General features: G+C 44.0%; 1 protein-coding gene across 1 annotated transcript; it reads left to right on the forward strand.

Annotated features, from left to right (window-relative positions):
- The first annotated feature begins 25,380 nt into the window (after window positions 1-25,380).
- Window positions 25,381-58,524, forward strand: LOC146177322 (uncharacterized). Its single transcript, XM_084581522.1, has 5 exons — window positions 25,381-25,432; window positions 34,161-34,290; window positions 38,480-38,625; window positions 49,996-50,128; window positions 58,275-58,524. The coding sequence occupies exons 1-5, from the start codon at window positions 25,381-25,383 to the stop codon at window positions 58,522-58,524; spliced, it is 711 nt and encodes a 236-aa protein (XP_084437648.1).
- Window positions 58,525-72,089: the final 13,565 nt, after the last annotated feature.

Raw genomic sequence — 72,089 nt, forward strand, 5'->3', positions numbered from 1 at the left:
AGTTGTTTACTTAAAGTGAGAGTCAATGGCGTCCTGCTGGCCTAAATATTTCGCGAGGACTAAGTACCTGTAAAGCTCCCGCGTCAGGGTGGTTCATTTCAAAGAAAACGTACAACCGCTCGGAGCTGACCAGAGGCAAATAAAGGTGACACCTGTGCAGCCGTGAGCGCACTGCGTATGATAGTGAAAAGACCAAACTATCTCTCACCCTTGTTCTTTACATTGAACATTCCTTCAACCAAAAATGACCCAAGAGAAGAGCAAATCGAAATAAAACAGTCGGGACATATTTTTATGGGTGCGGATTTGTGAAGGCTCTTTTGGTTCTTAAAGATCAAAGTTTATGAATCTCCGATATTCTTTTTTATTTATAGTGCCTACGGCAACATTCGAACTTGTTTTATTGTGTTCGATTTTCGTTGCGTAAAGGCTGGGGGCCGAACATCTAGTAGTTTTAAGTGTTCGTCTGCAGTTTACGACACCTTCCGCTATTTCTTTTCAAAACCAAAACAAAAGTCTGCCTTCATGAGGTCGTGTTGGTTTCTTTTCCGCTTGACAATGTCAAAATGGTGTATTTATGTTCTTTTCGTTCAGAGAAAAAAATTGCTAGGCCTATTGTATTATTAACCTTGTTTTTATTTGGCCCGCCCATGATGGCTGCTCCTTCTTCTCAGGGTACCACAGGGCCGCCAAATGCATAAATACCGTTGGCACTAAGATCTACGCATGCCTCCAAGACCTCAAGGGCACTCTGCAGAGGGCGGTAATCAAAGCTCCCGCCAAGCAGCTCGTACCCTATAATTGCTGGTGAGAAAAAGTGGTTTACACTCTCCCTTACGTGCATTCGGTCGAGTGTATGAAAGATGTTGTACCCGCCTTCAGAAACATAAGGAAGTTGTCTGATATATATGTAAACTGTAGTTCAGATACCACCGAACTAAGCTCACCGTACAACAACGCAGCTGCCAAACACAATAACGCTGTTCTGATTTTCTACGCTTACTATGTCTAGCGTCGCTCTTTTGAAGCGTTAATATATGAAAATTGTTTGGCTATGGACCGAAGTATAGAAACCAGAACTAAGTCGAATTTCGGCAATACAGAAATCTCATTCATGCTACACCAGGTGTGATATGGAAAGGTACCCAGCAAAGCCTTGAAAACTTGCTTGCATATCCTATGTAAAATAAAAAACTAGAGAAATTCGGCTAATTTACAAATAAAAACTTAGTCAACTACACTCGTCACAGTCACTCACTGATAGCCATGGCTATGAAGAGATCGTCGGTTGACTTCAACCTAAAGTATGATAATAATGAGAGAGTCATTAGCTCCTCCGCCAAATGAGATTGACCTTATGCAACAGTGGACATTAAAGAGTATAGATGTGCTAGTTGCTATAGACATATTAAATTTGAGATTGCAGGTGAAATAGCAGATATATGCATTAGACGACAAAACCTATATAGTGTCGTGTTGTTTTCCGTCCTGCATGTGAGTACGATTTCTCTGTTACTCAAGATCTTTGATGGTGGAATGCAATGAGAGAGTTCTACATTGAATACATTCTAGGTAATTTATTTCTCCTGCTAAAGCGCAATAGTAATTAAATCGTTTGTTTCTTCGCCGCCTGCGACCTAAACCTGCTACTTGCATACTTGTTTGCGCGGAAGAATCCCAATGCCAATAATTACGCACAACTATTTTTTTGTTTCACTGCATTTGCAGCACAATCATTCTTATGCGCTATTTTAAATGCGTAGTCTTCTGAACAATACTGAGATACGTCTATAGAGCTTCATGTCCAAAAGTGCCCAATACCTAAAGTTGATGAAGTGGACGAAATTATCTCCATTATTTTTTCAATAAATCATTGTGCTTATCTTACATGTAAAGCATGTCATACAGCAGCATCCATAGCGCTACACTTTCTTCATGTAATAAACCTTCGTGTATTTTTCAACTGGTGTTTATTTGGATTTCACTCAATTGATAGAAAAACATTAAAGTGTCAGTTGTTCAGTTATCTGCCTTTTATTGATATTTATTAATGATTTAACTAACTCAGTCTCTTCTCAAATCAGACTTTTCGCTGACGATTGTGTGATTTATAGCAAAATTTACACTAACGACGAGCGCCTAGCCCTTCAATCAGACCTCGACACAGTAACAGCATGGTGCTCTACTTGGCTTATACAACTTACCCTTTCTAAAACAAAATTTATGTTTTTTACTAACCGAATGTCCATACTGAAACAGTGTATTCTTTATATCATACTCCACTAGAGTTGGTAACCAATTATAAATATTGTAAAAGAAGGCTAGGTCGAGACGGCGAGGTGGTGACGGCAAGGACAGCGAAGCCTTGTCTAGCGTTTTTAATCCGATCACGAACCCAGGCGCGCCGGAGCCGGCGCCGCGGGACGATGATGATGGTATGTACAAATGAAAGAAGAAGATCATGGCATGTACAAATGAAAGAAGGTCCACAGAAGGCTCACACAATCTGCCCGATCTTCTCGATCGGGCACACAATATCTCGATCTTCACCTTCTTTTAGATCTAACATGAAACCACCATATTAACCTTATTCTTGTATCCGCTAATCGGTCTTTAGGTCTCTTAAAACAAAACTTAAGGCATGCTCCCTCCCACCTCCGATTACGTGCTTACACAGCTCTTATTTCACCTAAAATTGAATTTGCTTCGGCCATTTGGGACCCTCACCAAGCATATACTTAATAAGTAACATCAAATCATTGCAGAATCGCGCAGTTCGTTTTATCGTCTCGGATTATTCAAGTCATACCAGCATCACAGCCTTCAACAAACGCGGCGACCTTCAGGATCTATGTCTCCGTCGTAAACTTGCAAGTTTATCACTTTTTCATAAACTGTGTTATGATCCAACGCTTCATAACGACTTTTTTTCTTCGCCTTGTTCCATTTTTAACTACCGCGACCATTCATTTAAAGTTAAGCGCTTGTCATGCCGTACATCTAACTATGCACACTCATACCACGTACAAAACTGACTGGAACGCTCTGCCTTCACATGTTGCTACCGTCACTGATGCGGATAAATTTTATAATCTATTGGCTGCCACTACCTCTGCTTAATCTTTTTGTGTTCACTGTTCACTTACCAGTGAATCAGGCTTCTGTCTTTATTTCCGTTAATGAGAATTCTCGTTTTGTTTTTGTGCCGTTATTTGTGAGACATTGTATAACTTATATCAACGTTACTGTCTGCCGCTGTGTTCAAGTTTTTTTTTGTGTTTTTTTTTCCTTTTAAGCTTCAATGTTTATTTTATGTTTCGCATTTTTGCAAATATATATATGCTTTATTTGTTTTGTTGTTTCTTGTATTTGTGGTTTATTTGTTTATATTTGATTACATGCCTATATCCCCCCCCCACCCTATGTAATACCCTCGAACGGAGGGCCTTAATGGGTATGTTATAATAAAAATAAATAAATAAATTCCTGGCAATAAACTAACGTTACGTAACTGACAGAGCAGATGAATCCTTGCAAAACTATTTGGCCCCTTGCAAAGCTTGCCCAAAACAAAACTTTAAATAGCAGATATTTTAAAGCAATATTGATCCAAAAGGGCGATGGACTTGATACAAAGTATTTCGCAAATAATTACCAGCATGCAGGACTTGGCTCTCGCGATGCACGTACTCAACCACGCTGCGTATCTCTGCGCTGCGGCCCTTTTAAATGTGCACCTTGATTTAATTGTGCATAAGTGCCAGTAAACAAGGAAACTTTTTGCTTATAACCTCAAAAGGATATAAATCTCACTAGAAGCAAACGATCTACAGGAACGTCTATGTGGCTTTTTCATTAAAATGCCAAGAACCGCGATCCAACAAGGAGCCATTTCTATAAGCAAAACGTCAAATCCGACAGCTGAAGTTGGTTCCCAAAAAGTTAATCACCTTATTTAAAGACTAGCTTTACACATTTGGAAAAGCATTAAGCGCTTTTTTCCTACTGTGCAAGCAGCATCGATAGAGTCGTTACGCATTGCAGCCATAGGGCCGGTGACCGTTTGCCTGATTCTTCTGCAGCTAACTCGATCCTTTGCTCGATAGGTAAATGCACCCCGTGACTTGACGCAACGGCTCTTGCTTAAAAGAATTGATATAAATTACACAGCTGTACCTTAATCGTCCGATCATCCTACATATTCCTGGTTAAAAGAAAATGACCTGAATAGCAATCTAATTTTGGAAACATCAGCTACAATTCGTTCACGAAAATAATGGCATAATAAGACCAAGACTAAACTAAAGGATAATAAAACTCTTGCCTAAATTGTTGGGCTGGTATCTGAAACCTAAAAACATAAATATTCGTGTATGATTATAAATTTTCCAAACTATGGGACCTCTTTTTAAAACTTTCTGTATAACCATACATTTGTGTTCACTTTTGAATAAACTTTGACCTGTCGCGATTGATAAAGCTTCGCAAGCAAATTCAGCTAAGATGCAAAAGATACGTTGACTTGCAAACATATCACACAAGTGGAACAATTAGAATGAGCGCTCAAAAGCCTCACTCATAAAAAGCACTTAGATCGGACCCGCGCATGACGTCAATTGCTTGAAAACTGACACTGAGAGCGGGCATCAATGCCAAATGCATCAGTTTTAGGTACGAAACTGTAATTTAAGTCGTTGATGCATTCGCGTCCTAGTGAGCCCTACCTTCCCAGCTATAATCTAAACTGACGGCTAACGGAGCGCCCTCTTCTTCTTCATCTTTGCTCGACAGTTCTTACGGAGAGATGGTCGACTGCATCGGCAAGGCTCTGCTACCATGCGAAGGTGTGAACGCAAAGGACTACCTCTTGGGTTTGATGGACAGGGTTATTGGCAGGACGCTAAAATTGGTGTGCACAAACTATCCCAAGGGATCATCGGCCTGCAGGGCGCTGCCCAAGCTAGTTCCTCTGGGCCCTAAGGACCGCAAGGTGGACAATTACATCGAGCTATTCATCAAAGCAGCTGCCACTATCGAATCATAGTGCGGGGTGTCCTCGTTGTTCTCAGAATGTCGGGATCCGGCTAGTACACTTGATAGGAGATTTTGTGATGCAGTTGTGCCATTACTGCACTTTCTCTGCGCCATGATACGGTGTGTGGAATCAGATTCAAGATGGCAGTCTCTGTGTAGTATCAAAATCTACACTGGGGAAGCTCTTCTCTCGATCGTAAGCTTTCATCCATGAATACGTGAGATGCGCAAATGCCTAATTTTATTCTGATACAAATAGTGCCTCGCTCACATCCAGGTCAATAGCTGATATTTCATGAGATGCTCAGAACCCAGCTTTAATTCTACTACATGACAAAGAACAGCCCTCCTACATAATCATTTCTTGGTTTTTAGGTGTCTCAAGCATCACCATCTTCCGATAACATCTTCAACATCTTTGGCTTTGCTCAGGTATTGTTTAATGTGTGTCGTCCATCTAGATGCTCCGGCGCTCGGCATAGACAGATTTTACTGTTATGTTACGTGATATGACTGTGACGTGATGTGATGTGACATGTCTGTGATGTGACTGTACTGATTTTAACCCATCTCTCTCTTACCAACAACTATTCTATCCACTCACCCCTTTCCCCCAATATAGGGTAGCAAATCGGTTTCTTTTATCGGTTAACCTGCCTGCCTTTCCTCCTCATCTTCCGTCTCCTCTTCTCCTCCCCCTTTTGTAAAAACCTGTAGTAAAGGGTCCTTCAAGGGAAGCTGTTTTCAAATTGCATGAAATTCGATGGTTGGAAAGAAGGGGTATTGTTAATCAGTGTGTAAATTCTTTTTCAGCTTTGTTGATAAAAAAAAAAAACAAGAGAAATCGCTTGTTTGAAAACACGCCACGGTCACGCCCTCGTCGCTGCCGGGAGCGGCGGAGGCGGGGCGTCGAAACTGGGAAAAAGGCGGCTATAACGTCAATTTGGGAATGCCGGCCGGCCGCCTAGGCCGGCCGCTCGTTTTACACACTTGCTCCGCTCCGTCCCGCGATTTAGGGATTTACGGATCAGCGCTGTCTGCTGCTGATGCCGTTTGTTTTCTTCAGTTCTATAATTCTCTGCTGAAGGCTCCGCGTGTTCAAAGATCCTATGGCGTCCACCAGCAGATACGAAGCTGTTGCGGAGTGGCGGTCCGCGCTGTTCAGCGCCCTCCGACTATTGAGCCTCTTTTGCTCAGTTGTAAAATAAACGTCGCTCAATGTTCGAAAATCGTTTTCTTGTGTCATTAAAAAACAAGCATTCCTGTGAGTGCGTGAAGCAACTGGTGGCTATCAGCCCGGCTTTCCTTGCGCGAACTTTGGTGGTCCAGGGTGCTTTGTAGTCTCCCAGAGGATAAGAAATTTCCAGCGCTGTGGGCCTCTATCATGAAAAGGAAAAAACAATCTTGCCTTTGGAATGAGCTGTGTTTTGCACTGCACTGTAAAAACAAAAACACCTTATTAGGTGTTTTCGCATGTCTATAACTAACACCCATGCACCCTTTAAAAAAAGTGGCTTCAGAGTGCCAGTACACCCTCAAAGATGGTGCTTCGGTTGGTCATAACACCCTTCTATGGGGCCAATGCACTGGGGTGTTTTCATCACCTTTACACCCTATTGCAGGGTGGAAGCAGTGGCATTGCACCCTTACACCCCTTCATAAAAATCAGTGCGGATAACGTCCATATATTGCATTCCCTAATTAGGAATTACTTTTGCCACTACACGTCCCTTAATGCTTTTCATATGTGCACATTTGCAATCAAGCTTAATGGTATTCCTTTTAACCACCTGTAATGCCAAATGAGCATGTAAAGAGATGCTGCATGCCATTATTTTGACATCTCGAATGGCCCGTGCAGTATGATTGTTTTTTTAAAATTCACAGAGCATATTACAAAAAAAATGTCACACAGAAGGAAACTGGAAGTCTTTTATTCGGCATAGAAGGGTCAGGGTTCGGGCTAGTGGGTGCTCGGGTGCTGTTGGAGGGGGGGGGGGGGGGGCAGGGGGGCACTTGTGTTCTGTTTCTTCATTGATGCGCGCTATGGGACCTCATTTATTTAACAATACTGCCACTCTCCACAGAGAGCCTAGCAGACGGGCAAAAACATACATGGTATGTACGTAAATACCTAAAAAAATGAAAGAAGCAAAACAGTTCCAACAAATGCAGACAACAAGATATACAATTTTTTTCAAAAACAGAACCAAACAATGAACACAACAGCATGGTGACATTTCTTAAAAAACAACAAAATTTTTAGTCGTATGCAACAATAATCGCAGTACACAATATTAATACTATGCTTTGTCAGTGTCAACGCGTGCGCTTGCATAAAATTCGGCCTTAGGCGATGAAATAAAGCGTCGTGCAGCGCATCTTGGCTTCGACACGCAGACGCCCAAAAAGAGGTGCTCTATAAAGCAGCACAAATTGTCGGACCCCTTGTCATATGTCAGATTGAACAGCCAAAATCGACCCATTATTGGAACAATACCCTAAGTAGAGTCGATGACTCGAAGAAGCTTCCGCTGCTGAATGAAGGGGAAATGCTCTTCAGCTTCTTTGATGCTGCTCCCAGTATATCCGACGCACGGTGTGGCAGGCTTTTCTTCCTGTTCCTTGATAAAATTGTGAAAGAAGTGCATAACAGAGCAGCTGTATAAATATGCACTGCACCTGACAAAAAGCAAATTCAACATATTTTCTACTCTATATTTAGAATACGCCAACGCCCCTTTAGTGTACAGCAGTGTGCTGGAAAAGGGCCCTATCGGAAACCACTGGCGGTTATCTCACAATTAACAATGCAGAGTATACTGTTATGGTTGGTTCAGGAGGCACAAAGCCAGCAGTCTGATCAAGTCATAAATGAGAGCACATAAGGTCAACCCATTTTTTACATGCAGCATGCTGTTGCATGGTAATTTTAGATTATGCAAGCTATTTTATCAAAAAAAAAATGGCTACACTCATCAAAAGCACCTGGGTTAGAGAACTTCTATGCTGCCCCACGAACGTTTCATTTCACATGAACTAGAATGCTTATTATGATAGTTAAAAATATAAATAAACAATAAACAGCACTGCAGCACGGTGTTTACTACTAAAATATTAACAGCTGGCTCAATTGAAGGCCTACAAGGCCTACAGCATAGCCTGCACTGGCCAAGTAGATACTGCAGAACCAAACAAAAAAAAACGTGGGAAGAGCATACTTAGTGATGGGGCACTACAAAAAAAAAAAGTGCATGTAGTACATAACACATAATGCATTTCTGAACTTTTGCACGTCTTCTTGTGCTAAGTATGAACCAGCCAAACCCTATGTCATCGCAATGCTTCCTGAAGTGTTTACATTTAAGGTTTAGTAACAAGGAAAACGTGTTCTCGCTGCTCTATGTGGCAGTTCTGAAACTTCATCACACATCATTCATTGAAAGTGTACACTGGAGCTTTGAGTTGAGCGACAATTACATGTGCAACAGCAGAGCATTACCAAACAACCAAACAGCAGAAGCTCTAAAAAATATCAACACTGAAGCATGGCATGTTAAAACATTTTCCACGCATAGCACATTGTATGCATAGACATCCAGAACATCAGTGGTGAGCCTCGAGAGGCGGCAGGAAGCTCAAGTGTTTAAGAAGTTGTAATCGTTATAGCGGCAGGCAGTATGAGCACTTTGAAATACTAAAGGTTCGAATACTAAAATATGTTGACTAACTTGAAATGCAAAAATAACAATTTGGATTTATTGAGAATGTTTATTATAAATGAGAATGTCTATGACAGTGCCACATGGTTAATGCATGAAATGTTAGCATCTGTAGTTGAAGGCATTATATTTATACAGCATGAACCTTCAAACACAGCAGTATTTTCTCCCAACCAATGTGGTAAACCTAATCTCAGAAGAATTAAAATTATTACATCATTTCAAACTTGGCTAGCAAATTACAGCATATTTTAAAAACAACTATTAAACTGCATTACCCACCTTCAGAAGCCTGTAGGATAAGACAATGTGGCAAATATTTCTTTTGAAGCAGTCTCAGATTATATATTCCAGACATTAGGAACATGTTAGGTACTAGCATGCATGAGCAGGTTGAGAGACCCCTTTCCAGCAAATGCTAAACCCCACCAAGCTGCCTGGAAGAGCCATCTGATAAAGCACTGCTGGTCCACTGCAGCAGAGTGCTTAGTCAAATGGCACACTGCACCAATCTTGACATTACCAGTGCTTCATCAGGTGACTCTTGTATGCAATACGACGTGGTAAGCATGTGATGGCAGGAGTCTCTTAAAAGTGCTTTTGATTGTACTTACAGTGCAAATAATCCTTTCACAGCAAAGAATTCACAGTTGTGATGAAAACTTGTGTAGTATTTCTATTTGAATTATGAATCACTAATACATATTACAAGTTAGACTGTAAATCATTTTAGAAACAAAGAAAATTCGCTATATAATGTCGGTTTCAAGTAGGCTTCCTGAGTATTCAAATGACAAAGAGAAAACTTACAAATGATACAACATCCAGAGATCCCGGCTGGTTCCCAATGTTTGCCAAGAGTTGCAGAATGCATACTGTCTGTACATCTACAATAGAAATAAGCAACACATCAATGGTGTGCCTCCTTGCAGGTAAAAAGAGACAGCCGAGTTTTGAGGCGATAATTTACTGTCTAATTTATGAAGGCAAATAAATGAAATTGAAAACATGTAGAGGCACGCAAACTGAAAGCCAAACATCTGACAGTAAAAATTAGCAAAGCTTGTGAAGATTTGAATCAGGTATCACCTAATTCTCTGCTACTAGTTAAACAGATTCGAAAAGGCTGCACCATTACAATGGAGAAGAACAATAGGTAATTTAAATTTAGCTAATGCGAAAATTGTTACATATGAAGAAATGCACAGGCTAGTTATGGTTTTATTATTCTTTCTGATGCTCAGCCATGTTTTTAGTATATCTATAAGGCAATGCAAAATGGCAAAAATGCAGGCATTTAGCGAAAAACTGCCAATTAGATAGCACATGCAGCAAACAGAAGGAAACAGCTTAATACTTACGCTTCTTTCTCCTTTCACGCATTCCCTCAGAACATACTTCGAGCACCCGGGCAATGTCCTTTTTTCTTGCACGAATGGTGTCCTTCAAAACCAAGACAAGTGTCCTGTTAAGGCCAATTTCAACTGCCTCTTTGCGTCCTTCTTGATCAGCATGTTGACGTCATGTAAGAACTGCAAGTTTGTGTGAATGGTAGCCATAAAGAATTCATTTTACTCAATGTTTCAAGTAACTGAATATTAAAAATCATTGTACAAAAGCTAAGGCAATTGATGCCTTTGTACATATCTGAAAAAAAAAAAACTGGCATTAGCAAACAGCAAATACAAATATTTACTAAGGTTAGAAAACTGCAAAAACCATCAGTATTTTGCCACTCATCGCCAAACTGCAAGCAATATTAAGGAAAGTCTAATATAAAAAATAACAAAGCAAAAATTATGATCCTCCACCCCTCAACTTGGCACACGGCTGTATGGCAATAAAATATGTAATATATCTCTAAACTAAGGGTCCCCGCTCAGCTTTAAAAAGTAGGCTTCAATTCTTAGAGACAATCTACAGACATGCATCGTTAGCATATGAAAGTCAAATTGTTTTCTGGATCAGTAAACTGCTTTAAACACATACATTACAAATTTTTTAATAACCGTAAGTCACAAATTTGCTTGCAATATGCGCACTGTGATGAGCAAAGAAGGTAAACATATGCGACTAAGGCTATGATAACCGCTTCATATGTACATTTAAGCAAAAGACAAAAAAAAAGTAAACATCTGGTCAGAATCAAACTCTGTAATAGCAACATCCGGTACAATATTTGGCCACAGAATTCAAGCTGTCGACCTCTACTTGAATGCTGAGGCATATCAGTATCGGATATCCATTTATTCTAGTCTAAAGACACTACAAAAATCAAGTAATCCGGTCAAACAGTTATGTTGAAATGTGACCACAAAAATAATGTAAACTGGATGGTTTGAACCACATCAGCTGACTTAGCACGTGTACAAGTGCCTTAATTGAAGTCTTGCTGAAAATAAAATATTTACCTAAATGATTCTTCGAGAGCGAAAGTAAACGCCATAACAAAAGCAGCATAATAAAAATGCAAATTCACACTCCATGCAACCGCAAAATATGGTCCCCGTAAAATGAGAAATGCTCCCATTGTGATTAAAAACGACAAATCCAGACGCGGGGAAGTTAACATAGGCTGATGATAGCGGCATATAGTTTACGCACTTTTGAATAAACTATTATGCAACCAGCGCACTTCGATGCCGAGAGCACGAGCGCAGAGGCGTGCCGCGCTGAACGGCCGCCTAGAACGAACATAGCCTCCTCGAACAAAAAGTTTAAACAGAAGGGCTGCGGGAGGACGCTCCCCGAGCAGCAGGACGGTGCGCGCCTATGCTCCGAGTAAATAAAAAAAAAGGAGGGGGGGGGGGTCGCAGCGCTCCGAGTGAAAGAAGATGAAGCATGAAAGAGGTTTCAGGAGAGCGAGCGCGAAGTGTAAGAGATAAGGGAGGAGGGGGGAGAGGGAGTCGAGAGTGCTAGGAGAATTAAGGTAGTACGCCAGCATAACCTTGCCGCACGAACGGAAACGGTAGAACAAAACCGAGTCGTTGCGAACTGAGCGCAAGTATCAAACTGTCAAGAAACGAAAATCGTTTCGTGAACCTCCTGCGCGTACAAAATGCAAGGAAACGTAGCACATTATTTCTGTTCAAGAAAGTTGAGACTGATGTTCTCTCGCGAAATCTGCGTAACTCGCCGCGACATCTACCACATGTGCGATGTCATTTTGGCACGTTTTCATTTCAGCACATTCTGGAGCGTTCCGGCACAAAAAGACACAGAATGCAGCAATCCGGTAGGACACTGTTCCCACAAAGCGCAATATGCGTGAGAATAGGCTTACCTCTACAGACGATTGCGTCAGCCGCAAAAGTACGCTGTCCTCCTTCGTATCACCGGCACCGAACCAACCAGTGCGATTTCAGCGCGAGTGCAATGTAGTCGGTGCATATACCTCTTAGTCACGCAGAAAAAAAATCGTCCATGCCTTCTTCTTTCGAACATCTCAAACATAAAGCGGTGCAGCAGTCCTTCGGCCTGAGCAAAGCAAAAAGCCCGGACACTTGCCGACACGACAAATGCCCGTTTGCGTTAAACGCCACATGTAGAAGGCACTTCACAAGCGTACACACTTCTGTAACACATATGCATGGGAAATGCAACACATTTCACGAGGGTACACAATCGAAGAAACACATTCAGCATTCGCCGAAACGTGGTCGAAACGCACCCCACAATGCTAACGGCCATATTGTGAAATTTGAAAAGAGCGTTCGTAGCTACCGGCGGCCTCCTGGCGGTGAAATTTTGTTTCAGTTTCTGTTTCATTTTTAGAAAGCACTCGTGTGTAATTTTAATTTTAGCGTTACTTTTGGTGCTTTATTTAGGTGTTGGGTTATATTAGCAGCGCCGCTTGTGTATAAAAGGCTACGAAGTTACGCAGCCATATACCCCCAGCATGTTAGGTGATATTGCTTGCCCGTAACACCCTAAGGCATATTCTCCAACCAAAGCACCCCTTTGGCATGCAAGAGGTGATTTCCAATGGCACGAACACCCTAGATGCAGGGTGTAAGGGTGTTTTGAATCAGACAAATGCCCAAAAAGGTGTTTTTGTTTTTACAGTGTGATGATTTCATGCAGATTACTATAATCGAATCTTGGCAGTGATTCCTGCCATTTGGGATTTTAAATTAGATCAGCACAACTGGAGTCCGCGGCTATTCTGTCATTGTTCCCGTACCTTGTTAGGTTAATACCACTTCTGCATGGCTGGCTTAACCGAGAATACCAAATTAAAAAGTTAAAACGCGATTCGCGGCTCACTGTTGTTACACAGCTCGCCGCCCTTCTTGGCTACGTCAACAATTACCAATTAGGTACAGCAAACCAAATTAATATGATCGGGTAGAATGAAACTGTATTTGCATTAGTCATTTATATTACAGTGTCTGGATTGTCGTGCAGCTCGCGCGGCCACAACGCGCTCAAGCATCGTCCAAACGCAGCACTGCCTCCACATTCCGTGCCGGCCGCGCCTACCGCAAGCTGTCCGTGGATCCCTTGCACTAGCGTCAAGAAAGCGTGCTCAAATTTATTGCTGTCTTAAATATTAAGCGCAGGGATAACGGAATGTTAATAATTAACCCTTATGAGGCTCACTGACCCGTACCGAGATGTTGGTAGGAAAACTGCGATACAAGCAAGCTTCTCTTCACTGCTGTGTAGCGGCAATCTCCGCTGCCGTCGCTGCTCATCCTATCTTCTTGTATATATACATTAGCTCATCTTCTGAGGCGGCGCCGTGACAAATGATATTTTCATTTCGTTGTGAGACAAAGTGATTTACAGCAGGCAGTTCCCCGAGTAGCCTGTTTACTATACAGCGCTGCTCAAATTCCAAGCGTCGTTTGCTGTGGCACCGTTCCGAAACAAAATATAGGCCTAACGACGACTAGGAAGTGCGCTCGCCCATAGCGCTCGTCCGCCACGCTCGCTGCCTGCATCGTTCTGGTAAGCTCGCTTGATCCGGCGCATCACCGAGGCGGGGCCGAGATAAGGCGAGAAATATGATAAAGATGACTTTGGAAGGCTGAGTGTGGATATCATAATTTATAAAACAAAGTATAATTACTGATTCCATGTCAGAGAAAGCTTGCCGTGCCAAAAAAGTAAAGCGCATTGCAACACACTAGAGTTCTACCGAAATAGCTGAACCGCGCACACCTCAAGCGCGTCAGCTATTTTCTGTACAGCCGCCACAGATTTTACACCTCTAGCGACGACCGCCTTCCGCATTAGAAAGAAGATCTTCCACCTCGTCGTACCCGTTCTCCGCTCGTCCAGCATCCTGTGTCGGCGGCACCAGCCCGGCAAGCAAATAAAATGCTCCACCAATGACAATTAAAATGCGGTCGCATGAGAAATAGCAGCGTCTTTACAACATTTGGTTCCCGCCATAAATGTGGCCTGGATAAATGGAACGCCAACCGCAACAGTTACATCTCGAAGACTAACCGGTAGCAGAGGGCGCAGTGGACAAATACATCTAGAACTGGACATACGCTTACAGCGCGAACGACTGAGACGACTGAGAAGTAAAACGAGACAGTGCTGAAATCTGTCGTTCGTTCTTGGGATATGTTGAATTTGTAGCCAATTTTTCATCCTCCAGGCATATACAATACTGCCCCTCGTATGAGTTTGTAGTGTTATATAATTGTTTCTGGCAATTTATCTGCGTGATGTGAGACAACCATGCGATGTTAGTAATGAGTGGTGTCGGAGTCGTCTTCTTTTTTTGGTGATTTCTTGTACAGCTGTGACACAGATGCAATCACTCAGATTGCATAAGATGCTTGCGATGTGATGTCAGGCCAGAAAGACTATAGTCTGGGCTGCTAGAAGCTGTACATTGCGGTCGCTCCTTGCACCTCCTAGCTAATGTCTGCATTTACATCATACGTCAGTGGGGCATTCATATGAAGAAGCACTTCGGTGCACAAATGAGATGGCGCCTCGCCCAGATACGGGATTGATATGCCACGATGCGTGCTTGTTAAAATGTTCGCAGTGGAGCTATAATATTCGGTTAATAAAAAACTTGATCCCTCCCTAGTTTTTAAGCATCGCTGTCTCCCTATATATCGCTTTCCCTTGTGTGTGTGTGTGTGTGTGTGTGTGTGTGTGTGTGTGTGTGTGTGTGTGTGTGTGTGTGTGTGTGTGTGTGTGTGTGTGTGTGTGTGTGTGTGTGTGTGTGTGTGTGTGTGTGTGTGTGTGTGTGTGTGTGTGTGTGTGTGTGCGCGCGTGTGTGTGTGTGTGTGTGTGTGTGTGCGTGCGTGCGTGCGTGCGTGCGTGCGCTACATTAGTTTTCTTTTTTATACTACCCCGGCTTTCTCACCCGTTTCCTACGGCGGCGATCTTCGAAAGTAAGTTTGACAGTCTCACGGCGGGCTCGGAAATCTTCTTTCCCGATCTGCTGCACGCAAGGGAAGTAATTATACTATTTTTACACTTCCCCTACCCCCTTATCAGTACATCCACTGCCGTGTCCGTCATGCCACGTTCAAGCAGCGTATCCTGACGCGCCTAAAGCCACCGTTCCTGTGGAGCTTCTCCTGCACGTAACTTCTGCCTTCGGTGCATATTATTGCCAGACGGCATTTGCGGCACGTCGAATTCGCTGGCCGTGCCATTCAGCCCTGCGTGTCTTCGCGCCTACCTATCTTCTTTCTTTTTCCTCTCCTCGTCCACCTAGACTCTCCAATTTCTCTCAATGCTGAATAAATGTTCGCCTGTCCATCGGCTCATAGCGTGTGCAGTCTCGTATTTATTTGGTCCGTACTGCGCTCTATTTTGTGCCATGTTTACTTAATAACGTATGGCGAATTATAACGCCTTTGAGACTTTGGTGGCGTTTCTTAGCCAGCATAGTCTTTATCCCTGGCGCCAAACAAAACATATCGCGCAATGAAGTTGTGCAAAGAATGCCGGAAACGTTCGCAGGCATCCCCTTCTCCCCTTCATCGCTTTCCTTCAAACAGGTCTTTTCTTTTTACCAAAGTAGCCTCCTTTTCTGCACAAGACGAATCTATGAACTCGGGAGTTGAGGCACTAGTAGCTGCCCCTTTAAAACTGCATTGTTTACCGACTGCCTCATTTTTTTCGTGCATCACCGAAAAACCTTTGTACTGTTACTGCGGTGCGCACTGCCTTCAACGTAACCAAGAAGAACCAAAATTTCTCATCTAGAACATACTCTTTGCTTCAACGACGTGCCTGCGCAAGTTGATTTATTTATTTTATTTATTTATTTCAAGATACTGTAGGCCCTATGGCAAAAACAGGAGGGGAATGAAAGGTAACAATCACACACACACAAAGAAATACAATACACAGCACAATTCGGCGGGTACAAAGGAATCAAAATGGTAATAATAATAAAACTACGAAATTGGACAGCTCACAAATCAAAAAGTGGTCAATTAATACAACACACAGCATCATTCGACGTGAACAAAGAAAACCAAAGTAGAATAATGTTAATAATAGTAAAAGTGGAACAGCCTAACCAAGCAAATGATCGGATAGTGTCTTGTTAAAATTACTATTTTGGAACAGAAATTCTGGCCGCAAATTCCAATCGGTGTTGAACCGGGAGCAAAACAGTACTTAAATGAGTTTGTTCGGGTAAAGAGATGCTGCAGCGCGTGTTCCCTTGTGTTTCGTGTTCGTCTGGCTGTAGAAGGTTGCACAAAGTTAGGCATTGAAATATTTACTTCCTGTAACAGAATCTTTCCAATTAACAAAATTCGGTTTATTTTGCGCGCATACGGAGTAATGATGATATTCCAATAGACTCCGTCAATGCTACTGCGATAGATGATTTTGATGACATAAAGCATAAGCATTTTGAATACTTTTTACCCTAATATTAGAAGGCCATGCCACTGAGAAAGAAAGGGGTCTATCAGTGACAAACGTGTATTGATCCAAAGGGGTGGATGTATGCATCGGCCGGATCTATGAACATCCAGCCCTTACAGATACTGGGTGGGGTCCCTAGTGCGGGACCCCAATGGCGTCGGCCGCTGCCCGGGCGCGCTCGACCAAGGCCTTTTGGGCCTGCAGGTCATAGCAGCCAAGCAGGGTTGCCTCCCAGTCCTCCCGATTGGGGTTGGGGTGAGGAGGAACAGCTGGGTTGGATGGGCAAGCCCACACCATGTGGTAGATGTCCGAAGACTTCTCCGCACAGTGCGGACAACTGCCCGTGAAGGAGGGATTAAAATGTTTTAGTGCTGCCGGGCATAGCAGAGTGTTGGTATAAAGACGGAGTAGAAGCCGCTCCTCCGTCTTAGATAGACCGTAATTCGTTCGAGGGTAAAGGCTATGACAAGATTGATAATAAAGAACAATGTCTTTAAAAGAATACGCGGGTTCGAATTCGAAATCCTGATCTAGGGGGTCGAGATGGGAAGCCCGGAAAGAGAGCGCGCGGGCGACGGTGTCGGCTGCCTCATTCCCCTCGAGAACCATATGAGCAGGAGCCCATACTATATTCCGGTAAGCGGGGTCCCCGGTCTAGGTGCAATTTTGAAGTAGTCGGTAGGAAGCAGCTACCAACACGAGTGCGTGCGCTTTAGCCTAGCTGTCGGCAGACGGCTGCCTAGCGTTGACGCCGGTTCCTCAAAGAGCTAGTAAAGAAAACTATTGGTTTATGAGAAAAACACGCATTAGTTATGTTGGGTTTCGCTGGATCACACCTGCATTATTACTGGACCAATGCAGAACCCCCATACATCTTTAGTTACATACTTCTCTTATAGACTGTAGCATCTGTTTTATTGATATATCTGTGTATTGTAAGAAAAAATGTCGGACCAGTAGAGAAGCCAATGCATCTTATAGACTGGCACATATATTTCTTGCAGACCAGTGCTTATTGGTTGAAGGATGGCAATTCGGGCAAATTAATGTTCCTCTTGAAAGTAGGCAGCTAAGAAAAACAAGGACATGAAACCGGTGAACACAGGCGCAGTATCAGTCAGTTGGTGATCCCAATTGCCCTATATTGCTTCCCCCTCCCCCATTTTCCATTTCTGAAATAATTTAATCATCATACACTCATTCTAACATTTATTACACATTGGCGTAGTGTACAATATTAACCTCAATAACAATTGATAACACTGGTACAAAAAAGTAGTGGCGCTTAACGGTCTGCAAAAAACGTGCGCGGATTCAGCAAACTGCATACGGTTGACGCCTCAAGACGCGGAAAACTTTCAATACTGCTGCTGTCTGCTGCTGCGAAGGAATCAATGTACGACGAGGAAAGTGCATCATTCTGTTGGCTCCAGCTGAATCTCAATCATTACCATGTGCAGAGAAAAGCATTGAAATTAATGAAAAAGGCGCACGTCCAAGCAACCGCGCCCGCCGAAGCAAGAGGAGCCGACGCTGAGAACGCGACGAGAACGGCTGCCGCAGATCCTCGCAGTCGCGAGGTGTCGCAGTTTATCGGCAACGGAAAGTGCTAAGGTTTTCATTCTCTCTAACTTCTGCTATTTCAGAGCGAACAAGAAAAATGAATAGCTATGCTTTCCTCCATGCGGGACTCTTGATAAATCCACAATAGGACGACCGTAGGTGGCCGTTGTTGACGTGGATGAAACGTTTTTTTTTTGTAGGTTGGTTCTAATGTGTTTTATGCATAAAGCACACATGAAAAGCACACTAACTTTTTTGGTTACGAACATATTTTAGCTGTCTGTTAAATCCTTACACACAATCCAGCGAAACAGCGTTAGTTGGCGGTCACCACAAGGCAACGTTGGGAAGTTGTTTTGCCTTTGCGTGGTCACATTTTCGCTCAAGTCAGTTCGGTGCCTTGCACCGAACTGTTTTTAGAAGTGGCATTGCAGCGAATTTTCAGCTTTCGGTCAGGTGCGTGTACATCAGTTATAGCATCGGGAGGACGCTTATACTTTTTAAGTGTGTACTGCGGCTTAGCTTTGCAAAGAGCGTTCAAGGTTATCAGGGGTTCAGTTATCTTCCCCTCCTATCTCAGAAGGGGAACCCCCGTTGGCTGGTCCTCGCCATCTCAAACAATCTGACGGCAAATTAGTACCTGTCCGGGTCAGCAACCAACGAACACCTGGTGCTCTGAAGCATTCCCGTGATAGTTCTTCCACAACGCAGACACCCTATCATCTGATGAATGTCGCTAAAGTGTTGAAATACTATCCGAAAGCGCCCGGTTGGGGAAAACAAGCGAGAGGGTTCCGAGTGATAAATGATCAGTGTATTCAGTGCAATTCACTGATCTGAGCTACAGAAGGCATATAATCATAGAACTATCCGCGAATTGTACGGGACATGACTGCGGGCAAATAAAAGTAGAAACCTATGCACTGCTTATTACACGTCTCGTTGAACTCCAGTTCAATGCGACAGCAATAGAGAGAGCTCAAATATCTGTCGTGGATATTTGAGGTAATCAAATTTCTAAGAGGCCGGCCCATGGAAACGTATGCACATCTTTGTTAGTATAATCACGGAATGCTTAGAGGTCGGGAAAACCATCAAAATATCTAGAATGATTATTTCCTCACTTCCTCCCCATTTCGTAGAATGACCACAGCTGACCTGTGAAAGAAAACGTCGCAGTCACGTCAAATACATCTGCAAATTATTTCTGAGGAAAGTAATTTTGAGGAAATTACCTTAATTAGTTTGACAGTGGAAGGAATTTGAGACATATCTGAAAGGTTGTTGGCGATCGAACTATGATAAACGAATCGTACCGTGGGAATTTCGAAGAGGGTAGTGGTTTCCATTTGTAACCTTAGCACTCAAGGAGAGCCGCATATAGCTATGCGCAAACAATATAAGCCAGAGGAAGTTGCCGACACATAGCCGCCGCGGAAATATTGAATAATCGCCTATAGTAAAACCTTCTCACATCTGTACCTCACATGAATCTCTCTTCAGGGTTGTCCACTTTTGAAAGTTGGCCCCATCACTTTGAAATCACAATGAAATCCTGACAGAGGTTGGCTTGTCACTGAGTTGGCTTTATTGTGCTATTTTTATTGAGAATTTCAAGAGACCAGTCCTTTTATCTGATGTCTACTATAGTGATATTTCCCTTACCCTTACAAAAAAGCTTAATGTTTTCTGATTAAATGTTGATTACATTTCTCATTATGCACATTAACATTTCAATACATATACTTGATGCATTCTTGATGAGTTTTATAAGAAAGTTGGCCTCCGTGTTTCTGATGCACTCTTAGTGCATGAATTTTCTTTGAACTCCTAATGCATGAGTGGCTATTGTCATCATAATGTGTGTTGTTTGATGTGTTTCTAATGCCCCTAGAGATTCCAGTGCGCACCCTAGTGTAGTGGACTGTTATGGCCACTGACACTGCAATTACCCTAGAAGGCTTTGAAGTAATTCGATTTTCAGATCGTCACTTGGAGATGAAGTCAAAACTTCACATATTATTTAATTTTGCATGCAACCATTGATGACAGGCTGCTCATTTTTTGTACCACAGTGGCGTTAAAATTGCCACAAATGTAACCTGAAAATAGAGAAGAGGCATTAATTAAATTAGTTCCACATAGATTGCATTTACTGCTGACATGCTCAATTTGCTACAGTGCCGTGCTTACCGGTGATATCAAATTTACCCGAACAGGGTCCAGAACTTCCTTGCACGTTGCATCTTTATTCAGGTTGCTTCAATTGCCGTGAAGGGACTTTCCTCTCAGTTGTTCGGTGAACGTTGCCCGCATCATGCCCTTAAAAATTTTGCCGCTGTTGCTTTTCAGTCCGTACGTAGCCGATCTAGTGTGGTCTTTTTCACCAGGACACCATCACTAGGAGGGACCTGCAAGATATTTACCAACAAACCAAGGAAACGATGTAACACACATATACACCACACTCTGGCAGTCTTTACTACAACTATAAGGTATAAAGTTCTCGGTTTCGGTGCATTAAGTAAAGATTTTACTGTATCGTTACATTGTTTTTCAGGGCACATACTCCATTGTATTGATGGCTGTAGCAAACAGCAACTTGAAGTTTGTTATGATAGATGTGGATGCATATGGCCGCCAGAGTGATGGAGGCACTATAAGTGTGTCACGGTTTGGACAGTATCTAGAGAAAGGCCTTCTTAGGCTCCCTAGCCCTGCACACCTGCCAGGCACCGATACCCCAGCACCCTATGTTTTTGTGGGAGACGAGGCCTTCCAGCTTCGGCCAGATTTCCTTCGCCCTTACTCTTGCAGACGCCAGAGTGATGAAAAAAGGATTTTTAATTACCGGCTGAGCACAGAATTCGTCTCTCACGAACAGGCTGAACTTCACTGAGTTTCGCTTCTGTCCAGACACTCAAGTTTGCCAATACGTTATACGCGATCACAATCGGCACCAGATCATGCTCCCAGTTCATGAATATATACGTACTAAACTAGTATAGTCGTTCAACGTTTTCGCACATTTAAAACGTAATTAACGAAACGGGCAACCACTCCACACAGTGCACACTACAGAACTGTTTTTTTTTTTTTTGGCGTAAACGCAGGTGGATACATCTGTCAAAAAAGCGCATCGACGGTGACTTGGCGCCATCGATCACCAATATGCACTTGACATTCACATTGATATTTCGCGAAACGCAAATTATGAATTCTAAAATTCGCAAGCTTCGACACCGACGCTCCTGTAGAAACGTAGCTATCCGCTCGTAACAGTCCCAGAGCAGTGGCGCTGCGGCGGTGGCAATGGGAACTAGGTGCATCACGCCTACTTTGTGTGACGCGACGGGCTGCACCTGGTGCACTTCTATTAACCGGCCGTGGAGTGAGATAATAGAGGCACAAAATAAGAAACTACGGTGATTATGCGAGTACCAAAGTGGGTGTATGTGAAATAATATCTGCAGTCGGAGGTGAACACACGGGAGCAATCCACGTTATCACGTCATAGCCTTGAAGGAGGGGCTAAAGTGCCTTCCCATTCTTTCTCAACCACGCTACCCGATTTTGTTATTTAAATAGGGGAACTCGTGATAACGCATCGTCAGATTTTAACTTGCATTGGTGCTCCACAGTTGGCACACAGCAGCTTTTCGACATAGCGGCAGATGCACTAATGGCTCTGTTGGCACAAGCACCCACCAAACACGTGCGCAAAACGTGCAGAGCCAGCTAAAGCAGTCACAATGAAGACACGCGCTAAACCTCCTGGTGGACTTCTTCCGCGGTGTCTGGCGTAAGGCGCTTCGTCCCGGTGTACTGGCGCCCTCATGCAGATTGACGGCGGAAACTGTACACCATCGCATCACGCCCTCGCCCAGCTAACGAGACCCGACGCAACAGGCAGCCTGCACATACTCCGTTTCCTTTAAGCGGCCGTGAATAAGTGGTTCATAACTAACCTTATGACTGGGCGTCTAATGCTAAGTTGCTGGTAGATTTTGTTATGGAAAGGTGTTTTTATCGCCTAATATGACAAGATGGCCAATTTCAAAAACGTTCGCCGTGCAAGTTTCTTTAGAAGCGATCATTGCTACCATTCCTCGTCGGTAGCAATCTTCTACCACAAATGTCCGCAGAAACCAATTATTTCTTATTCGCGCAATCCACCACACAAAATAAAAAAGATTCAGTTGCTTTCCTCCCAAAAGTTAATACAATTTCAGTTTCTTTAATCGCCGTGGCTGAAACGGGCTTTATTATTTGGCCACTGCGCCTTTGATTGCCTGTCTGTGCACTCTCCTGAGCGATAGAAAAATACAGGTAGAAGAAGCTGCACTTCGTGCTAATGATCGGACAAAGAAGGTTCAGTCAATAATGACTATGCATGAACTCTACTTGAACACTCACAATAGCTATAATCGATAGTCCTTTTTATCACAGCCCACACCCAATTAGAAAGGACGTATATGATTATCCAGCTCCAGTGGTATTCTCTGCCAGTTTACGATGCTTTATTCAGTATTCAATTGCATTCGCTGGGAATGCAACTTGTGTCGAAGACACAGGATTGTAGAAAACCAAAATAGCCTTGCAGGACTATCAAATGTTTGTTTTTATTTTAATGTGAGAAAGCATTCAGGGTCTATATGTCTACCCATCGTTTACCGTGCAGGACTCTTTTCTCTATGGAGTTAAGTAAGGTACCCTCGCATATTCCTTTTACTTTTCCCTGTGTACTGTTGCTACTCTATACTATATTGTTCACGTTTCCAGTCATGTGCTGATGTCCGCGCACTCTACATTAATGCCTTCGTAAAGTTGCGGCGCCTTTCAATAGCTAACGTGTGAGAATTGGAAGCAGCAGTGCTTTCGTATAAAAAACAAAAACGCTGATTGAAGCTCACTGCATCCTCTGTGTACTTCCCAGAACCTAATTTAGTGTTGCCGTTCGCTAACAACCCTCATGAACGTGTCTACTACCCACTTGCTCCGTTGAGGCTCAGGAACTTGTGAAGACTATAATGCTGCCGCTAACTATCGAAAACTTTATTGCTTTTCAACAGCCCCGGCATGGGGCGTTAGCCCTGTGATAGTGGCGCACGTATTAATTTTGTGATCTTTGTTTGTTTATGATCTGCATCGTGTAACACGCCATTATCGCAATGTTGTAGCTCAAGATGCGCAGAGGTATAAGATAGAATGTTCGCACGCAAGCACAAGTATTTCCTTAAAGTTCCAGGGTTTTCAGCATCTGTTGCCTAGTTTCTTTATCTATTTCCGCTACCCTTATGAACCCCTGGGCATTATTGGGAGAGTGGTACAAAAATATAAACTCAAACTGATAAAAAGAAGGTAGATGGTAGAAGGTAGATCGAGATGTCTCTGCGGTCACCTTAAGTTGAACGTGCTGACGGCAACGGGTAATCGTTTTTCGTCGACCGATGAGTGTGCACTTGCTGTTAGCGTCACCGTCGAGTTGCTTCGTCCTTTTGTGGGCGCCAGTCAAACCCGTGATGAGTTTCTTTCATTGCAATGCTAGTTTCGTCTTTTGTCCTTGACGGCATTTTCACTACCACGTGAAAATATGATCGGAAAATATGACCTTTTCCTTTGCCCAACCAACCCAAAACAAGCATACGCGGAGTAAGTGGAAATATTTACGTATGGAATTCTTTGGAAGCGTGTTCCACTGTTTTTTCTGTATGGTAGGCATATCCTTTACATATTGTTTACTCATAAGTGTCATTTGCGTGATGCCAGATGGAGGCAGGATGAATTTCAAAATATTTGTGCCTTGCCTGTGTAACACATATAGACTCCGTATGTTACACCTGATGCGCACATTATTTTCCACGCAAAAAACGTACATAATGACATGAATGATCGCCCTTTGGTCCGGAACCGTAAGCAGCTCTCAAAATCGGTTCTCCAGTCAAATTCGTTGTTCACGCGGGCATCGCTGCGTTGGCATTGACTGGCCCGCAGCCTCAAACCGAACGTCTCCGCTTCTTATGCCCTGCAGTCTAAGGCCATTTCGATATTTTCGCTCGGTCACCCGCCGAACTAGATCGCCATCTCCTTTTTAGTGCCAGGGCGCTGAATAAGTCAACCGCGAATCATGTGGGAAGCCTCTACCGAATGCAGGGGCGGGGGAATCTTAGGAACGGCGTGGATACGGACACCGGTATTCCACGCAAAAAACGATTACAGAAGCTGTAGCCGTTGCCGGAGCCCTATCACTCCGCGTTTTTGACTGCAACGCACTCTCACGCTGTGAATTACGAATCGTTAGCTACACAAACTCCCATCTCTGTGCAAAGCATTCCTCACGTCCTATTCGTTTAAACCATATTTAACATACAGTTAACCACCCTTGAAAAACAAGTAAGAATGCAGGACAAAGAACCAACCGGGGGCAATAAAGTTCTCTCACATTTTCAGCAAGAAAAGATGACTCCTTTTCTTAAGACCAGCATAGGCCTTGAAACGGCGTCAGACTACGCACATTGAACGGCTTCACTCTTTTCCTGTTAAACGAAACTACGCGTCGTAGAAAAGGAGGGATTATTTATTTAATTATTTTGTACTCATTCATGGGGCATTTAAATAAAATAAATGGTAGCGTCGCTTGTTTAGCAGATGCACATCTTCGTCCTCTCTGCTGCCTCTACGCCACCTGGAACCATGATTCAACGAGAGAGGCGGTTAAACGGAAAAAGAAACGAGTCTTTACAAGATACGGTCTAGCATTGAATCGAGGGCAAGCGCCGCTACTTTGATGTGAATCGGCCTAGAGGCTCGTGTTTCTGTTGGCACGCTAATCAGCAATCAGCGGTTTGAAGCGTGCTCCACCAAGGGGGATCGCTATAACCGTGTCTCGAACGTGAGAGAGCTTCGCACCGTTCAGAAGCCTTGAATGCAGTCCAAGAGATTTTATTTTTTTATCGCCGCCAGACGCCGTGCGAAGCAACGTTCGTGCGTGGTGATTGTGAAACGTGTGCGTAGTCGAGAAGGAACGCTGGGGTGTACGTACTTTCTCTGCCTAGTTTCTTATTCTTCGAAATTGAGTATAGTTCATTGGACGTTTTTCTTTTTACGACGACGGTTTCGATATCCTGTTAAGAGAACAAGTAATGTCATTGCCGACCAGTTGGTACTGGATCGCGCGCAGCGACGAGCTGCGAGAATGCTGCCGAGAAACACCGCTGCTTTAGTGCTGCTGCTGACGTTCCTTATAGGTAAGCCAGCTTTGCAGCGCCTTGTGCGGTTATCTGTGGTACACTAGGCCTTAAATGCAGGCGTATCTCATCAAATCACAACTATCAATTCTGGTGAGACAAGCGCATTTTGTTTATTCCATATTCTTCTTAACCTTCGAAGGCCGGTCACAAAAAGTTAATCAGGAAACTTGGTATAGTTATACATCGGCATACTTCGTGAAGAGTGGGAAGTACAATGCCGAAAAAGTAGCAGGTGTTCGCTACGCTAGAGCGGCGCTACAGTTGCCGTCGGTCAGGTGTAGCTTTGTTCAACTCTCCGCGAGACTCAGAAAATGTGAATTGTGCGTGGTTACACACTAGTATTTTCCGAACACTTAGTAAAAAAAATGTTATAGAGAATACAGTTGAATATCTAGAAGATATGTCTGTATTGCTTGGTATATATGACGTCACAGTATTCATCTCCTTAAGTAGAAACTACCTCAACGATTCAGTTTTTAGGTACATTTCTTGTCTAACTTTTTTTTTATTATACGCTTACAATGTAAACAAAGTAGCACCTTTCAAACTAATAGCATAGTTCAATATATACAACATATGCGGTTAGAAATCTTTGTGATACCGAAGTCATACGCTGAACTTCCGAAGTATGGAAGTGCGTCCGAATATTTATTGTTTTCGATAGCGGAACTGCAATGAACAGCGAATCGCTGTCTGTATTTTCCATAAACCATGTCAATTAAAATGTCCTAAAATAGCAGTGCTTTCTGTCAAGGCGTGGCTTGTTTGAGACTGCTACGCGTTTTCAGCCAGGGCCGCGGCGACGAAGTAATGGGATAAAGATAGCAAAAGTACTTTTCGGTCCACGCTAGGCTGAAATTTGCAGATGGAGCCCGCGCCCACCGCAGGTGGTTTAACTCAGGGAACGCGAAATTCTTCAAAAAGTGCAATGAGCAGCTATGAATATACTTGGCCGCTGTTGTTCACCCCTTGGATATGCCCGCTTTCATAGTGCGTGTGCACTCTTTGCAAGCTGGATGTCTGAAATGAAAATAAAGCAGAAAATTACGCCGAACCTATTCATTCTGATAAATACAAATACTTTTACAAAACGTTTCTACCTTCATCGTGAGGGAAATAAATGATTTATTGTCAGAGCATTCCCCATTGTGTCTTCAAAAGCTAGGAATTATGCACAACACGTTAGTTTTAATAGTAAGGTACCCAAGCTACATTATGTTTTGATGTACGGCGAGCGTAAGCAATACATCAGCCCTACACAGCAGTGAATTAGTGAACGCCGCATCGCGCTGTCAAACGACGACGCTGAGCTTTTTGAATCAGGGTTGAATTTTCAAAACCACACATAATATGTCTCATTCGCGTAGTCTTTATTTTTAAAAGCTCAGCTACTTTGGTCATCTGATGAGAAGAGAGGAGTCGCTGGAGAAAGATTTGATGGTGGGAAAGGTTGAGGGTCGCCGGAGAAGGGGTAGGCAGCGAACGCGATGGTTAGATGGCATTCTCGAGGCATTGCAGGTGAAGCTATGTGATGTTAAGAAGATAGTGAGAGACCGGAAAGCGCGGCGTGACAGGGTCCATAGGGTCACGAAGAGTCGGACACGACTGAACGCCTGAACTGAACTGAGAACTGACACATATATTCCGCTTTCCGGGGAGCTGGGATCATGCTACAAATCAGAAGGAAACCGTACTGTATAAAAGACAGGGTTCGAGGAAGACAGACGCACACTGCGTCTTTCGGAATGATTGTCTTTTATACGCGACTTTTTTTTTCCTTTAATCAGAAACCAGCCAGCCCAATCACCTACCATTATGCTACAAAATGTTTAACCGTTTCAAACATCTGCTTCGTTACAGGGTTTCAATCTGTCGCACAAAAAACTAAGTGCTTTTAATCTGTGCGCCGTTTTCATCGCGCAGTGGGTCTCGTCAGTTGCATATCCTTACAGTATTGATTTGCCAAACTGCAAGACAGTGTTTGCAGCAGTCAGCCAGACGTGGAAAAGTGCGGAAGATCACGTAGGACACATAACCGCTAACTTTAAGTTTATTTATACCTTAAAAAATTGGGCCACCCGGTTGAACATTGTCAAGCTCTGCCAAACAATAGAAGAAAGGAAAAAGAGAAGTTTGGAACATCCGCGCGTAACTGTTTCCCCCCCCAAAAAAAGATGACGACGGATAAGATCCTTGTTCCATGGCAACATCAGTCAACCGCCTTTAAGGCATGCAGGGCCCTGTTTAGTTTCCTGACAGTCACCGGCTTGTGTGACAAACTCTGACTGTGCGCCACATCCCCTATCTCTTCCCCTTATCCCTTTTCCCCAGTGTAGGGTAGCCAACCGGAGGCCTTTCTGGTTAGCATCGCTGCCTTCCATCCGCATTCCTATCTATGACTTAGCAAAACGATGTTGCCAGATACTTGCAGGCGAAGCTCTACCTGCTTCCTGTTAACGAGCCATTTCAGGTACAAAACAGACAGAGAAATTAGCCAGACTCTTGAACGTCAATAGCATCACTGTTGATGATTTTTTGTAATTGCTGCTGGTTTACCTTAAATCAACCCTTGCATGGGGGAATGGGCCTCGCTCTATCCAAAGGCAGAGGATCTTTATAGGATCATGGATTGCCCTCGTCCTCAGTGACATTTACCTCGCAATGCATGAAAGAGCTCTTAAGGACCGCTTCTTCATTCACGTGCTCTACAATATTCCGGCTCGTGGATGATTACCTAGTTCTCTTAAATTGCAATAACGAAGCCATATTACGCAAGGTGCCTCAATATGTCACCTTATTTATGACGACACCGGCATCATTTTATTTACACTCTCGAACAACTGAAAAAAAAATAGGAGAGGGAGCCCAGATCAGAAAAAACTTTGCATGGCATGAAGCCAATTTTAAAAAAAGATAAAATGAGCAAAAGCTCAAAATAAAAAACTTGTTTTTAACACAATTAAATGAAAATTATCACATGAACAATAAGCAAAAGGGGAAAAAATGAGATCCGAGTCGCAAGGTGGTCTACGCTGGACCGAAGAATAAAAACTAAAAACAAAACACTAGAAGGCAGCATCGAGACCTGCAAATACGGCAAAAGCAGGAAATAGAAAATGAAAACACTGGTTCCACTCACCGTGACTCACGAAGGGCCAACAATAATACCCTACGCTTTCTCGACCTAAGACAGTTTTTTCACACCTAAGCCTGTATTCCTTAAGGAATAAAATCAGGAATATTGTACAATCTAGTTATAGTAATGCCTTGACGAAGTCAATGTGAGCACAAAATTCAGCACAGCGTTTGCTCAAATGTACAGGCTGACTCTGTCTTTCTTTCTTCTGTCACTGGTAAAATGTTAGAAATTCTGAACGAGCCGATCCAGCCCCCTCAGATGAAGTCCAACAGCAAAATAAGAAAACAATTATTTTTTATATGCACAAACATTCCCATGATCTCAAAAGCATCGGCACGAAGGTAGGTGCTCACGTGATCATTTCGTCCCTTTACTGCCTTTATTTTAGAACTCTCACGATGACAAAAAAGATTAAATAAATGTTAGAGAAAACTCGCACTAAACCACAGGTTATCGCAGGCAAAAACCAATTGACAATAAAAAAATGGGAAAATACAACGATAAAATGTGAGAAAAGCGAATTAGAAGCAAACTATGACACAAATCTCGGGCGGCCAAAGTGGCTTTTAAGGCAGATATGCCCCTCTACAAAATTAGTCATTATAGAGACGAAAAAAAAAAATACACAAGGCTGGATCCAGTGTGCCAACTCACTTCATGTCTAACTTTGTCTCATGGTAACTGAAACGGCAAACGCAGTGGCATTACCGAACGGCACAAGAATGCCATCGGAGCATGCGCAGACTACTATATTCCACGATCTCGTGCCAAGGAATACATCGACCATAGACTGTTTATGTATCAACAAAACGATGAACGGAGCAGAGTCACGATTTTTCCGGTTCATTGTTTAGAAGCGTACCGGTCTGTGCCTTGTCGCACATGCGAAACAATGAAAAATCTTCCCGTCTCTTGGAACAGATGATCACTCGAAAATGATGCCGTAATAAGCTTACACGCAAAATAGTTGAAGCCCCCTTGGTCGCGAAGCAAAAGGATGAATAAGTCAGCAGAGCTCAGACTTTCCAGTAAAGAAATTGCATACATCGCTGGTTTTCCCTGATTTTAACTTTAATTTTGCTGGCGTTCTTTACATGGCGTCATTCTATATGATTTGGTTTCGTTTATGAGGTTTAACGTCCCAAAGCGACTCAGGCTATGAGAGACGCCGTAGTGGAGGTCTCCGGAAATTTCGACCACCTGGGGTTGTTTAACGTGCACTGACATCGCATGGTACACGGCGCGTTGGTTTTCGCCGCCACCGAAAAGCGACCGCCGAAGCCGGGATTCGTTTCCGCATCCTCTGGCACTGCGCTCAAGCACCCTATTACTACATCGCCACCACTGGTTGCGACATTGTATATATTTTAATTTTTATTTGTATTTTTCAATTTACAATTTATTTCTGCCTGATTTTTTTCGCTCTTTTAAATTCCAACATTTCACATTCAGGCTTCTTTAATTCCATTTTATGCAGCGCCGCATACCCCTCCATGCCTAAACCAATAGACTCAAAACCCTACCACGAATGCGCACTAAACGCTCCCCTGGCAAAGCGATGATACACTATATACGCACGAAAATAAAACATGACAGCAGGCTTAGGGTATATGAAGAAGCACCAACGCCCGTGTTTGAAAATACGAAACGGCTCACTAGACCACAACATACATATCTAAACAAAGTGATAGCAAGCACAGCCTAATTGACAAGTGGTTTCTCGGTCGACACGAAACACTCAAACAGAATACATGCACCCACTGTCAGAAACAGTATGCAGCAGACATACTACATCTTATACGGCAATGCGCATCTTTTTCACGAGGAACAAGCAAAATTAAGCATATTCCGCGTGACATGTCCACGGTAGCACATCAGATACTATGAAGCACCGCAATGCAGCATGGCATTGCCACCAATGACAGTGAGAGTGGCCTGCTTCTAGAAGTGTAAGAGAGGTCGACTTACAATGCGCAGAGCGGCAGCATGGCAAGCAACGAGAAACAGCTTGTAGAACCGTGAACAAGCGAGAAACTAGACTCCCATCGCTCTCAATTCTCCAATTACCAAAACATTGCCTAGAACCATCCCTTAAATAAATAAAGGCTTTATTTATTCATTCATTATTCTCTTTTAATCTACATGCCCATATCAGCCGCGCGGTTTATTCATTTCTTGGCTTTTGTTATTGTTTTGCCATGTTTATATTTGGCTTTCGATTTTGTTCGATCATTTCCATCACTCTCTATTTCTCTATGCGTTACTCATTTTTAACTGTCTTATGTAATCACCTGCGGTGTTAAAAAGGTCTTAAGGAAAAACGCTCTTTGCACTTTCAGTTTTTTAGCCAATGAAGAACTGAAAACATTGTTGATTCTTTCATGCACTATATTATTCACTGCCTGTTATTATGATACCTTACAGCATGTTACTTCCATCTCATGCAGTTTTTTTTTCTGTTAATCTTGTGTCAGGCTTATCAATTTATCGATATATAATTTTTTTGTGGTTTGTTCCATTCGACGCCTTGCTTGTGTAGGCGCTGGCTTCTTTGTCACATGTTTGCTACATTTTTGCTTCCCTTGCGGGCGTTTGTTTTCTGAGGCCATATATGATGTGGTTGGCCGATTGCCGAAATAACGTTGCTGCCGTTAAGCGCTTTTGTGTCTTGTGTGTCTACGCGCTGCAAAACATGATAGAAAACCAACTAGCCTGAAAGATTGTCCTCCTAAATCTGCACGATTGTGCGTGTAAGAAATTATTCGCCCCTTTTCCAAGGTGCCCCGGTAGTACAGACCCTTCTTCGAGATTTCTAGATTGGAACAGTTTGCCATCAAGCGCAGTGTACATTGCGTCGAACGATGCCTTTTACCATGCTTTTAAATGATATGTAACGCCACAGTTAACGTAGGTAATACCTTGCTCTAATGCCCTACCACGGCCGCTCGATGGAAGCGCACTGGGTGCGGCCTGCTGCGTCGCGCCGCCGTCAATGGGCAAGCGCGTCCTTGGGGACTTTACAGTTTCGCCCGCTATTTCTGCTGAGGGAGCCACTGTTCGGGGACACATCGCTGCCGGGGTCGCTGGCTCTGAGCGCGCGGTTTGCTTCCTTTCAGGACGCGTTCGCCTCATGTCTGCGTTGTAAACGCAAAATTTTGTGTGCGCGTGTGCAAGCACGTTAACGTTGAGACGGGATGCGTTTGTTTTTAAGGCGAAAGCCGTTCTAGGCTCATGGAGCGGAAATCTGTGCGCAGAAGCTGTGGCTGTAATCTGTGCGTCGCATCTGTGCACTGGTGTGTCTCGCAAGAGCGAAAGTGCAAAGAGGGAGATTAAGAATGAAAATGATTGATAGTGATAGGTAATCAATAAAAGTTATAAATAGACATTGATAGAGGTAATGACTAATGCTAATGACTAATAATGGGTAATAATGACTAAAATGATTTGTAATGGCCAGTATATCAAACTATGGCATGTAATGACCGCAATTGATTAGAAATGAGTACAAGTGCTTAGCGATGTGTGGTAATGACTATAATAGATAGGCATGACTAATCATTACTGATAATTACTACGAAATAACCAATATGTGAAAGGATGACATGTAATGACCACTGCTGATTCTAAATGAGTAACCTGCTTAGGTATGAGTGGTAAGGGCTACAATGACTACGCAGGTAGACTCATCATGACTGGGAAACGACCAATATATTAAACGACGACTTGAAATGACGAACTGTGGCAAACTATGAGAGGTAAATGATAGGACAAGGGTAGGCTTTCGCCGTCCTCCACTTAAGAGACATCTAAGAGACCCTCAAAGTTTATATGCTGAGCTCGCTTCAGACAAAGGCAGTAGCGAGGAGTGGAAATGCACTCGCTTCCTCTGAAATGAAAGCGGCACCGAGGTTAAAAGTCCAGATGCTGAAGCATAATGCCCTATCAGCTGCCATTGAATTTGCTACAAGGGACAGCAGATTGGACTTCTTGGTGATCAATTATAGGTTAACAGTACAAACAACGTGACGGGAACACAGGAGAAGAGGACGGCACAACCGCGCTAGTTGTCGCCATCTTTTCCTGTGTTTCCGTCACGTTGTTTAACCTATTTAGTTACCAGGAAGCTGGCCAGTGAACTAAGATTTTTAACGATGTTTTGTGAAGCAGATGAACACGATGAGGTAGCACCAGAAGCTTTTCTCGCAGGTTATGTTGCGAGGACATATCAGAAAACGGTACGAAGCGTTTTTTTATATAACCCACTGATAGCGAGCTGGGCTGGAAATTTCAACTCAACAGTGGAGCGGAATTTATGGCTGCGGCATAAACCTCTCTCATGAAAGGTTTTCCATCTACGATTGGTGATTTTCTTCCTTTTTTGTGTGGCCATTTAATAAGCGTACTCGGCTGCTCGCTGAATCTCGGCTGCAATTGCGCTCTGAAGCGTGAACATTCTTGTGATCGCAGCTAAGAGTTTCACAACAGGAACACTCGATGCGCGTTCTTCCATTGAAAATTACAAACCAGCAAAAATTGTGCGGGTTTGCGAGCAGCCAATAAAAATGGTAATGAAAACTTTCGGCGCATATACGTAGCACCTTGAGGCAGCCCGGCTATATGAAGCGCGCTTAGTTCGGTCATGCGAAATGCGAGAAGCCATTGATGGATAGCCTTCTGGCGTAAAACGTTTAAGGTCTCCAACTGAGTCGGAGATCCCAGGTTATCATGTAGATTTGACCTGACAAACATCTTCCTATTTCCAACGTAACAATTGTCAGAATGAGATAGAAAGGGTGGTTACATGTCGCATTTTCACAGAGGTTGCTCATAGTAGGACAATATATTTTTATTGGATAGCGCTGTCAGCTTAGAACAGGTTTACATAAATTTGTGTGTAAAAGCTGTATGCAGGAATGAGTAAATGGTATGAAAATGACCCACGGGATTTGCGACATAGTTAAGTGGTTATGCATTAGGCTACCATAGCAGCTGGACAGCTTCGAATTGTTCACAGCCGGGTGACATTTTCGTATGACAAACAACTTGATCCGAATGCAACATCACGGTAATGCGAGCTCTCCAATCGAGTGGCCTTGATCCACCGTCACATTACGTTTTTCGGGGTACACTCCAGTATGCATCGTTGCCGAGCAAGCGCTAGGTGCTGACATGGTCACACTAGATATGGCATTATATACTAATTCGTGTTGCCTAATTGTGTGAAGCGGAGCTCTTATATCCTTAAAATAAAAGGCTTCTACCACGCCGACGCCTCCCTGAAAGCGCAGCCAGGCGCAGCTCTCCGCGCGCGGCTGTCCCCGAACGGTGGCGCCGCGGCGGTGCCGAGGGGAAGTAGGCGCCTCCCGCCGGTTTCGGGCGACGTAGCTGGCCGCACCTAGTGCGCTTCCATCGAGCGGCCGTGGCCCTACTGTCGATGCAGGTATTTCATAAACAACAAAAAACGGGTTCTTCTTTCTTCAATGGGCAACCTGAGTATATCATACATTAGATCATCACCGTTTGGTCAAAAAACTTCCACACCTTCTCATGCAATCACTATATCATGCCGTTTCCTACTACCCGCAGGGGAGTGCCGAGCTGCTCTGAAAGCGGATTGCAAGCTGGAGACTCTGGGGGAGTGCGGCGACGACTTCATCCCGTTCGGCAACACCGACCGCCTGGCCTCATATGGCAAAGGGTTCGACGAGAAATGCGCGTGCGTAATACTGGCGGCATCCCGCCTGCCACGTCCTGCTCAGTCTTGAGAGTTAAACTGAACACTGCTAGAACATTTTCTGTCCAGATGCCAGAATTTATTGTGTCTGTGTTTAAGCGAGCAATATATAACATGCGCTTTTCCAGTTTTCTAGAGCCCCGGTATATTGATGTGTATCTACTAGTGACTCATTCATAGCGTGAATGTCGCTTGTATAGCTGGAGTAACGTTAGAGATGATTCCGTCCCCATTGAACGTATGGGTTGGTGAAATTACTTTATTTCGTCCCTAGCGGCAAACGTACTAGACTGTCCATCCCAAATATCTGCACTGGCAGAACGCAATAATGCGAATGCGTTGCCGCAGAGAATGTTTACTTTTTCTCCCTTCTTTGCTCGAGCAATCGCGAACCCGGAATGAGCATCTATAAAGGGCACACGGTTTATATATATTCAAGGAAACCATTGATGACTGAAGTAAGTAGTAGGAATATAGGTCGAAGGAGGACGAAAGAAAGAATGGCAAGATCAGGACCGAATACAAAGATTTCTGTGCACGATCTCACTGGATTTATGCGAAGATCGGAAGAAAGGTGCTTGCTCTCAAGCAGCAGTCTCGACAAGTATCCATCGGTCACATGGCTGAAAGCTTTCCACGAGCCAAGTATTCGGTAAAGATAAAGACGTGATCAACACACAGCGTGATCAATTCGTGCTTTCGTCTAGTTTTAGGTAAACACAGGCCCACATTTCTATGATACCATTTAACTCAGTTTTAATTGTCAAAATTTGGATATTATTAGATATTATTATCTGCACATTGGTGACAATGGTGCAAGCATGAGAACAGTGGGCAGTTGGGCTTCATGGTTTAAGGTCATGTTAAAAGCTGCGCTAGCACAGGACTGAGCGAGAACACAACACACGTTTTGCGCCTGTGTTGTGTTCTCGCTCCGTCCTGTGGACGCGCCGTTCCCAACATGGTATAAGTATGCGATGCATGGCAAAAAAATATATCTTAAAGTCTTTCCTGTGCTGGTACATAGTACCTAAAACTGCCATAGAAAACCAATGGCATGTGCTCTTAACTCTAATTCAAACGTGATACACGGTGAGATATATTTTATGATCATATTGATAGAAACACACTGATCTTGCGATAAGGACTAGATTTTGTTTCCGGAGTTCGTCCTGCGTTCTCAATAAGTAAATAACAGTTTGAGTAGAAAGCTATTAAGGTGCCTTTTGAAGATTTCTAGCGAAAAGCTGATAGTCTGCGGGCCCGGGGCTGCTCAGGTGCGTTTTTGTTTTAAATAGTAGGTAAGCAGCTGAGATGTAGCGTGTGATAGCTTTGTGGACACAGTGATAGAAAGGCTCAAGAGGAAAGTATACAACAGTTGCATCTTGCCTGTACTCATCTATGGGGCTGAAACGTGGAGGCTAACCAAGAGAGTTCTACTTAAGTTGAGGACAACCCAGAGCGCTATGGAACGAAAAATTGTACGGGTAACATTAAGAGATAGAAATCGTGCAGAGTGGGTCAGAGAAATAACTCAAGTTACCGACATTCTAGTAGAAATTAATAAGAAGAAATGGGCATGGGCAGGACATGTAGTGCGAAGAGAGGATAACCGATGGTCGCTGAGGGTAACAAACTGGATTCCAAGGAAAGGAAAGCGTAGCAGGGGGCGGCAGAAAATTAGGTGGGCGGATGAGATTAAGAAGTTCGCAGGGGTCAAGTGGATGCAGCTAGCACAGAACCGGGTTAAGCGGAGAAATATGGGAGAGGCCTTCGCCCTGCAGTGGGTATAATCAGGCAGATGATGATGATGATGATAGAAAGGCCTTAAACTTTCGATCAGTACCACAATTTTCATTTTAAAGCTCTCCTCTCAAAACAAATGTCACACTAGCAAGGTAATAATCGTATCGTGCTTTTAAACATTCAGAGAAAACCTAAAATCCTGCACAGGGAAGACCTTCGAATATGTTTATTTTTATCGTGATGGTTTCACATATGAAACAATGTGTTCAAAACGGTTTTCAACATATTTACTAAAACACCTAGATATGTGCCAGCCGGTACAATTCTTGTCCATTTGAACTTATCCACGTGACATCGATACTATACCAAAAGAGCTTATATACGAAAGTAAGAAACCAGCATTTTGTTATTATTTGTCGGCCAGCTCCGCATAAGCTTCATGCAGATCATTGTTTCGGAACAGCATAGTAGGAGCGCTCTGAAATTTGTGCCTGATATTTGCTAGCAAGAGTATGTAATAATCGCACTTTCATTCACACTTAAAACTTCATTAAATCTACGCTGTGATTGTTGGCAGGGTTATCCCAAGAAAATTACCTAGCAAATATCCGATCTTTTGTCTACCTTGTGCATACGTTGCCTCTTCACATTCCATTTTTATTGCATTCTTGTCACCCTTGTGTAGAGTGCTCGAGCAACGCACTACCATTGAAAAAAGTCACGCTATACATCAGATTCTCGATTGGAGAGGCAACATTGCGCGGCCGCATTTCCATGTATATCCCAGAGCAAGAAGAGTGCGAGACGTTCGTCTAGAAATTATGGACTTTTTTGTGACTTGTGACTTTCATTTTTAATGTATGTTGCATTCAACGCAGTTGCGCACTCTCATAGCCCCTTTTCGATGATCCTGACAACAGTTTTCATCATGATGACGCAATGTTGAATCCCGGTCCCAGTATCCGCTTTTCGATAGAGGCAGGAAGCAAGGTGCTCTTGTCATGTGCCATTTTAGCGTTTGAATTACCGAGGACTTTCACCGTCGTATGCCTAATAGCCCGAGTCACTTTCGGACATTAAACCCTACGAAGCCCCGTCTAAAAGGCACAGACAATACCGCAGTCTAATGCCAACAAAATACTGGTTGCGTTTGCTGCGGCTTTTACCCTGATGGCTTTCCGATTGTCTCTCTTCATTTAATTTTTCCATCGATTTAATACTCATATTTTACGTGGGCCTCTAGTGAATGCCGATTCATACATTTTAGAGATGGGTGGAAAGATGATGGTGGGTACGTGCACGAGCAGCCGATGGAAGGTGTTTTGTCTGGAAGAGGCTAACGAGCGATAGACGCTTCGCATACACGCATCTGTAGGAAACTTTAGGCGATATGGGAGCGTCTTAAGGGGTATGGTGAGTAGATAATGGCTGTGGTTTGGTCCGCTGTGGGTGAACAGTCGTAGGTCACATGTATTGTTTTGCTGATGAATGTCCGGATGCCGGCCACCGGGGATGTTCCCGTCGGGTTGTGGCTTTACAGAAACGTGACCACACAAACCTAATATTCATGTATTGCGATGGCATTATACTTTTCCTCACACTGGTAACCATGCTTTCCCTTAGAGAAACACTCTGCCAGCTGAAGAGAGGTCACATGACGTGTTGACGTCATATATCTTGAACGTAATGAGTGATCATAAATGCAAGTCGGGAGACTCGACTTCTAAAATGATTGCTTGGAGAGTTTTATGGTGTCATGAAGCCGCGTGAAAAATGGCTGAGATGGCGGGAGCTCTAGTATGGTAACTGGAAAATGTTCTCCAGAGCTCTGGCAAGTGGCTGCTAGCAGGTTCCATGGCGGGAAGTGTCTTATGCTACGAAACAGCCGCGCATCAGCACCACTGCCAAAACTCAAGCGAATGGCCCCTGATGTCTACGTGTTCGTGAAAATTAAAACCCGAACGCTCTGATTACGTATGTTGCTCATCATTCAAACTAGCCATGGGCTCCCACCGTAGCACCATTCTCTTCCCCATTCAACAACAAGTACTAATCGAACTCATTGCGAACTTACGGCAAATTGGGCTTTCACTGGACTGGACTGTTGTTTCCCTAATTACCCTGGCAGCGCACCTTTTACGCGAAAATTTCCCAGAGTGACAAAAAAAAAGAAAACATGAAGGATTCCCAAACACTGCATATCGTGACCACTGAGAGTCATTGTGAATTTCTAAATTCAGGTGTATTAAATCTTGCTAACACATTCTTCATATACCTACAATGACATTTCTAGGTGTACTTCTTCGGGACCAGACAGTACCTTGTTATTACACCTTAATATTTACGCTGTGAATTTTGTACAAACCATTCGATCCGCGTGTCACATGTCCATCATTCGAATCAATCTTTTATATGTTCAATTCAGGACGGAGAAACGGCAAACCGCTTGCGTACGACAGTTTGTGGACGACTGCTTGGAGGGTGTGTCGGAGACAGCGGCACTGCTGTTCGTGACGTCACTTCGACACAACATCGATGCCATCTGCACATCTGGTTCTGATCAGAACAAGGGTAGGTTTTGATCTACTTATATGGCATAATATACGGCACCTGCCTAAGCCCGCCGTGGTCACTATAAATTTTCGATGATATCTGGCCTCTCCTGATGCTATTCAGCTGCGTTTAGCGCGCATGGTACAAATAAGAAGAAACTAACCTAAATGAGGCATCCTTCGAGAATTGATTTTGCAGCCAGCAAATGTTAATGCATTCCTTAAAGCTTAATTGGATGCTGATGTTAATAACTTTATTTGTACGTATAGGTTAGATGACGCAAATCAGGTGTTTTCCTCCACCAAATACTCTACGTTGCCGCACAGGCCCTGATGACCAAGTTTATCTTGTAGAGATCCAAGCCAAAAAGCGCGGGCTGCCACTGCGCATGGGTTGGGCTGGGAAATTCCGGTATAGGCTCCCAAAGCGCCACGAAGCGCCGCTGCTGCTCCTGAAGGAGAGCTCCCTCTCTACGTCAAAAACATTAGAGTTAAACCCAGTCAGACGTGCGAAAGCATGGACTTAACTCTTTAGCTGTTGGTCGGTATTCTTTTTTTTTTTTTTGCTCTAAGTTTCGATTTGATTACGCTCCAGGACGTAGGTACATACATAAGGCAACGTGTTCATGTTTACAGCGTTTTCTCTCCAGTTCCAATTCAGCCCGCGGACCCGTAGCGCTCCTTCGGCCGAGACAGTAGAAGATCCCAGCTTACTCGCCATCCTCGTGTGGTCTGACGTGCCGTAGAAATTTCACAGTGTGTCTATGCAAGCAACAGGGAAGCGAATGACTTCATTGAGGTCTGCCTAAACTTCCACTTAACACAAGTGGTATCCGAACCGACCCGCGTTGCAGAAGGGTGTGCAAACATCCTCGATTTATTCCTAACTACCAGGCCGGAAGCCCTCTCATCTATCACTTATCTACGCGAAATCAGCGATCATAAAGTGATTCACGCCACATTTGAGTTCCACCCATCACGACGCCAGAATCAAAACAAAACTATTCGGCTATACGACAAAGGAATCTATGAAGCCTTTAATCTCGAACTAAGCCAATATCTCACAACATTTGAAGTACCTTTTCACGATCGCTCAGTAAATGTTAACTGGTCCTTCTTTAAGAGCAAGATTATCGAACTAACAGACAGATACATCCCTAAAATAAACCTCCACTCCGACCGCCAAAAACCATGGTATACCAAAACAATAAAAAGGCTCGACAATAAAAAAAAACGCCTTTTCCGTGCGGGAAAAAAAAAGCAATACGATGCTTTCGCGTGGGTAATATACTATGCAGCCGAACGCACGCACCTCTCCGCATATCCGCAACGCGAAATACTCTTTCCTTCACAACGACCTCTCGAAATTGTTGACTTCCAATCCCAGAAAGTTCTGGCAGGTAATAAGTGAGCACCCGGCACATACCATCACTCTTACTAAAGAGCCTGGCGAAGAAGCAGATGACAAAGAATGCGCTGATATTTTTAATAATGCCTTTTCATCCGTATTCACTAATCAAATTCACCCACCAACTGCGCCTTCCACCGCCAATATACAGTCCAACATGCCTGCTGTCGTGTTTTCTGAAGCTGGCATTTCCTCGCTAATCGAACACCTTAAAACTTCGTCATCGGCCGACGTGGACGAAATTAACTCCAAAATACTTCGCTATACTAACGGCATTTCTGCAATGTACTTATTGTTATTGTTTTCACAGTCGCTTTCTACAGGATGCATTCCGGATGACTAGAAAGTGGGGAAGGTCATTCCCGTCTATAAATCAGGCAAGAAAGATACTCCTTTAAATTCCCGTCCGATATCATTAACCAGCATACCTTGCAAAATCATTGAACACGTCATCTATTCTCAAATCATGAACGTTTTTGACAGTAACAACTTCTTTCATCCCTCACAGCGCGGGTTTCGCAAGGGTCTGTCTTGTGAAACACAAATGGCCAACTTTCTTCATGACGTTCACTGCAACCTCGACCTAAACTTACAAACTGACGCTATTTTTCTTGACTTCGCTAAAGCATTTGACAAAGTTCCCCACAGGCGTTTACTGCTGAATCTAACCATGCTAAATCTGCATCCTAGCGTCATATTATGAATCGAAGAATTCCTTTCTAACCGCTCCCAGTTTGTTTTCGTTAATCGACACAGTTCTAACCCTCTTCCAGTAACATCCGGCGTACCCCAAGGTTCTGTGTTAGCTCCCCTCCTATTCTTAATCTATATAAACGACTTACCCTCAAACCTGGTTTGCAATGTTCGTCTGTTTGCAGATGACTGCGTTATTTACAGCACAATTTCCAGCACCTCTGACCAATCACAGCTCCAAAAACGACATAACGCAATACATGTCTGGTGCGATGACTGGCTAATGTCGCTTAATCCTAATAAATGTAAACTCGCATCTTTTCACCGCCGGCGTAACCGCCACATTTTCACTTACTCGGTTGCTAACGCTCCACTAGAATCTGCATGCTCATACAAGTACTTAGGCGTCACCTTCTGCCAGGATCTCGGCGCTCACATGTAACAAACCTCGTCGCATCAGCTAACCGATCATTGGGTTTTTTGAAACGCCATTTACGGCACGCCCCTCAAAGTATTAAACTTCTCGCCTACCAATCACTCATCCGACCCAAACTAGAATACGCATCTGCTTTCTGCAGCCCGCAACAATCATATCTCAACCGTTCTCTAGAATCTGTCCAAAATCGCGCCACGAGGTTCATTTATTCTTCCTATTCATATGACATCGGTGTATCGTCACTTAAACGGCAATCAGGTTTATCAACTCTTGCCCATCGTCGTCGCATTGCTTCTCTTAATCGGTTCCAAAAGTTTTTTTACAGCTCCCTCGACCAACCACCCTACATCACACCGCCAGCTCGCTTATCTCATCGCACCGGCCATCCACTAGTAGTTTCATGCCAGCGCGCCCGCACCGTCACTTTTTCAGTATCATTCTTTCTTTGCACTGCAAAAGACTGAAATGACCTTCCCTACGATGTTGATGCCATCACCTGCCCATCAAGTTTTGTAAACAGTTTAAATATGCACTTCATAAATATCATGTAGGCAATCATATTCAATCAATGTTTGTACTCCCACCCCTTATGTAATACCCCCAATGTGGGGTCTTCAAAGTAATAAAGTGAAGTGAAGTGAATATCGCGCGCAGCAAGATGAAAGCCGCACCGCGTCGGGACTGAGTCACTCTCGGTGCCACGCGAGCGAGACAACCCAATTTTCAGGCTAATCCGATAATGACCCCTGTCCCGAGGCGTGACGGCGATGATTTTTGTCATCGTTCGTAGATACACCTATTAAGGACACCGGGTGCTCACTCCCCACCCCCCTCCCTTTGCACCCCTTTGTTGGCACATGGTTAAGGGTAAGCTTTTGCTGTTGATTTGAAAAGGTCACATTCAAGGCCAAGCCACGCACACTATGAAGGCCTGGTTAGACCTCGTGAAATAGGGCATTCGCACAAAAAGGGAAACTGGGAATATGGGGGCAGTGCCGACTGTGGCGGTATCGCGTTCTCCTACACTGTCGCATTCCTACTCCCTTCATGCATATGCAAACTCTTGCACTGCATCTGCAGCACCGCTTCAGAAAACTCTCCTTGCTTGACTTTTATATTTCGTAAATCGAACTTGAATAAGTTTGAAAAGTTCGTTGAGAACTTGTACTCTCTGAAGCAGATGGTCGACAATTGCGATATACGTTTGAACCCGACGAGTGCGCTTCGGAAGTAAGTGATCCCGTTCTGTTTGGTTTGGTTTGGTAAAACTTTATTTCCCACAGTAGGGGTCCTGGAGGAAACTCGGCTAGGCGCCAGGTGTAGAGGGCAGCTCCCACGTCGGCACAGAGAGCCCGAAGCTCTCCGCCGCCGCGCGGGCCTCCTGGACAGCCCGAAGCTGATCATGTAGTGAAGCACTTTTTAACACTTCATCCCAACGTTCCTTGTTCTTGGCGTAGGCGTCGCTCGATGCACAACCACACAGCATATGGTTTAAGTCTACACGGTCACTGCGCCGTTCACAAACATGTTGTCCGTCGTAGTCTGGGTCGATGTGCTTCATGCGCCAGGGGTTGGGGTATGAGTTCGTTGGGAGCAAGCGTAACGTGACTGATCGACTGCGGGTTAATTTCTTATCCGGGAGGGGAAATGCTCGTCTGCCTAGATAAAAGAGCTTAGTAAGCTCGTTGTACGTGAATAATTGATCTCTGTACTCGATATGTGGAGTAGCAGGGGAAACCGGAGGGACGCGGTCGATGAGTCCTCGCGCCGCCTCGTGTGCGATCTCACTGAGATTCCGCAGGCCCATGTGTGCCGGGAACCATACGATGGAGTGATCGGTGATGTTACTTCCGCCTAAGATCCGTAGCGTCGTCTTGTCTATCCCGCCCTTGGCTAAAGCTCGAGTGGCTGCTCTAGAGTCGCTGTATACAGTTGTGAAGTTCGAGTCTTTTAGAGCTAGTGCTATCGCTGCTTGTTCAGCTACCTCTGGCTTCTTGGTGTAAAGTGTGAGTGAGTTGCGCGTACGCCCGTGTCCGTCGACTACTGCTACCGAGTAGGCATGCTTTCCTGGTATGTACGCTGCATCCACGAAAGCTGTCTGGTCGAAAAACTGGGCCGCGTCCACAGCGAGAGCTTTGGCGCGGGCGAGCCTTCTTCCTTAATTGTGGATCGGGTGTACGTTTCTTGGGAAGGGGAACACTTTGATTGCTTCTCGCACGACTTTAGGTAACTGCAGGACGTTGTCCCTTTCTACTATGGTGTTCAGGCTGAGCTTAACGAGAATCTCTCTGCCCGCTTTGGTGCTTGATAGGCGTGTAATCTGTGCCGTGTGCTGTGCCTCGATGATTTCGGCAAGGGTATTGTGCACTCCTAGCTGTAAGAGTAGTTCAGTGGAGGCATTATCGGGGAGCCCCAACACTGTCTTGAAAGCTCGGCGTATGTGTACTTCAAGCCTTCTCTGATGTTCCTTTTTCCAGTTGACCATTGCAGCCACGTATGTGATGTGACAGAGTACAAAAACATGGACCATTTGAACCGCGTTGTACTCGCTCAGTCCCCTGTGCCTATTCATGATGCGTCGAAACGTCCAGATCGTGTTTGGAATCTTGATCGTGATGCTGTCAAGCATCGCCCAGTTGGACCCGTTGCTTTAGATGATTAATCCTAGAATTCGTATTTTATCGACCGTAGGTATGCGATTTCCATCCCTGTCGTGTAACTCTATGAAAGGTGTGTGGTGTCGGCGCCAGTCGTTGGACGGGCGCCCTGGTCTTGGGGGGTGGTAGATGAGTACCTCGGATTTTCTAGGAGAGCAGCGAAATCCCAATGGGGCAAGATGGGCCTCGTTAACCGTGATGGCTTCTTGCATGCGCGCTTCCAATTCCGAATCGCTGTCACCGGTGCTCCAGATGGTAACATCGTCTGCGTATATGGTGTGCTCCACATCAGCAATTTCACCCAGTGCGCGAGAAAGCTTTCTCATCGCCAAGTTAAATAAGAATGGTGAAAGTACTGAGCCTTGTGGTGTTCTCTTATCGCCCAGATTAAAGCTCTCCGAGACGTGTTCGCCTATCCGGAGAGTGGCCGTTGAATCCTGCAGAAACGCCTTGACGTAGTGGTAGAAGCGTGTTCCGAGATTGTGGTCAGATATGGCTTTGAGAATGGACGCCGCGTTCATTGTATTAGTTATTTTAGGCGATAGCTTATGCAAGTCGTTCCGGCCGAAAGCCGCTGGCGTAGTTGTAATAGTCCCCACCGCGTGTCAGAAATATACAGGTGTTGCGTAAAAATGGTAACATTTCAATTTTTTGTTCTACTGATTGATGATTCATTGATGCGAAAGAGGCGATGATGAGTACGTAACGGATGGGGAACTTTTAAGCGCTGGGAAGGTAGGCTAGACTATAGAAGCTAGGCTGAGAAGCTTGCTCTGAAGAAGCTAGTCTCATGTATTTCGGGCCTGACGCATTGTTTGATTTTACTTTGTGATAATATGGGCTTTACAGGCCCATAACTGGCAGTTAAAAGGCAATGTTCAGTGCTAGTGGTGCCAAACCACTTCACACGACGCACACACGCAAATAACATTTCAAACACATGCGAAACAATGTTGAGAAAATTTAAAGGAAATTTTATTGTTCCACTGTTTTTTGTATCCGCTCCGGGATGATTGGACAGGGATGCTAATAAGGTTCGCATTTGCTGAGAAAAGTGTGACAAGCTTGTAGCTAATTTAGGACAGCGTAAAAGTCCACGCAAGCTAACATTCGTTTATTCATACTAAGCGTGATCATCCTATGGAACATGCATTCGAGACTGAAGATTCTCTTACAAAGCTTGAAATTACGCTACTTGAAAACAATGCTGGGGCGGCGTTCATGTGAATTATAGCAAAGCAAACACATTCACCTGTGGGATAATGGCCAATGTTGCAACATCTTTGCCGCGGGGTGGAAAAGTATTCATGCTGTATAATAGAGTACTTCAGCAAAACTATTGGGTCATTTGTGAACTCACGAGAGATGCTTTCCGGCGAGCAGCAGTTCATTTTTAATTTAATAGACAGCTTCTATTTTTTTAATAACCCTTTAGTCATTTCACGTCTCATCTCATATTTTATAACACTCAATTAGACCATCATTCTTCAAAGGAAACCTACAAAAAAATCTTTTTATCTTTCTGCACAAAGGCATTAACAGATAAAGAAACAGCGAGTTTAGCACCGTTCTCCTCTTACTCGCTCAGACTAAAGGGCGCGTGCTACTGGTGCCATGCTGGTGCTACCGCCGCGCATTTGTTGTTGTTGTGGTTGTAGGAAGAAGGAAAGGAAAATGCGCGGGCCTACTACTGGCTCTGTGGCTGCGCCACCTCCACTGTCTCATGCGGACAGAAGAGAGAAGTAGAGAAGAAAAATAAGAGGGAGAGAAAAACACGCGCCGCAACAGCCGTCGTCCACCACCTAAGCGGTGGCGGATGCAATGACGGCCTACAACAGATAAAAATTCGGTGGCTGGCTAGCCCCTGCTGTAAGCAGCGTTGACCAACCTGTCCCAGCCCAGTAGGGTAAGGAACAACCACCCTTCACTCCTCCTTGCTCCCGTAGCCTGGACGTCTCGCCGCCAGGGGAGGCGCGGGGCGGCCGTCATGCACTGAAACTTGAGCTCAGGTTCCCTATCCTTTCACGTCTCCGAACTGTATTCATAAGCGCCCGAGGACTCCACTAAATGGATAGGCTTTCTGATTTATTTGCTTGGTATGAATTGTAGGCTGTAAAATCTTAAAGCGACTTAGGCTTTTAGACTTAGGCATGATTGTGTAGAGGGCTGCGGATAATTTCGACCACGTAGGCTCACTACTATGCGCTGGCTTTGCATAGAACATGGGCGCCGACGCGTCGCCTGCATCGAAACGAAGATGGCATGGAATAAATTTACAGTTGTTATCTCAATAGTACAGCGCCCTAACCTAAATTTTATTGTCAGCTCAATTCGTATTTTGCCTGCAGGGACCTCTTTGAATATTTTGGCGCAAATTCTGAATTTTTAATCTGCTTATAAAGTTTATTGAATCTGCTTCAATGGGCATTTTTCGTTCAAGAACATCAGATCCGGATATCGACAGCGACAACGTTGGATCCTCGAGACTGCCGTGTTAAAAAACACGTTGATGCTTTAGAGCAATCAATAAACATTTTTTTTTTAACTTTGCTAGTGACCGGCGAATGTGGCTTGTCGACATGGGATAGTGAAGTTTTTTATAGTGTGCGCATATTGCGACGCCGCTCTATAAACTCGATGACTTGCTGCAATGCAAATTTAGTTACTCTTTCGCAAAAGAAACCGTAATGGCGTCATCCCTTTGATCGAGATCAATCGTCCTCAGAGGCCTTTCAAAGGATCTCCTTCGTGACATAGTGACCACTGAAACTGTTATATCCAGGGTCATATAATATCTATAATTCTTTATCATATAATATTATATTATAATCTCTATTATAGCATCAGACAGAAAATGGGAGACAGTGGCACTTCATGCACCGTTTTCCATCGTACCGGTTGAGCGACGTTGCAAATGTTTCTCTTTTATTTGAATGCTGCTGAGTTTCAGCTGAATTTGTTGAGGCAGAGCGAATAGGCGAAGCCGCCAGCGTCCCCACAGTCTTTAAAATTTATTGCACTGAACTGACACAAATCACACGCACTTCATACAGAAAATAAACTGACATGAGTGGAGCTTGAATGCCGTCAATTATAGCTAAAAGAAGAAGGTAAAAAAAAACAACCCAACCCAGCGTGAAGAAACTCGATTTCATGCACATAAGCAACATTGAAAGAAATATTTTAAACAAAATACAGAAATGTTTCAAAATAAAATTATGGGCAACACTTAGGTACGCATTTAAGAATATGACGCAATAATGTACGTAGGCTACCCTTCCCCCCGACTTATGAAGTACCACTATAAACAAACCATATGAATGCACAAGCATGGCATAGAGGTAACGTGTCCGCTTCAGAAGTCCTGGCCGGATCCTGGTAGGCTGATTCTGATATCGCCCTCCCACATAAAAGGAGAAGCCAGAGTTGGCAGCTCCTGCCAAACGTAATGTCAAGATCCCTACGTCCAGTTAGTGATCGGCCATGTCAGCTGCGAGCTACCGCCTGCCAGTGCCATGCTCGCGATTTTACGCACATTACGTCGTCGATGACAGCGTCAACGCCAGACGTTTTGGCGAGCGGGGCCTTACCTCTATTGCGTTAAAAACAGCCATTTCTGAGTTCACATAGAGCACAAAAATTTAAAGAACTGGCACTCGTACTTAACGTCAAGTTAAATTCCTAATAGTATGGATGGCATGTTCCGCCAATGGTTGGGGAGAGATATGGCAGGAGAGGAATGCACTATATGAAAACTGAAAGAAAAGGCTTAGCACAGGCGTAGGTTGCTGTAATCGCCCGTCTTAGTGCACCTTTCAATATGTCGGCCCAAAATAATTTATGGCTGCCACCTCGTACTGCTCGTCGTCGCCCACATTTTTTCGTTCTTTCCCTATTTACCCTTCCAACCCTTGGTTCCCTTCTGATTCTTCATGGCCTTTCTTTGATTTGAATATAGTAGAGAGAGTTGAGTGGTAAGTGTTCTGGAAACAAAAAGAGATGAACAAGAATTGGGGAGAAGAATTAGGTTGCTGACCAATATCTTGCATGAGGATAATTCGAGGTGTTTGCTAAAGAACTGACTGTTACTATGTAGATGCGTGTGTTTATTTTACCGCCACATCGTTAAGTGCTCTTTCTGCTGGATTTCGGTCAAGCATTGTCGTTCTGGCCATTGTAAATGAAAACATGTTTAGGTCCCTGCCGAAACTGCACTGAGGGAATGAGAAAGCCTTAGCTGTGCAACGCAGTGTCTTTTCATTTTTTACCACTTTTTTTACTTTCTAATGTTTTCCTGTACCTTATTTTGCCTTTATTTCTCAATTTTACTCGATGCTTTTATTGTTAACCTTATATTTTAATCTATTCACTTATCACTACTAAAATTATTATTCATCAATAATTATTCTTCATTGTTATTAATTGAGGTCATCCCATAATATTTCATTGATTGTGCGCATAGCCTACTCCGTTCAGTTCAGTCGTTCAGTGTGTCCGACTCTTCGTGACCCTACGGACCATGTCACGCCACGCTTTCCGCTCTCCCACTATCTTCCTAACATCACATAACTTCATCTGCAGCGCCTCGAGGATGCCATCTAACCATCGCGTTCGCTGCATCCCCCCTCTTCGGCGACCCTCAACATTCCCAACATCAAATCTTTCTCCAACGACACCTCTCTTCTCATCAGATGACCAAAGTAGCTGAGCTTTAACTTTAGAATTTGACCCTCCAATGAGGAGTCAAGGTTTATGGTTGACAATATCGACTGATTTGATCTTCTGGCAGTCCACCTAATTCTCAAGAGTCTCCGCCAGCACCACAATTCAAACGCGTCAATTCTTCGGCGGTCAGCCTTTTTCACAGTCCAACTCTCGCATCCATACATCACAACTGGAAAGACCATAGCACGGGTTATACGGATCTTGGTTGCCAGACTAATGTCTCTGCTCTTTACTAGGCGGTCAAGGCTAACCATGACTCTCTTTCCCATAAGCAGGCGTCTCCTAATTTCATGGCTGCAGTCTCCTTCCGGGGTAATCTTGGAGCCCAAGAAGAGAAAATCTGTCACCGCTTCCAGTTCTTGTCCCTTGATGCTCCAGGTCTTGATAGGGCAAGACGCCATGATCTTTGTCTTTTTAATGTTTAGTTTAAGCCCAGACTTATCACTCTCTTTTTGTACGCGCATCAGAAGTCTCTTGAGTTCCACTTCACTTTCTGCCATTAAAGTGGTATTATCCGCATAGCCTACTACGCATTAGTAATTGGTTTACAGGAGAGATGCATATCTGTCCCACTCTCTCTGTGGGCACATCGAAGGGAACTTCATACTAATACACCGCATACGGTTCCCATACACAGTCGTGGCTCAAATTTTGCATACACATTCCGCGTCCACGGTTTGGCCTCATCAACATAGCCCTTTGAATGTTTTGGCAAAAAACCCCGAGCACACCACTAGCAGGGGTAGCTTACGGATGAGATGTCAGGGCACTGGTGGTCCTGCGGGTGTTATGACATCACGAGATCATATAACAGACAAGGTGGCATAAGTACCTCCTTTCAGAAAAAAAGAGCAAGATGATATTCGGACCCTGGGTCCTTGAATCTTGGGTCAAGCATGTTGCCTTAAGGCTGCGCAAGAACATTCGGAAGGCTTTGTTACAGCGGCGCTTTGCATGTACGCCGGAATTTCTGCGCTTACTGTCGTAATTAACCACTGTAGGTTATGAGAATGTGTTCTATTACAAGCACAAATTAAAGCTTTATATATTGTATCAGTAGCAATGTGCACGTGCATGAAGGAGGGTCGGTAAGAAAAGCCGCAGATGAAACCCAATAACATTACCGTTTCACACATTTAATTTCGATGCTTGTGTGTCTTCGAAATGTTTTTTGTTTTCTATTTTCCGAACACTGATGTCTTCCTAGTCTTTTTGCTTCATGTGTATGAAAATAGGTAAAAACATAATAGTAATAATAATAACACAGGTTAAGGAAGGGTGTAGTATCTGTCACAGTCATTTTGTGGACACCTAAGCAGGACCGTAATGGAAGGGAGGAAGGTGGGAGTTAAAGTGGAAAGAGAGAAAGGGGAGCAGTAGTAACGAACCCATTAAGAGAACGAAAGTTATCAACATGCTATTTTATTTTTCCCTTAATTTCTTTTGTACCATGGCCTTTTCTTTCAACAGAGTTCCAGAGGGCTGCCCCGTGCCTGAACTCAACGGGTCCAGGTATCCACGCCTGCTTTCAGGGCCTGAAGAGCAGTCTGCAGAGGACCGTAGTCAAAGCTCCCGTCGAGGAGGTCATTCCTCAGAGTTGCTGGTGAGTGCTTTGGTCGACAGCCTCATTAACTACCCAGTGTGCCTCATGACTGGGCACAAAATTCATATGTCATCTTTTGGAAAAGATAGACATTATATGATTGGTGTAACTCTACTCTGAAACCTATTAGATATATGTCTACCAGAACTCAAAACAGGGAACTGCAGCTGTGGCCGAGAAATGTTTCATGTTTTCGGTTGGAAATGAGTTTTATAGATTGATCTGCTGACAGTTTTATGTATCACTCACGTGTATTTTGATCTGGTAAAATTCTATTGTTGCAGTGTTCGAGTGAAAGTGTTGAAATATCTACTCTGCGTGTTAAAGAACTGGCGTACTAGCTTGTTGATTGGCACTGAATGAAATGACAGTGTAGGCTCAAAATCGTAAGTACCAAACAGCTATGTAGATGTTTAGGCAGGAGCTGTTCGGAGGCGAAGGCTCTTCAACTCAGATGACGCGTATTTTTTACCACGCGTATTTTTTACTCAAATACTCCTGGATGCCGTTGGGGATGCAAACGCATGCAAAGCGACAGTAAGGCTTGAAGTAACGGCAAATATACTTTTACCAAAACATGCCTTCGTACTCTAGCACAAGTATAGTAATTTGAACTTTATAATGAAAAAGTCTAGAATAGTACCCTTTTCTGAAAGAGAAATTTGTGAATGTTCTAAATATTATTGTTTATTTTAGTGCGTAATATGGAAATGATTTATTATTTATAATGCGATAAGGAAGGGGAGAGAATACGAAGGTGTAGAAGAAAGCCTTTCGCGTGCTTCACAATGGACAGTGGCTCTGCCACTGAATAGATGGCGTTATGTGCTAGCAGATGCACCGCGCTAGATTCGTTGACATTCAGAAACAGCGCCTCATTTTTTAATTTCGTGACCTCAAATTTTAATTTGACATAAAAACTGCTGACATACAACTCTGCATAAGTTGTATGATATAAAATACATCAAAATTTACGGACGTAACATAAGAAACCGAGTCTATTTCGATGAAAGAGATCCAGTATTGATCAGAATTATCTTATCGTTTGAATCTTTGGTCCGCCTGCAATTATCAGGCACTGTGTGAGTGAACCACTAAAAGCCGACCTGTCTAAGCAGAAGTGTACCAGCCATAAACTGGCCCATTATAGATTCCCGATAACTGTCATCTCTGCCTTTGAAAGACCCAACAGCTTTAGTGGATTCCTACAGCGGCCTGTTACAGGGACTCATTTGCCTACATGTCCCTTCTCCGAGGTGCACTTTTCTTATCGCTCAGTGTCTGCTTCCGTAATTAGTACCTTTCTATTCTCGCACATACTGATTAGCATACATTCGGGAACCACCAGACTTTGAGAACGCTTCACAGACATGGTTGCTCAATTTATTTATTTGATACATACTGCTAGCCTGCTTGCATAGGCTGTTGCAGGTTTTGGGCATAAAATCGAAAGAAAAAGTACAGGAACATTCAATGTTTACACTTTTCTCATTTTGATAGTATTCTTAATGGCTGTGTGAAACAAGAAATGGAAAAGAAGAGACGGGTATGATACAATACAATCAACCTGAAGACACATCTTTTTCAATATTTGCGCAGAGGTCAGACTACACATATAAGGTACTCAAGGAACAGTTGCCAGGCGTGAAGTGAAACTATTTAGTAATGAGGATATAACCATTTCATCGGCTAAATCATTTCATTCGCGGACCGCCAGGGGAAAATATCGCTGTGTGCTCGATACCCGACTAAATGCTTTGAATGTCGCGTTCTTTCGTTCCTATGTGGTGACAGTGAAATATATCTATTGCGGTCAATTTAAAGGTTCCGATTAAAATAACATAAATAAACTTAATAAATAGAATGGCTAGGGGGCTCTACTGCTGACACAAAGGACGCGGGTTCGTACCCAGTCGCATAAGCTACTTTTAGATCCAGGCGGAAAACAAAGCACAGTTATACTCTGCCTTCCCAGTGCACGTTAAAAACGTTGCGTTATGATTTGTGGAGTTTTCTTCTATGGCGTTTCTCATAGCCTGATTTTTTTCGGATGTTAGCTCCTCTAACCCAAACAAAACTTGGTGTGAGAAAACACCCGGCGTAGATTAACACACAGCAGTCACCAAGCCACACGAACGTGCAGCTTCAGTCATACTCAGCGTCAACATGGCTCCGCGTGGGGACGCATACGTGTGCTTTGCCTCATTAAAAATAACTCGTTCACGAATAAATGCTGAGTGGCGAACAATTACGGGGCCTCGAAGCTGTGCTTCGCACTGTCATTCGTTGTGGCTGAATTTGCTAATAGCTTTGGCGCAATGATGCCTTACCTCTTGTGCACCCACGCGGAGGCGTGTTCCTGCTAAGTGTGATTGACACTGTACAGAGAACACAACGCCTCTCTAAAACGACCACCCTGGGACCTCCGGGCCGCTTCAGTCAACATCTATTGATAACCACCCCGTTCGAGACTGATTAAGAGTAAGCATGCGAGGCCAAACTTATAGCCCTATCCATCTTTTCGGCAATCGCCACCTGCTTTCGTTTAGAACACTATTTGCGCTGCCCTCTGAGGAACCTAAAGGTAGCAGCTGAGAGGGCGTTGCTGGCTTATTCGGAATAAAACCCATTGATACTTTGAAAGTTACGCCAACGATTGAACTTTGCCGCCGCCGCGATACCTGCTCGCCTCCTCCTCGCCCCTTGCGCGCCCCTTCGCTGAAGGCCGGCTCTCCGCCCGATTTCCTGAGCAACGATTAGTCTCCCTGCCGTTGCCCTTGGAAACCAACGCGCGTCCGGCGTTTTCCTTGTGTTTTCTTTTCCCTTCGCGCCATTTTTCTCCTATTCTCGGCGAGCGAATATTGAGCGCTGTGCTTTTATTGAACCGTGCAAGCTCTATGCCGTGCTGTTGCGCGTACAACTGCAGCAAGCGGCCTGAAGATGGTTATACGGTATTCATGATACCTCAAGGCAAGCGTGACGGCTTGCGCAAGAGTCAATGGATTCACAAGATTAGTCGAAAGAAGTTTATTCCTAGAAATAACAGGGTTGTTTGCGACGTAATGCGCCTTTCGCACTCCCCGTAATAACACGTCACCTGACGCTGCGTTTTCTATTCCTGCTTGCTTCTCAATATTTTAGCGGCGACAACATGTTCATTGTATAAAAATAAGGTTGTCCTCTGCAGCATGCTGTATACTCTGCGAGGCTCCAAGGCATCATCCTTTAACACGCTGTCGACTTCTGTACAGTCAGAAATAGGGCACTATAATCTGCTTTTTGCTGTCAGAGATAACTGGAAAATTACAGTCTCACAATTGCATTTGTCGCGATTATGCTAGGATCCCTGACCTCCTTCACTAAAAATCAAAATTCGGTCTTGTCTTTCCAGCTTGTACTTGTAGTGTGCGTCGGTTACTCGGGAGCAATGAATGCTGGCCCTAAAAAACTCTTTGGCAAGTAAACCCGAGGTATTGCAGGTAATCTGCACTAGTTAGGTCGTACGGCATTTTTTTTTTTCAATTTTTGAATGTGTCTTGCCATGCTTCGACGCACGCGTGGGTTAAAAAGTATGCGTTCGTTTTATCAGGGATACGGCCAATGTGCAGGAGCTGTTCACATGATCACACACGCTTCACTTTAAGCATGACTACTAGGCGTTGGCAGGTTAGCTTCTCTTTGAAAGCTGGAGCTCTAGAACCGCGATTCCGCGTATTCATTTACTGCGAGAAAAGTTTTCCCATCGATGTCAAATCAGCCGGAATCATTGCATCAATTTTCTGTATTTACGAAATTTAAACAATCAATAATGATTATAGTTATGATGTAAAAAAATAGGGGAACATTTTGCGAGCAACAATTCTTAGCACTGTGACATATAACTCATTTCAATTGTATGCAAGAAGATTTTTTTTTTCACCTTGCCTGATTTATTAACTCATCGCTCTCTATGTTCTAGCTATATTTCACTGAAGACCAGTTTGAGTCGCCAATATTACACGAACTCGAAAAAAAACTGAGGCAAACGCAGTTCCATCAAAGTTCTCTCACCGACCTGTCCTTTACTTCAGGACAGATCGGTGAGAGAAAATTCAAGGTTCATGTCTCCTCGACAGACATGAACCTCGCGCTGATAGTAGTCAGTTATTTCAGTGGCTTGCTCTTTTCCCACCTCCATTTATGAGTAAACAAGAAAGTATAAGAATTAGAAGTCAATGTATAGTTGTCTCGTCAAATATTATGAGATAATAGAGATATGACTGACAACGTAAGTCAATGAAAATGGAAGTATATCAATGGGTCATGGGACGGCATGAGATTAAATAGTGATTGTTATGAATAGTGGAGCTTATCATAGGAGGTTGCATAAAGAAAGTAACAAAATTCCTATAAAGAAAGGTGTTAGGCAAGGAGACACAATCTCTCCAGTACTATTCACGGCTTGTTTAGAGGAAGTATTCAGAGACTTGGAATGGGAGCAGTTAGGGATAAGGGTAGATGGAGAATACCTCAGTAATCTGCGATTTGCTGGTGACATTGCCTTGCTAAGCAACTCGGGGGATGAACTGCAAATAATGATTGATGACCTAGACAGTAAAAGTAGAAAGGTAGGCTTGAAAATCAATATGCAGAAGACTAAGGTAATGTTCAACAGCCTCGGATAGAAACAGCAGTTTGCATTAGGTAGCGAAATACTGGAAGTAGTGGACGAATATGTCTACTTAGGACAGGTAGTAACCGCAGATCCGGACCATGAAAAGGAAATAACAAGAAGAATAAGATTGGGATGGAGCGCATTTGGGAAGCACTCGCAGATTATGACTAGCAGCTTACCGGTATTGCTCAAGAGGAAAGTATACAACAGTTGCATCTTGCCTGTACTCACCTATGGGGCTGAAACGTGGAGGCTAACCAAGAGAGTTCTACTTAAGTTGAGGACAACCCAGAGGGCTATGGAACGAAAAATGATAGGGGTAACATTAAGAGATAGAAAGTGTGCATAGTGGGTCAGAGAAATAACTCAAGTTATCGACATTCTAGTGGAAATTAAGAATTAGAAATGGACATGGGCAGGACATGTAGTGTGAAGAGAGGATAACCGATGGTCGCTGAGGGTAACAATTTGGATTCCAAGGGAAGGAAAGCGTAGCAGGGGGCGGCAGAAAGTTAGGTGGGCGGATGAGATTAAGAAGTTCGCAGGGGTCAAGTGGATGCAGCTTGCACTGAACCGGGTTAAGTGGAGAAATATGGGAGAGGCCTTCGCCCTGCAGTGGGTATAATCAGGCTGATGATGATGATGATGAATAGTGATAGGTAATGATGGTGGCTCTTACGGATAATAATAGTAAATGATAGTAATAGGCCCGGATAGTGAGGTGATAGTGTTCGTTGCGGATAGTGACAGTTACGATAGGTCACTGGCATTAGTAGATATAGTAATAGATAGGATAGCGATAGTTAATGAATTGGCAGTTATATGTTTTCTCATTTCCGCACGTTGAAGACTCTATGTGCCCCCTGTAATTTCTTTATTTGATTGTTGCGTTCAATGAAATCACGCTCTTTTACATAGGGCATGAGGCCGCAGCATGCTTGCCCCAGAACTTCAGTGTGTCGGCAATAGGGCCCACCACTTCTCCCAGTGTACCCTGCTGTCTTTTAACCACACGCGAAGTCAGTGAGTGGCCGCGAACTCATAAAATTATTTAATTCCTACATCAGCAACATATCAAGACTGCCGTGGCAAACCTGTTCCTTACCTCGAAGCGGCAAAGAACAGCTCAAAATTTGGTTTTACACAAAATTAACTAATTAACGCAGATTATCGCGGATTATCGCGGATCGCTAACTAGCACAGTGCCATTACATTTGGCCTAAGCTTGCCAGTGGTATACGGTTCGATGTTTCAGTTAAAATTTAGATTTTAATTGCAATTTACTAAATATCAATTATATTGGCCCAGTAATTGATCAAAATACATGTACAATTAACCAATAATAAAATCTCATGGTTAATCACGTGACATATACTATGCTTAGAGAGATAGCTTGACAGTAGCGAAATAGACTAAGTCCTGCTCTGACCTTCTCTGATCTTGAAGTTCAAAGCACCAGCCTGGATCGTTTTCCGAAGTTTTACCGCGGTGAAAAATTTCACGCTCTAAAAAAAACACAGTCAGAGGCAGTACTAGATTAGGTGCACAAAGTAAAACCTTATCATGTGACTTAAAAAGTGTCTGCAGCACAGAACTCGCCTGAAAGCTTTGTTTATCAGTATTCCCCATTCAAACAGTCCAAAGAAGAAACCAATCAATTCAAGAACTTTACTTTCGGCATTCTCAACGCTTTTCTCGCAATTTTTTCAAAAATTTTGTGCACTCCTGGAGCGCAGACCTAGCCCAAAAGCTCGCGCTTCACTCACTGCTGCGGCCGGCCGGCGGGTGACAAGGAGAAAAAGCGTGTCGTGCGCAGCGCTTGCCGCCGCCCCGCGAGGAGAATCGAGGAGGAAAGCGCGGCGCGGAGGAGAGTGTCGCTACTTTCAAATTATCAAGGGACTTTAATTCGGAACTTTGCCTTTTGTTGTTTTATCGGCTAGCGTGGACAGCACTCTGACGAAGAAAGCAGGCGGTGAAGCCGCGGTAGCTATCGAGCCCCGAAAAGTGCTGTCGGTTTGACCATGCATGCTTACTCATAGTGGGTCTCGAACCAGGCGGTTATCGATAGATGTAGCATGTGTAGCCCACAGCGGCCCGAAGCACGCTGTTAGTCGTTCTAGAGAAGCATTTTGCTGCCCGTACAGTACTGAGCAAAGATGCACACCACACGCTGCATGTGACGGAACAAGCAAAGACTTAACTGCGAAGCCAACTACCAACAGCTCTCTGGCATCAACAATATCGCGGCCCATTTTATGACCGTGCATGTGTCGTTGGCTCTGTCACTGTCAGTAGACAGCGCTTCAGTGTAGGTCTGCAGGGACAGCTTGGGGAAATTCAATGGAAAAGAAACAGAGTGTAAACCTATGCCGAAAGTGGAAAAGGCATACCAGAAAGGAAGCTTTCTATGATAACTCAAAAGGCAGTGCCCCACTTTTTGAAACTAGATCCGGGTGTCTTATATCGCACAGCTACAAAAAAAATTTAAACAAGAAGATGACACGTGTGCAGTATGTGGTAACTTCAGTGAAACAATTGACCATCTTACACTCGAATGTAATGATATCCATCCGGATGTCGATGCAGGCTGAGTCACTCTTCCTGAGGCGCCGGGATTTAGAGATTCCACTGGTCGGATGAATGAATTTGGGGTGGAAGAAAGGAAAAAGTGATTGGAATATTGGCCACTTAAGAGCAGAAAAGTTACATAATGTTAGTAGTGTAGAGATAAAAATTCAATACATGGAATGATGGTGTAGTTAACCGATCTATAAAATTATTCAACATAAAGGCAAAAAACGAGCTTGATAGAAACTGCTACCACGACGTTTCAAAGGGGACCCTCCTATATTCCATCCAACCATCCACTCCTAGCTCCGGTACTGGCTGCGTGTTTTATATCACTTGTGCTTACGACTGTACCTGCATAGTTTAAGGCTACCGTGTCTTACTCCAGATACCAAGCGAGCTCACTTTTCATTACACTCTAAATTTTCTTCTCTCCACCGTTCATACACATTTCACACCCATCGCTCCGAGTGTGAGGCCACATCTTTCTGACCAATCTGGGTTTGCTCTACAATCCGCTGTGGCCGCTCGTAGATAATAGCGCGGGAGCTGGTTTGGTTTGGTTTTTGGGGTTTAACGTACCCAAGTGGCTGAAAATATGAGACGCCCTTGTGAAGGACACCAGAAATATCGATCATCTTGGGTTCTTTAACGTAAACTGACATCGCAGAGCACACGGGCGGCTAGCTTTTTACCCCCGTCCAAAAGCAGCCGCAGCGGCCGAGATTTAATCCCTCATCCACGGGCACAGTAGCCGAGCTGCCTAAAAACTGTACCACCACGGCGAGAGCCTTAATATTGCCGCCTTGATAATTATTGCCTCATTGCTGCACGAGTCGGCCGCTGAATTAGTTATCTTCATAGAGGTGACCGATATCTGAAGCTGACCCTCTCTTCTTGCATGCCGCTGTCTCTCCCCCACAGTGCATACAGTGACATGGTAGACTGCACCGAAGAGGTCCTGCAGCCATGCGACGTTGGCGCCAAGGATTTCTTGCTGGACTTGATAGACAGAGTGACGGGAAAAGCACTGAAGCTGGCCTGTATTGACCTCACCAGAGGATCCGAAGCCTGCAAAGCATTACCGGAGTTGCCTCCTCTGGGCGCCGAGGATCGCAAGGTGGACAACTACATGCAGTTAATCATTGAAGTGGCCATCACGATCGAGTCATAGTGCCGATGCGCTCGCCATTGATCCCCTCTGATACTTTCCCTCGCAAATATTTCTGCTTTTTTGTGAGACAATATGAGCTATATGCTCTTGAATGTCTTGAATGCATCATTCATGAATATGCAAGCTTCTTTAGCGCATCCAAAGTTTCGAAACTTTCCACGTACAATACTGTGCTTTTATATTAGTGAAGCACGTGGAAATGGGGCAGGCGTTATCAATACACCCTGCAAAGGGCGATTTAGCAGAAAGAATGTAAATGTTCGGATGGCATTCTTACAACCTATGGAATCAACTGCTTAGTTTACTCATCATAAAATCCGAACAATTTTTGGCAAGTGATGCGCTCGCCCTACACTCTCGAAATGAAGCAGTTTGGCGATATATTCCTCCATTCGAGTTTTGAGTGGGAACCGAAGCAACCAACAGGTTACGCGCTGTACATTTGAGGAAGGCTTATACGGGCATAATGCGTAGCTCATAAAAGCTATCAATTTCATTTTTTTAAATGGTGCCGGTGCCTACGCAAAACTATGTGAGCCAAGAGGTGCCTTGCTTTCTTTGTTTGCTGTTTTCATTCTTCTATTCAAACCTCTTAATAAGAGACTCATCAGTACACGTGTCCTTTATCGCCAAAGGGGAATTTGCTCCAGGGAACTGCGTGCATAGTTCTGTGATATAGTACCCGAGTAATACTATCTACACTTTGCTGACAGAATAATCAAGCAGGCGAAATTCTATAAAAGGATGAATGGCTTCATTCACAAAAATGACAAGAAAATTGAAAGGCAGGCGTACCAAGTGGAACAAATCTATCAGTTATGTATTTATTCCAGCTCAACACAGCAAGACACACGACGAACGACAACACATAAGCGCTGAACTTGCAAATGATATTTATTGGGTGAAAATGTACTTATATACTGATTGCTCGAGAACATTACGAAAATTTCTTTGCCTGTCACTTCTTCAAAACGAATATCTCCGCATTAGTCAAAGTGATTGAAGTCGCGCTAGCACGGATATCTTGCCATGCGCTCGGGACCTTGTCATCTGTTCTGTAATAAGCAGGCACTCGGACCAGATAGTGCGGGCGATCAAGGAGGCTGCTGAGATAGCCGGTCTGAAAGATATCTGTGTTAGCTGGCCTTTAGTCGCTTTGACAAATGTGGAGCTGCTCTTTTTAAAGAAGTGACAAGTACATTTGCAAGTACATATAAGTACATTTCTCACCAATCAATTGCCAGTTAGAAGATCAGCGCTAGTGTGTCCTAGTTCTTCGTCGTGTGTGTTGGTGTGTTGTGCTGGTCTACATACGCAATGAATCACCAAATAGCTCGCACTGTAATCTCGCTCTTTAGATCACGCCCTACTGTAACCTATCAGTGCTTTGGAGTCTGCTCACGTGCTCTCACCTGTCCGTACAAGTGTGTGTGAAGTCCCGGTATAAGGAATCAAGGATATGAAGAAAGTACTGAAACCTCTGTAGAAGTTTCGTTCAATAAACTTTGATAAAACTCAACACCGCCAACATACAAAATGAAAGCATGCGCTTGTTCGTATCGAAAAAGCTTCACCTCTGTTCTCTTCCCTCCAAGCACAGCAGTAGTATTTTGCGCTATTTTTGCCTAAATACCTTAGGGCATGTAGCCTACTACGTGCCCCTATGAGGAAAATTGGTGCGGCCATCAGGTTTATTCAAAACTGAATAAAAAGTAGTAATGTCTGTAACTTGTTACTGTTGCTGGAGAATATAGAATGTATTTTAAAACCAAAATAATCACGGTCGCACTGACTTCCTTCGTGCGGTGGTGCGTCTGTAGAATACATTCCAACTTTTTGTTCTCTCCCATTTTAACCAGTGTGTCTTGAAATGATGTAGATCGATGTAACCCTGATACTGCCATTCGCAAGAAAATCGACTCACTCTGGCAGGGGTGGTAAGTGGCTGTACGGAAGTGAACAGACCCATGTCCAAGCTTATGGACTTGGATGAAGTGATGAGATACCACTGACACCTTCCAAGAGAACGACGGCAAAAGGAAAAGACGGGTAATTTAACATCGGTCAAAAATGAACGACCTGCACTGGCAGTTCTGATTTCACATCTGTTTGGGTCCCATATGTATACGCATTGGTAGGCAGTTGTAACCTACCACATTGTGTTAAAAACCACCTAACGTTGTTATAATGCGCCGCTTTATCCAAGCTGTACGTACGCAGAGGCTCCGCCAAAAGTTCTCAGGACGCACGGTCTGGTTGTTTGTAATCATCAATAAGGGGGTCTATTTCCATCGGAGCATGATGAGGGTTGGTCCAGCAAGAACACACAAATGATATCCACCTAATAGCTCCAATCAAGGCAACTCGAATACCACGCTTTGTGGAGTGCAGAATGAATATTCTTCTACGCCCTATATTAGGTGGTGACTTTGCTGATTTCGTAAATGTCACGCAGCATAGGACAGAAGCAGCTAGAGCGGCCCAGAAAGTTTTCACGGACACTGCACTTGCACTGACTCGGCATCCAAAGGTCTCGATGGAGTTTACTCTTATCCCAAAAGTGCTGCTTATGTTGGCTGCTCCTGCCACATACCTGTGACATGGTTTGCGGTCTTTTGACGCCGCAGATATCTTCGATGCTTGCGCCGTCGTGCGGCAAAAGCGTCGCTGGTGCATTACAGCGGAGATTTTAGGCATCCCACAGCGGCGAAATGCCGAAGTGTTTAGCGCCCACTTATATATGTCGAACCACGGATGCTTTCAGTTCGACGCTAACAAGCGGGAAGAAGAAAAGAATAAACATAGTCCACGCGTGCTGTGTGCGTATCCACTGAGCTGGCAGTGCAGTTCAAAACGCCTGCCACGCTGGTCGCTTGTACTGGTGCTCCGCTGTGATTTCCGACAGTAGTTATTACTCCCACACCTCACAAAACTCTAGACAAGGCAGAAGAACACACCCTCCGCCGGCTACAAACAGACACTCTCGTTACACCATTTAAACTCCACCAATGGTACCCCTCACTTTACACACCAGAGTGCCCACACTGTGGAGAAATAGCTACGGCTTTTCACATGGTGTGGACATGCCAATTAAATTCCTTTATCGATAAACTTCCTAATCCCAATTTGGAGGCCATTCTGCACAGCGAGGACCCGACCAACAACGAGGACTGGTTCGCAGGGCCCACGCTGCGTCACAAGCCACTGGGCTGCCGGAATAGGTGGACCACCCACAACTCCGAGAACTCCCATGCACTCAATAAAGTTTTCAATCAATCAATCCCAGCTAAGATATGACAGACCCCTGCAACCTAGCGCCCTCGGGAGATCCTATGCCTGGCTTTACATCACGCAAATACGATTTCGGTTTGACTGCATCTATCTTCGATGTTTTAAGGCTTTTCCTTTCCCTCAAGGTGGCAGATATATTCCCATAACAATTGATCGCTTCAGCCGTATGTCTGAAGATGTGTCAAATCGCCAAAGCCTTCATACCAAAATGGGTGTCGTGCTTCGGCTGTCCCAGCAATTGTCCCAACTGACGTTGGCAGCCAATTTGATTGCACCCTTGTCACAAGTCTCAACCTCCTGCTTGGTACAAAACACTGCCATAACACACCATACCAACCCTACGCCAGTTGCATGATCGAACGCCTCCATTGTATGATGAAGGTTGCTTTCGCTGCCCGTCTAGAAAGAGCAGTAGGTCGACCATCTTCATATGATGCTTGTCAGTCTACACGCAGTCCTGCGAAGAGGCCTTGGCTGCTTTGGGGCAGAGTGTACGATAAGTTAGCTTCACTTTGAGTATGTTTAGCAACCAGCCATCAAAAATAATGGATCGCAAAATAATGACTCAGCTCCGGCCACAATTCGGTATCTACCTATAGCACGAGTGCCGATACAAGGTCAGTGGCACTAAGCGCGTAAACTTCGATTTCAATAATCCTTCTGTAGGGCAAGCAGTGACTGACAAACAATTATTAACAAAGCCCTAAGATCTCGAAGTCAATATTGAAAAGAAAAATAAAGAGGGCATTATTGAGCTTGTACTACTAAATGCGAATGTGGGCCTGCGCCTGCTGTCACATGGAATATATACCATAACTCTCCCTCTACTCCATCTAGGTTGATTAAAAAGAAAGCTTCCAAACTTTCTTTTGGAAAAACCACGGCATGTTCTCGATATGTCTTTAGCATTTCCTTGCCTTCGCTGCAATACTTCTTTTGTCTGCAAAATTAGCTGGTGTTTGAAGATATTCCCTTTAACAATACTCGCTGGTCAAAATGTAGACAAGAATGTTCGTTTTCTGGCTGTGCTTAGTGGCATTCAGTAGCACAGTCTAAGGCTTCGGAAGAGAACTTTGACTACATTTCAAAGGAGGAAGAATGCCAAAATATCCAGGGCATATCTTGTAAGTCACCGTATGAAAAATAACCCAGGATAATTGAAGGTATATGTAATCATTCTCAGTGACATTCTTCCTCACGACGCATTTAAATATTAGAGTCGGCGAACTCTCTAAATCATATTATGCACAACCGTGTATGTTGGGCTGGTTAGTTGATGTGCAACCCTGGAGTCAATTATACGCATCTCGTAGGATGACTTTCCCAGCTGAATCGCTAAGTCCTAAGTGCATCAATTTCGCACAGAAATGGCGCTTGGTTATCGGTATTTTCTTATACCAAATTTGTTTTTCCTACTAATACGATTCGCTCAGAAGTCGGAGGTTCGAAACTTCTGCGGTGACAGTGAAGCGAAACACAGCGTTGTCCTCGTGTGGGGAGATTTTTTGCACATTCTGGGGGTGTAATCACATGACACGAGGGTGACGTTGCCTATACATCACATACACGTTTCTCGTAATCGGCCGACTAAGAACAGTACATCCGCTCATAAGCAGTCGAAACTTTAGAGGTCCATCTACTGCAGTTCAGGCCATCGCAGCCCATACCCCGTTGCTACGAAAAAAAAATGGAGCAAACGGGCGTACTGCTCCGTGCTGTGCCGAGGGCAGCTCCAAGCTGTCATTCGATTTAAACCGCTTCTTCTACGTTGCCAAGCCTGATCGCCTACTGTAAAAAAAAAGAAGAAGAAAGCGTGCGGGCTGCTGTCTGCTTTACTCGCCGGACGGCTAGCCTGACCCCCATCTCCCTCCCCACACAACTAAGCGAGTGCCAAGGGAAGCTCGAAGCCGTCGCTCGTTTGTACGCGCTGTTTCTCTATGCTGAGATAGCCAGCCTGCAACCCACCCTTCCAGTCTTCCCGCGCATTGGGCTTCAGAGAAATCGTGTAGCCTGCCTTTTGCTATCTCCCAGTAGAACGAAAAGAAGGAACGCCGAAACGCACGCAGGAGTGGTGTGCACACGTCATTTTTGTGTCAAGTGATTTGCGCGCTCAGGATCTGCAAAAATATACCTTAATCGCAATGACACTGGTGGCTCCATCTCGTGAGTTATTCCTGAATAGGCTAACGGATTGGAACACATGACCTTCGTGAGGCGGCTTGACCAAACTACTTGAGCGGACCGGAAGATACCACATATTGCCAAGAAAGACTGTCACAATGTTGTTCTGTAGTCTCTACTTTTTGTTTTTTAGAGCTCAGTTCTTTGGTGCCCATCCCTGCATTTCGCGTCACCGTCGGCTTTGTCTCTCGTAACCAGCTTCGCAACCGGGCCCAGCGCGCGCTCCCCCCCTCCTTCCTCTTCCTCCGTGGCGGCGACCACGCGTGTTCTCCGATTGCGGCGAGCGCTCCTGTCGCCACCGCTTTTCTTTTCCTCTCCTAACTTTCCACTTCTCCTTTGACGTTCACAAAAGCCTGCCCTGAGTCAAAAAGAATCAGGACTTCTTAATTACTTGCTAACATTGCTGTAGATATTCGGCGAAGGAAGATATGCGGGTAGTTGTTTTGCGGAAGAATACAAGAGCTTTATCGACTGCTTTATCAATAATAATCACTAGGACTCCGTTTGGCCGAAACAGTATTAAATTTGAGGCGTTTTGTTTGTGTATTGCAATAAATCCTTTTGAGCTAAGAAGGAAACATGGTGCCATCGGTGGTAAAGCGGCTATTTTTGCTTCGCCGTTGCCGCAGACGATCCGAATGTCCGACTTGTAATCTAATGAGGCAAGTACCCCAAACAAGTTTTACAACAAAATACTAACAACTGGTGGCATTTATGTGCGAATTTGAACTCTAAAGATTTAATCACTTCGGTCATAGGGCGCCCAAGCTCATTTCAGCGCGCGGCTACACCACCGAGAGGGTACAGCGGCGTTACTGGGAATAGCTGGCGGCGGCGCCGCCGGCCAGGCGTCTTTAATAACTGGAGGCGGCACGAGTGACAATCTGCCGTTCTGTCCAGCTGAGGCGCAGCAGAGTCTCCGCACGGGTAGTTTGGTGTGCGGCTTCAACAATGTTGTATAAGAGGATTTTTGCGATGGCAAAAACAACCCCCCCCCCCAAAAAAAAAAAAAAAAAGAAACGGTTGCGCCTGGCACGCGCGCTCCCTCAGTGGATGCCTTTGCACGAAATGAAGAAAAGATTTAATTAAGTAGGTATTCGTTCAAGAATGGTGGTCTCCTTGCCAGCTATGAAAGGTCAGATGAGACGTGAACAGGCTAGCGGTTCTTTCAGACAGTGGAAGCTGGCCATTTAATTATACATGAACCGTTCATCACCAGAAAGCATTTCTCGTGGGTTCAGAACTGATCTATTGCTTTTACGGAAGCATTGCATTTATAACATCAATGTTTTTTGAGCTCGCGGGTGGGGAGGTCGAAACGTTTGCTATTGCCCCACGGGTGAATGACTTCGTAATTATTTAAATAAAGCCAACCACAGCTTCGTTTCAAAATGAGCGTAAGTTCGAGCTTTGCAAGGATCTACGCCCAGAAAAACAAATCATTTTTTATGAGATGACAATGCCTGCTATGAATAAGCAAATGTGATCTAGCATTGGTCTTTATCGCTCTTTAAAGGTGCTATTAGCTTACCAAACTTTCTCAGAAAATGCTCACCTTGTTAGCATCTCTTTCCAATTTTCAGGGAGCGGATACAATGAAACAAAGTACTTCACTTGTTATAAATTTTCTTAAAACCGTTTGCATGCGTCTGCGCTCGAGCTCTTTACACGTGTGCATCGCCTGCACTGGTTTGACCCCATGGGAACCGAACACTGTGTTTTCACAACCAGTTGTGCGCCAGTTTTGCGCCAATATAGCACATGTTCTCACAAACTTCAAGTCCGAACACGGCGTGAGAACCGAAATATATGAGACAATCTTCTTCAGAGCTAGCTTCCCAGCCTAGCTTTGAATCTAGCCCACCTTTCCATAGCCTAAGCATTCCGCTGCCTCATGAACAATTCAGTGGGGAATATTGCAATGAATAGAGAACGCGTGTCTATTACCAAGGCTTTTCAGTTAATATATACCACTGCCACAACAAAATGTCTCAGGCACGCAGATAACTTTCATCCCTAAGAGACAACGTTTACTTATACAAGGATGCCATGTGAAAATAAGTAAATATCGATCCTCGTATTCGACAGCGCAGAACATCAATCATGTGCGCCACTGAATTCTTCGATACGTAGTGCTTATAGAGCATTCAGTATTTCGATCATATACTAAAAGTAGATTTTCAATGCAGCAGAAAAGCAAAGCAAGGTGCCCCTGTGCTGTGCGACATCTATGCACTATAAAAAATCCAGATGGTGGAAATTTCTAGAGCCCTCCACTACACTTTTCTCATAGCCTGAGCCCCTTTGGCACAATCAAACCCATAAACTAAACAATCCAACAAACCGAAAAATAGGAGACAGCTAAGCTCCACCGTTAAGGATATGACACAATAGCATCTCACACAGACACGGAGTGTGTTTTACACATCTTCCACATTTGCATTACATTTTTTATTTACCATCACGAAGCACTGGCGTATCATTTTAAGACTTTAACACTTATGAACCCCATTTTATATTTTTTCATCTCTCATCACTTAAATATATATATTCATTTCATAAACTCTTCATCGCCTGTCATTCAATCATCAGCCACTACAACCACACATTGTATACAATGATGCATTTTTTTTTTTTTACGGAGCCCTCGAATAAAAATTTCCGACACGTGGTGCGGCTACTATTATTACTACATCGGCGCCGTTTTGAGCGAAAAAGCTGTATAATGTATCGTTAAAAATCACCAACACAAATACTGCGGCATTTGAAATGTGATCGTCGCTTTCCGAAGCTCACATCCTGTCCAGTATTTATTGTAGTTGTGTACTGTCTGCTTCAGAGAGTACAGATTGCCAACAAATTTTTCACCTTATTCAAGTAAGATTTACGGGAAATAAAAGTCAAGAAAGCAGATTGTTTTCAAGCCGCGTCACTGGCGGCACTCTGCGACACGCTGAAGATGTAGCGCGAGAGGTGTGCACGTGTTCAAAAGGGAGCGAGAATGCGGCAGTGCAAGGAGAACGCACGGCTGCGGGGCACCCATACACGGCGGGACTCGAGGGAGAGCGCGCGCTCGCTCTCCCTCGAGAACGGCCATGCCCCATATTTCCATTTTCTACTTTTATGCCATAGATAACGCTTCCCGTCAGAAGCAGCAGTGCCGCCGCGCGGTGGTTTGGGAGCATATATAAGCATTCTACTGGATGTGTGCAACTGCGCAATAGACGATATGTTCATTTCCTAAAAACAGCGCGAACGACGGGGCGATCCAGAGATGGGCAGCACGGGAACAAAATATGAAGTGTCAGTTTTTATTTAACCCAGAACTGTATATGTTTAATAGTCTTGGAAATCGAATAACAGAAACGAAAGTGCTCAATACGACAAAACGTTGGACAGAACGTTTCCAGCCCGGCTTCTGAAGACTGAAATGTAGAATGTAAACACGCGACTAAAACAACGAAACCTTAGAAAGACACAGAAATGACAGACCGTCAGCCATAGCTAAAAGAAAATACGAAGTTTTATTCGGGAACTATAGAAATGCGTTCGCTCTAAATAGGCTTAGCAAACATTCCATGCCATGTTAAGCTTGTGAAGACGTATAAGGCGATGTGTGTTCACATTTGATCAGACTACATCTCCAAACGTGTGCTTCACACAAATAGTTTTAGTGGTAAATGGTCTAAATAGATTTGACCTTGCCCTTAACCATAGTACTTACGGTAGATTATACCAAGTTATAGTATAATCATGTACAGCAATGTTAGGGTTCAGTTATTGCTATAGAAATAGTCGGTTAGTCGGAAGGAAAGAGGAATTTGTTAAATGAGGAAAATCTATTGTGCTATGTAGAAGTTTTTTCTCACTAACGCCAGAGATAGGCTTGCCAGTTTTACAGCAGTTACAGCTTCGTTTCAACCATAAGTTCTTCCGCCAATCCCTTTCATTTCGGCATTCATCCGGCCTCGTCTTAACCTCCTGCTTCCACGCTAGATGCCTTGTACGTTTTTCTGGAAGTAGCCACTCTCTTGTGGCGTATTATCGCTCACCTTTTCTCCACCTGTACGTTGTGGCAGGCGGGGATTAAATTACTAAATATATTAAAAAGGGCCTTACACCTGACGCTGTGTGTTCCATTGTAGAGTGCATGGCTACAATACCAAATAATCCTATTTTGGTGTGCACTCTCCAATAAAAAAGACGGAAAGACGGAGTAAGTTAAGCACATAACGACAATAAAACGCGCTTACTGGCATGACGCGTCTAAAATCTGGATATTGAATTGTTCGAATTCCTCCAGAAACGAACTGAGGGATAGTGTGCGTAAAGTGGCTTCACATTTCTTGCGAGTAAATGTCAAACTAGAAAGTTTATTGGAGTGCTCCGTATCTTCCATTACTTTTATTGATATTTGTGTTCAATATCCGCGTGAGCACATAATGAAGTGCGTCTGTAGAGTTGCTACATCAAATAGCAAAGTCGAAACGTGTTGTCGCTTGCAGCGATTTACAGAATCACACGAAGTGTCTTTTACACACCTGTGGCTTTGTTCTACGTAATCTTTTCCACAGCACTACGGTATTATACAAAAAACAGGTTTCTCACATTTTGAAACAATGGCCAGAATACCTTCTTAGCAAAAGGTCGCGATCTTATTAGGTGCACAAAGTAACACGCGTATACGTAACGTTCTTTTTTTTTTGACGCCTGTGTGATACATCATGCACATAAGATATGACAGCGGTATTCTATCGGCAAATGTACGGAGGACTTTGTACGGTGTCTACAATTGTACTTGAGCAGTTCCCGTCTGACAAAGCAGGAGGTCCCCTGGGAATTTCGCGGATGCGATTCCCCTTGTTAATGGGAGGTTGTAGAATCTAGACAAACTCAGACTGAACACTGGGCCAAATAAAGTTAAGAACCATTAGGGAGTGAATTCGCGGCTGTTTAAGCTTGCGCATTTGGGAGAACAAGTGGACATGTCTTTGTTTCCCCACTACGCGCCAGACGATAACACCTGCACACGGCAGAAGCTTCAAATGCTTATCATAATTACACTCAGATATATTTTGGAATTCTAGACTTTCACATATGACAAACTTTTGTTCGCATGAACACTTTTAGGTGTGTGTTTATCCATATGCTACAATATTTGTGGGCTGCTGTTTTCATTCGTCAAATGTAAGCAATTAGGAAAGTATATATCATGGCTCGAGTAGAAGATCTCATACGAGTACAGGCTCTAAGAATCTTAATGACGGTGCGCATAGGTCCTGTGAGTTGTCGGGCCTATGATACCCATTATTACGTTAAATGTATTTCAGCCAGCATTAAGAAATGGGAAATGTTTTTTTTTTCGCAAGAAAACCTATTCGGAAAAATTTACACAACTATATCAGTCTTAGATACTAAGAGACAGACAACGTTTATTTACGTTCTCTGATATATAGAAAATGTGTCGCACTCAGCGCCGTCTACAAATGTTTTTCAAGAACGTAATTTACTCACCTCCTAACACCTGACTAAATGCAGAGTTAAGTATATGTGGTTTAAGGGGCATTAAGGGAAACTGCAAAACAGGAAGATGTCGCCTGGTGTAGATATATCTACATGTGACACAATATAGGGTAACACGACATTCTGCTCACTGAGGAACGCCCCTCATTCAAAGCGGCAACAAAAAAGAACAGTAACAATTTACTTTCGGTGTGCACATAATGCTCGCCTAACGCAAAACCTCGACAACATAGGAGGCAAAGCTCAGGTCAGTATCATAATTAAGCGCTGAAGTAACCATGCCAATCAATCGCTTAGCGGCTGAAATTTTTTCCCACCGTTAGTGTCCAATGCTCCAACCATGTGCCTTTATGTCCTGTTTTATTAGTCGTGCATTAACGAATGGTAAAGTTATCATACCCTTACGTAGCAGCAGAAGCCTAGATGAGTGGCGTAGCTGATTACTTGATACGACAAACCCCACAGAATCCGGGCAAGAATGTTGTCATGGAAACATGAACGTAAAAGGCGAGGCAGGAAGGCGTCCGTTTCATTAACATACTAATCTGCCATTTAGTGCACCGTCTGTAGGATGAATCGGTCGTAAAATCACCCCGCAGGCTTGCAGCGCATTTTCCCTGGACAATACTTTTGCAAACCTGCTCGCTGTTGGTTGATGAGGCGGCACGTTTAAAAACGCTGTGCGTTCATTATCATATCTGTCTGAAGCTTCGGTTAGTAGGTGCTAAGACTGGGAACTGGGAAACGCAAGACGCACATTGAGGCAAAGCGGCGTCAGTCACTTTCATCATGTAACCACCAGCGTGCTTACATTGTGGCTACGATGTTTGACAGCTTCCAGGGACTGTAGTCTGAGCTGCCAGCATCTTGGAGTGCGTCCTACTGGCACGCTCCAAAAAAGATGCACTCTTTTATTTTCCCTTTACGTAAGTATGCTCCTCGGTGCATTTTTCCCTCATAGTAATTGACCGAACCAGTGCGGTGATTGCCAAACGTAGCGCGGCGTCCTCTCCTTCAGATCAGTTGTTTTCTCTTTGAGGATAAACTTCGTGCCAGAGATCGCGAGCCTAAACATCTTAATGGTCGAACAAAATGCCGCCGCCGCATTTGTCCTCCGACAGTAGCGTGTTGTGGCTGCACAGCGCTCTCAACGTGTTCCGGTCATGATGCGCGAAAGTGGCTTTGCGTTTATGCTGCTGGCGGCGTCCCTCGTAGGTAAGCGTCTATTGCGGCATCGCCCGCTATTTAGTGGTACGGTCCGTGTGAAACACCGCTGCTTTGGTCCATTCTTCGTGTATGACATATCAGTTCTAGTAAATATGTTCTTTACCTCACTTTCCCCTACTTTATTGTCTCCGCAATCGTATAAAACATGGGACGAATAATGCAGCAGAAAACTTGTGCATAAAATTGGTGTGTGTACTCTTACTAATCTTGGGTATCCGCACGTATGTTTTTAAGCTGAAACGCTTGAGTTCTCGGTAGAGCTGCTGGCAGATAACGAGCCAGCAAAAAAGCCTAGCGATTTTGCCGCGCTGCCACCGGCATGTCATTTGCGGCCTGGCAACTAACCATTGGGACACGTGCACGGCCTAGTATTGCTGTTCTGAGAGCATAGCTATCAAAGAGAATCCTTTTCTTGATACAATCCACTGCACTAAGCTTCCAGAGTGGCGAACCTTGAAAAGTAGTCATTGCCTAATTAACTTCACGGGTGTGGCTTTCGCGCTCATCAAGGAATTGAACAGTTGCGGAACTTCGAATTTTTTGATACTGTCATTTGCGTTAGCACACTGTTGTCTTCGCCACTCCCCTGCCACTTCTAGAAACAGCAAGAACTCTAACTGCGCGTCGAAAATCTTTAAATGATGCTGAATAAAACACCTTTGAGCTGAACTTAGTTGCAGAATATACGTATGGCACAGTCATTGCGTCATAGAAACGAGTTTTGCTTCTTCATGCAGAACTTATAAGCGCAAGACCCTTACATTCCAAGCTACTAGAAGTGGTCCTCGGCTAGGCGAAACGTTGTCTATAGAAGGAAGCAGAGGTCACTGCCCTTTGCGATGACATTTAATTCAGCTGCTAGGCAAAAGATGGTTCTAACGATACGAGCATGTAGAATGAACCATTCATGAACCATTTTTTTTTCTGCCAGATGCTTTAAACAAGGTATGTGTAAATGCACTCTTTCCACTAGCAATTTTCAATAGAGTAGAATAGCACAAAAACATTGCGGCCAAGCGTGTACCCGAACCATTCTGTTATAGGCCTGAGCGTTGATGTAAGGAAACAAAATAATACTTAAAATCTTTTCCTCGCTAAGGTTTTCAAAACGATAATAGGACCAGGCAGAGTTTCAATGGCTGAAAATCTTTAAGCTATCATCATATGTTATCGAAACAGATCTCCACTTTCAATGATGTCAGATACATTGATTCAAGCGCGTGACTTGACATGTCTAGTACTTACGTCAAACTCTAATGTGTCGATGACACGTGAGAACTCGGTTGAAACTGCAACAAAAGAGGCTACTTGCATTCAGTTAATTGAACCATAGACAGTTTTAC

Source organism: Amblyomma maculatum, chromosome 10 (assembly GCF_055883805.1).
Source record: "Amblyomma maculatum isolate TAMU_Amacu chromosome 10, ASM5588380v1, whole genome shotgun sequence".
NCBI classification, from domain to species: domain Eukaryota; kingdom Metazoa; phylum Arthropoda; class Arachnida; order Ixodida; family Ixodidae; genus Amblyomma; species Amblyomma maculatum.

Coding starts and splice junctions, on each gene's coding strand:
- LOC146177322 (XM_084581522.1), top strand. CDS start 25,381: ATGCTGCCGAGAAACACCGCTGCTTTAGTGCTGCTGCTGACGTTCCTT. Junction 25,433..34,160: donor GCTGCTGACGTTCCTTATAG/GTAAGCCAGCTT, acceptor TACTACCCGCAG/GGGAGTGCCGAGCTGCTCTG. Junction 34,291..38,479: donor GGGTTCGACGAGAAATGCGC/GTGCGTAATACT, acceptor TGTTCAATTCAG/GACGGAGAAACGGCAAACCG.